The 72,089-nt window shown below is 36.0% G+C and overlaps 3 protein-coding genes and 1 pseudogene across 9 annotated transcripts in view; 1 reads left to right on the top strand and 3 right to left on the bottom strand.

Moving 5' to 3' along the window:
* Nucleotides 1-9,902, top strand: part of LOC121237691 (transportin MOS14-like) — a 22,104-nt gene extending 12,202 nt beyond the window's left edge. For all 4 annotated transcript variants that reach the window (XM_041134538.1, XM_041134539.1, XM_041134540.1 and 1 more), the window contains 13 exons: nt 4,348-4,467; nt 5,045-5,096; nt 5,374-5,529; nt 6,653-6,776; nt 6,867-6,948; nt 7,029-7,117; nt 7,213-7,287; nt 7,385-7,439; nt 8,477-8,596; nt 8,684-8,776; nt 8,864-9,009; nt 9,104-9,281; nt 9,596-9,902. In XM_041134538.1, the coding sequence (XP_040990472.1) occupies nt 4,348-4,467; nt 5,045-5,096; nt 5,374-5,529; nt 6,653-6,776; nt 6,867-6,948; nt 7,029-7,117; nt 7,213-7,287; nt 7,385-7,439; nt 8,477-8,596; nt 8,684-8,776; nt 8,864-9,009; nt 9,104-9,281; nt 9,596-9,877 (1,572 nt within the window). In that variant the 3' untranslated portion in view covers nt 9,878-9,902. The remainder of the gene's footprint in view (nt 1-4,347; nt 4,468-5,044; nt 5,097-5,373; nt 5,530-6,652; nt 6,777-6,866; nt 6,949-7,028; nt 7,118-7,212; nt 7,288-7,384; nt 7,440-8,476; nt 8,597-8,683; nt 8,777-8,863; nt 9,010-9,103; nt 9,282-9,595) is intronic.
* Nucleotides 9,903-24,894: 14,992 nt separating this feature from the next.
* Nucleotides 24,895-27,580, bottom strand: LOC121237350 (transcription factor MYB1R1-like). The gene is given in 4 exon segments (XM_041134056.1): nt 24,895-25,400; nt 25,403-25,609; nt 26,375-26,583; nt 27,048-27,580. Coding segments are annotated over 4 exon segments (927 nt in total). The 5' UTR covers nt 27,337-27,580; the 3' UTR covers nt 24,895-25,178.
* A 9,376-nt stretch (nt 27,581-36,956) lies between these two features.
* Nucleotides 36,957-37,709, bottom strand: LOC121236601 (annotated as a pseudogene).
* Nucleotides 37,710-46,383: 8,674 nt separating this feature from the next.
* On the bottom strand, nt 46,384-50,112 carry LOC121237870 (deoxyhypusine synthase). 4 transcript variants are annotated; one of them, XM_041134777.1, is made up of 7 exons: nt 49,824-50,112; nt 49,540-49,707; nt 49,197-49,415; nt 48,677-48,763; nt 47,452-47,557; nt 47,026-47,261; nt 46,384-46,777 (listed from the first exon to the last, which is right to left on the bottom strand). In XM_041134777.1, the coding sequence occupies exons 1-7, from the start codon at nt 50,028-50,030 to the stop codon at nt 46,694-46,696; spliced, it is 1,107 nt and encodes a 368-aa protein (XP_040990711.1). In that variant the 5' UTR covers nt 50,031-50,112; the 3' UTR covers nt 46,384-46,693. The 4 variants fall into 4 exon arrangements, with proteins under 4 accessions (XP_040990711.1, XP_040990713.1, XP_040990712.1 ...); XM_041134779.1 differs by having other exon boundaries at nt 49,540-49,703; nt 49,824-49,965; XM_041134778.1 differs by having other exon boundaries at nt 49,540-49,663; nt 49,824-49,963.
* Between the last annotated feature and the right edge of the window lie 21,977 nt (nt 50,113-72,089).

Raw genomic sequence — 72,089 nt, forward strand, 5'->3', positions numbered from 1 at the left:
GACCCAAATATTTCATAGGCACACCAAGCTAGTGATGCTAGGCACGGGCCCCACCAAAACCATCTCGGACTTACCAAGGTTCACCTTAAGACCCGACACAGCTTCAAAGTGTAACAAGAGTGCCCTTAAGGCTTGAATTTGGCCATGATCGACCTCACAAAAGAGAAGAGTATCATCTGCGAAAAGGAGATGTGAAATTCATCTGCGAAAAGGAGATGCGAAATTATAATAGAGTCGTTGGTACCATTTCCCATCAAGAATCCAGATAAGAAACCTCCCCAACAGTAGCCTTCACCATTCAACCAAGTGCCTCCATGACAATAACAAAGAGAAAAGGAGACAATGGATCCTCTTGCCTGAAACCACAGGAACTGTTGAAAAAACCAGCAGGGGTGCCATTAACTAGCACCGAGAAGCGAGTGGGAGTAACACAATGCCGAATCCATGAGATCCATTTATCTCCAAAGCCACACCTCCAGAATAAGTTGAAAAGTAATTCCCAGTTCACATGTTCATAAGCTTTTTTCATGTCAAGCATGCACAGAATACCTGGAACTCCCCTCAACCTAATATCCAGACACTCATTAGCTATAAGAACCAAATCAAGAATTTGCCACATACCTGGAAGTCTTCTAATTGTCAACATTTCCAAAAACTTCTAGATTCCACTTCTTTAGGGCTTGTTTGAAAATAATCTCATCCCAAAATTCTCAATCTCATCTTATCCCATCTCATTTCCAAACATAATTTAAATACAAAATTTTCAAACAAATCATTACAACTTTTTCAAACTAATCATTACATTCCCAAACTTTCAAATAAAAAATAAAAAACAATTCAACTTTTTCAAATCTCCAAACAAAAATAATATTATAAAACTAATATTCTAACAATATTTTAATTTTATAATATTTTTTTATTCAACTTTTTCTCTCTCATTTATCAAAACTCAAAAAATACTCAACTCAAACTATCTCACTACTATTCGTAAACTATCTTACTACTATTCAGAAAATTATCATCTCATCTCACTCTCCAAACGAGTTAGTCTTGCTTCAAAACTTTAAGTTTTCCCGCAAGAATGAAACTAGGAGTGCCTGTGAACTGATAAGAAGACCATCAAGATCTCACCTTCTCTGTAAAGCCATCAGCAACTAGCCACATATTTTCAAACTTGAAATATTGGCGTCCTCCTTGAATGCCTTCACAATCTAATAGAATAGGAAAGTGATCTGAACAAACTAGGGGTAGACGCTTCTGGCACAGTTCCGGAAAGTGAGCCTCCCACGAAGGAGAAACGAGAAACCTATCCAGCCTCAACCAAACCCGACTATTGGACCACGTGAACTCGCCCCCGACAAGAGAGACCCATGAATCCAAATCAAACATGAACTCCGAAAACTCCTCCATGGCCAAGGAGTTGCAATAAATCTCCGATCGCTCACTAGGAAAACGGGTAATATTGAAGTCTCCACCCATACACCACGGCACATCCCATAAATAATATAAACCCGCCAACTCCTCCCATAGCCTTCTCCTATCTTTATCCTTGTTTGGCCCATAGGTGTCTACAAAAGTCCACTTTGACCCATTTTCAACTTTTTTAAATAAACTAGCGACCGAGTAGTTCTCAATACACTCCTCAACCACCTCCACCACTCTTTTATCCCTCCCACATTAAAAGAATGCCACTTGAAGCTCCCAGAGAAGCCAAATAAGACCAACTCACAAAAGAACATCCCCACAAACTACGAATGATTCTTCTATCAGTAACACGCAATTTGGTTTCTTGAAAACATAAAACATCAATCTTCCACGTTTGTAATAAGATTTTATGTGAATGCACTTGTTGTGATCATTAAGCCACTGCACGTTCCAAGAAAGTATCTTAGGTTTCATTAACAAAAAGAGCACCCCTCCCTTTCAATCTATCCCTTCCGCCACTCCCCTCATTCACTTCATAATTAATGGTACATTTGAGCCTTTTGAGTTCCCTATCTCTCTTTGTGGCTGACTTCGATCGACCATCTTCAATGGCTACAAGAAGGGCCCTAAACTACTCTTCAAAGCCTACACTAGAAATCCCAATACAAGTTTGTATATCCTCAACCTTCTTAAGTACCCACTCTGATATAAACCTCTCTGAGTTTGATTTGGGTGGGAGCGTGCATAATGGGGTTGGTTTAGCAATTCCCCCATTAGTGCACTCTCCATCACAAAGAACCAATTGCAAGTTCTATCCATCTGACACTCCCCCAGAAAGCTCCTTCTTTCTCAGATCCTTAGCAGAAGAATTGGGACCATGACTGGATGCCATGGTCAGGCCAACACTGTCGTCCATCTCCATGTGACTGCCCTGAGAGCCCACTCCTTCATTTTCTGGTGTTAGGACACCGGTGGTAAGGGCAATGGCCTCTGAAGACACGATATGTGGCTGCCCACCCTTCGATCGCACCACTTCAACCACGGACTCGCCAATCTCGTACCCCCCTCTTCTAAAAATTTTCCCGTTGGTAGTTTGATCGGCAAGGTAACCACAATAGCAACACCAGCTGCCTCCGTGGAGCTGGTTTGTGCTGATCCCAGCACATTGGTGACGAGAGGGGCAAGGATGGTGCTAGATCCCGCACCCCTATGCTTTGAGAATACAACCTGGGTCTTCACCAGGAGCAGCGTAGCACCCGTCGGTGGTTCCATTGTTGTCGAGAAGACCACCTGGGTCTTCTCCGGCGACCGTGGTTGGTACCCACTCGCCGATGGGCCTACTTCACTCGACTTCCGTCTCCTCTAAACAAGGCCCACCTGTTGGTTGGATCCTTGCTTACCCATGGGCTAGAGCCCAATGCCTAGGCCTAGCCCTATTTTTCCTTCTCTTTAGTCAGGTTCATAGGCTGAGGCCCACTGAGTTGTACCTAGCTCATTTGTACATGACAACCTGAAGTGCCCTTGATGTTTCCTTCACTCAAACCACAGCCCAGGCCCAAGCCCAAGCCCATGTCCACCCCTTTTTTCTCCTCAATGCACCATATAAGCCAATTGATTTTGTCTTGCATTTCACCCAACTGGCTCTTCATCTCATACAAAACACGATGCTCCATTTCCTCATTCAGACCGACAGGACCCCTGCCACCTTCCTCCAGACTCTGGGCACCTACAGAAACAATGGCACTACCTGTCCTTTGCAAACCTATAGCTCCTCTTGGGCATGCCAATGTGTCAGAGCTAGCTCCCACTCTGACACGTTCTCGTTGGGGTTGTTGGAGTGCCTCCCAATACGACCGAGTATGAGGTTGAGGTTGAGCTACCGTCATCACTGGTTGTGATGGACGATCAGGTCCACCTTTTCTTCTAGCTTCTCTCAAAACCTCCTCCAGCTTCCTCTATTCCTTACCATCCCTATCCTCTGGTATAAAGATGAAGCTCCGACGACCACCCCCGCCATACTCCACCAGTGCCATATAACAACCTCGGGAGTTAGAGCATTGCTGCGCAATGAAACCCTTGTATCCTTCCCAATGAGTGGTATAGAACTCCTTACTCCCAGCCTTCAAACAATCCTTTAGAGCTTTAGTGAACCATCATGCCGTGGCTAACCAAGCTTATATCTTTCACAACTTTGCAACCTCTCTCAATTAAAAGCACATATCTACCATCCCTTAATACCTCAAACACCTTTGATTCGATTACAACAAGTTTCGAATGACCCATTTACACTTTAAACTCAAATCACAATCTCACCGTTGCAAGCACCAAAACGTCCTAGAAAGAAAAATTATCACTTTTCATCATCGTAGTTTTGGGTGTACGAAGAGAAAAAATGCTTTAATTCTTGGAACATTTTAATTCTAATTTTTCAATCTTATGATAAGTAATCAGAAGATCTTAATTGCATAAACTTCTTAACTGATTTGAAAAGTTAAATCTTAGTTTATGAACTTCATAGGATATATGAAATTGGTGTTGTCATAATTTGCACTGTATGCTGATTGTGTACTTATTAAAAAGCACTGTAGGCTGAAAGCGATATTGCTCCAATATGTTTGAGAAAATATTTTATTTGGGCAAACACATTCTCAATATAAGGTAGAGAAAAGGGATAAGAATTTCAAAATTTTGTGCCCATTTGCCAATCCTTCAGTCTCAGAGAAGGCAGAGGAAAAATATATTCGTTTGTCTTGACTTTTTCCTCAGTATTTCCCTAAAAAATGGTGGGTTGTGGATCTGTGTTTTGTAGGAACTTTGAGAATCTTCCTAACTTTTTAGGATACTGTACTTTTTTGTTGTTTGAAGATCTTTTTGTGAGATATCTGTTCATATGGTATATTCACAATCTGTGTTTGATTTAAGGCTGTATCTTCTTGTGGAAATGGTGAAAAAAATGAATGGCGCCCAGCAGAGGCTGCTTTGTTTTGCATTCGAGCTATATCAAATTATGTTTCAATCGTTGAAGCTGAAGTGATGCCTCAGGTATAATGTCATTCAAATTCCTCTTATCTTCTACTTTGTTTTCAAGCCAGCATTTGGTAGGGAAAAAGATACAGAGACTCAAAAAGAGGGAAAGAGTAAAGCTTTCCTGTGTTTTGGATGGAGAGTGAAGCCTGGGTAAGGGATATAGTAAACATAGGTTTTGACACTTTACCTAGGTAAAACTTCTAGTGGAGAAATGAGAAGAAGAAGAGTTTAAAACTCTAGCAGAGCATGGTGCTTAAGTGGGCACTTTCACCAAAACTTCTATAATGTCACCAAAACTTCTAGGTAAAACTTCTATAATGTCACCAAAACTAAAATATAGACAACTGTATTATCCTGCGCAACTAATTTTCCTACGCAGTGTATTTCGTAGACAAAAATTTAATTATTATCCTGTGTACTTGGGCTTCGCCTATACATTCGTTTCTAATAAAAATTCTTTTTACTTATCAAAAAAAAAAATATTAAGTGAGGAGGCCTTTGTTTTTTTTTTTTTTTTTTTGGTTGACAATATCTATTGGTATAAAACTCTTAAGAGCATAAATTTTTTGTTTTGTGTGTTTGGTACATACAGGTTATGAGTTTGCTTCCCAAACTTCCTCAACAACCCCAACTACTTCAGACCGGTAATATTTCTTTGATAGGCTGTTAGCCTCCTCGCCTGCCTCCCCCCCCCCACCACCTTTGCCCAACAGCAGTAATGTCTTACCATGGGTGGAGATGGTGAACCATCTCTACTAAAGGTAGAAAAGGTTTTCTTGTCCAAAAGCTTTGCTTCACCTGGCTGCTTGCCAAGGCAATTGCATGTCAAATGGAGATTTCTATTTTTTTCACAGTAAATGATATCTATATTCCATCATTTAAAATTGATGCTCATCCTATACTTATGGAAAATAAACTCAGTGTGCTTAACTATTGGAGCATACTCAAAATGGCTTGATTCTGCATCAAATGGACTATCTGTGCTGGCTTCACTGATCGATATCCTCATGAGTGGTATGGGTACATCTGAAGACTCTGCAGCAGCGGCAGCTTTGGCATTCAAACACATCTGTGATGGTGAGGAATCTTTCTTGTGAAATGTCTATTTGACCTGATTTCTGTGTTCCCTTTTACAAGCATTCTCTGAAAAGTTTGCTTGGATTTCAACAATTACGGTGTTCAGTAATTTCACATATCTAAATGAGTGGCACAATGTCTTGTTTTTAACTTAATGATTATGTAATTGTTCTATATACATTTACTCAGCGCATTCGAATCCTTATTACCAAATTTTAGATAGATTTCTGGATCTTCAAGTCTATTGAATATTAGCTCCTAGGATATGTTGGTGGGACTGTCCTCCACGCATACTCCAGAAATTAGGAATGCCTAGTGTGTGGGCTGAAATTATCATGTTATTTTTTTCTTCTGACAAGGGTATCCGAAGCTACCTGTCCAGATTGATTCATTGGGCACGTGTAGTCCCTTTGTCCCACACACACCTGGCAATTACCATGCCACGTCATATGGGTGGTCTCAAAGGATTGTTGCACGAGTAGGGTTTCAAAGTTTTGACACACTATGCAAGGTGCTTATTGAAGCTTGGCTTGCTACTTGAGCTTCCCAGGTGCTTATTGAAGCTTGGCTTGCTACTTGAGCTTCCCCCTTGAGGTTTGAAAGTCTCTTGTGAAGTAGATAAAGAAAATTTGTACAGATTCATGACTTCTGATGTTCTTGTTTTTCTTTTTTGGAAGTCATACGAGGACATGCTCTGATTGAAATGAAGAAAAAAATCTTGTGCAAAGTCCAGTACTCTAAAGTTAAATTATCTTCCATGTGGTCTTGGTTGGCTCCTCTTCTATTTATTATGTATTCTCTCCCTCCCTCTTATATGTAATTTACAGCCTATGCACCACAAGGAATTAAACTAGTAACCTTCCCTTCCACAGATTAGTAATGGTAGGAGGAAATGCCATTTGGTCCAAGGGCCATCGGCTTTTTTTTTTTTTCTCGTGTGATTGCTTGATATTAATTTTTTATTCAAATATGCTTCTTGTGGTTTTGACTTTCCCCTTTCAACATACACCTTTGATAATGCTTTTGGTAAGACACTAATCAGTTCTTTCTCACTGCACTCCTTTGGCACACTGCATTGCACATTGAATGTTGTTTCTTGTTCTCTAATAACAATTAAATGTAGATTGCCGGCGAAAGCTTTGTGGGTATTTAGATGGTCTCTTCCACATATACCATAGGGCAGTTAGTGGAGAAGGTAGTTTTAAAGTCTCTGCTGAGGACTCACTGCATCTAGTTGAAGCCCTGAGGTAAATTGTTGCTTCCTTCAGAGATATTGCTTGGTGAAATAGATCCTCCATTGAGCAGTTATTCTGAACTTTCTTGATATCTTTTTGCAGTATGGTAATCACAGAACTTCCTCCTGAAAATGCTAAGAGGGCCCTGGAGGCATTATGCTTGCCAGTCGTTACTCCTTTACAGGTTGGTTTTATTTCCATTGGATTCATATTCAAAACTTATTTTGAGGATGATCTATCCACTTTAATAATGTGAACAACCAGGAAGCAGTAAGTCAAGGTCCAGAGATATTAAACAAGAAAACTGCTCGTGAGTTAACTGTTCATATTGATCGATTTGCATACATCTTTAGGTGTGAGCGAAATCCTTTTGTTATTTGCTTTATTTCTCTTAATCTGGTTATGTTGTCAACATGCTTCTGAAAGCAAGTTTTGAAACAAATTTCAGATATGTAAAACACCCTGAAGCAGTAGCAGATGCAATTCAAAGGCTTTGGCCAATCTTTAAAGCCATCTTTGATCTGTAAGTAGTTGTTAACTGTTTCTTAGCCGAGATAAGCTCCCATGCGTGTACCTGGGTTTCTCCTTCTCTAATTGATGTTTTAATGAGTCTGGTTTAGTCGTGCTTGGGACATTCGAACAATGGAGTCTCTTTGCCGAGCTTGCAAATATGCTGTGAGTTTTCTGAACCATGCTATTTCCTATGATTGCTTGATGAAATCTATAAATCAATCCTGAAAACATTAGATTATACTGGTTAAATTCAGAATAGAAAATAAAGGCATAATGGTGTAGAGAACCCACTGGTTTGCGCCATGTTATTATAGTATCCTACCACTTCCTATCTTCATGCATATCAACACCCATGTATAGGTTTGTTCTGATGCGTGAACTATGTAGTTCACTTACAATCGGGCTGGTAGTTTTATTTGTAGTAGTGTGATCTTATTGATTGAAAGTGCAGAGCTGCACAAACTCTGGTACATAGGAAGTATACAAAAGAATACACCCAATTAATGAGAAGAAAAAGAACTAAAATTCTAGAAATCTAGAAAGCTGAGACCTATTTGTGCAGCCATCCTCTCATGATCTAAGGCTTTGAACCCTGTCACCATCCTCTCACGATCTTCAAATGTGTGGGCATTACGTTTCTGCCAAATACACCACATTAAGCACAAAGGAACCATCCTCCAAACACCTGTATTTCTACAACTTCCAAACAGGCTCTGCCAATAAGCCAACTTCACCGGCTTGGGCATGAACCACACAATCCTAAAAGTGCTGTATTCGAAACCCATAACTCCCTAGCCACCTCATAGTGATGTGGGAGATCAACACTTACCCACTCTTTTTACACATGCAAGTGTCCAAGCCTACGATTTACCTCTTCCCTAGATGAAAACATGAGTTTTGAAGTCAAGGAATCTATATTGATCTAGTTTCTTTATGATGATGAGTGAGGCTTGTTTATGCCAATTTATCCTTTTGTCCGCTTCGAGTTTTCACTCTTTTTTTCGTTTTTTTCACTTTATTCTTCCCCTATATATATATTTATTATATATATTGTGTTTTGTGATTTTTTAGGATAACATTGTTAAAGGTCATTTGATTGTTGGGCCTAATATACTGTTATTCTTAGCATGATGTACATCCTGAGATTGGCAATTTCTTGTAACTACTAGTGATTGCATAAAGAACTTAAATTTTCATAGGTAAGAACTTCTGGAAGGTTCATGGGAATGACAATTGGAGCTATGTTAGAAGAGATTCAAGGCCTATATAAACAGTATCACCAGCCTTGCTTTCTTTATCTCTCCAGTGAAGTTATAAAGGTACAGATTCTGTTCATAAAATGCTAGATAATTCTTTATTTTTTTTTTATCTTAGTATTTGAGTGGAGTGTGCATCTGTGGCTGCAGATATTTGGTTCGGACTCATCTTGTGCAACCTATTTAAAAAATTTGATCGAATCACTCTTCCTCCACACAACAAGTCTTCTCACAAATATTCAGGTACTGCTTCCTATGCATTTGATCTTCCATTCGTGAGATCTACCTTTACATTTGTTGATGCTTGTTCCTATTTCAATATTTCTACAGGAATTTACTACCAGACCAGATATAGCAGATGATTGTTTTTTGTTAGCATCGAGGTGCATTCGTTATTGTCCACAGTTATTTATGCCATCTGAAGTATTTCCATCATTAGTAGACTGCTCTATGATTGGGATCACAGTACAGCATAGGTTTAGCCTCTCTCTCTCTCTCTTTCTGCCCCCCAAAATTATCAGTGACTAACACTGATTTCATGTCGTCTTACTTTTTTGCTCCCACTTGCAGAGAGGCCTCTAATTCCATATTGACATTCTTATCGGATATCTTTGATATTACCAACTCTAGCAAGGGAGAGCAATACATACCTATCAGGAACTCTGTGGTTATTCCTCGAGGGGCCAGCATCACCAGAATTTTGATTGCCTCTTTAACAGGGGCCCTACCTAGTTCTCGATTAGAAATGGTACTGCTAGTTTTCTTTATCAAATTCTTGAGCTGTTATATCATAGAGAAATGATAGTTGCAATCGTGAGTGTTCAAGCGCCACGTAATCACTTTGCAAAAAGTGAATAACTACTGGACCTTTATGAAAAAAAAAATTTAATTTTTTAATAGTAGACCCCACTTTTTCAAAGTAACTGCACGGCGATTGCGCACTCCACGACTGACAAACTGTATGTAGCATTACTCTATATAATATGTGCATGCACATGATTAACCATATTCATTCACTTCATTAAGTTTTGAAAATTTACAGCCCCTGCTTTCTTCCCCCAGGTAACTTACACGCTACTGTCATTAACTCGTGCATATGGGGCACTGGCAGTGGTGTGGGCCAAGGAGAGTGTTTCTCTGATTCCATTGACGGCTGTCACAGAGGTAGAGCGGTCAAGATTTTTGAAAGCATTGTCTGATGCAGCTTCTGGATTTGATATTAATAGTCTTACTCTTCCGATTGAAGAAATGTCAGAAGTTTGCCGGCGTAACCGAACTGTTCAGGAGATTGTTCAAGGTGCTCTGAGACCTCTTGAGTTGAATTTGAGCCCTGTATCATCATAGTATATTATTTATTATCAAGTGATATATATATATATATATATATATATATATAAAGGCCATTTTGCTTAGGCCTCTGTTAGTCATATGTTGCTTTGGCCATGTATCAGCTGTTAATTATATTCTTTATTTATTTTGTTTAATTTTATGTTGTGTTTTAATTGTCATTCTCCAAGTTTAAAAGGAGAATCCATGTCTCTTCCTATTGGGTTGGGAGGAGCAACCTTGTGTCTCTACTGACGTTGAGATCATAGAGTGGTTTCTCTTGTCTTGTCTTCACCATTTTTTGTAGAACAGAGAGAAGAAATAGGCAAGTTTTTAGGTGTTTTATCCTTTTGGCTTTTACTATATTTGAAAAATGCAGTCTAGTGGTGATAGTTTCTTCTATTAGATTGGGCGGAACTCGACGTTTACTCGAACGATTTAATTGCATTATTAGGACTGACGTGCTTTAATTATGCTACAAACAATTAATGGCATATTTGATCTTAATTTTCTTGTTTAATATTCCTTATACGATATATGAATTTTGAACAACAAATGTAAGTATGCACAATGCCAATTTGCGTTTGGCAACCGAAATTGAATGCACATCAGCACTCTCAAGGGTGTTTACCAAGGCAAGCATCTAAAACCAATGCCATTGCCTTATAGCTTCCTACCTTAAGATTTAAATTTGAGAAGTAAAAAAGAGAAGCAATGTCTTATGAATGTATTCCGATTATCATATTACTAGCCTACTTTATATAGACCTCATGTCCCCCATTTGTAGGGTGTAAGAATTTTGGTCTGGTCTGAAAAAACCGACTTGTTTCGGTTGGTCCGGACAGGAAAGTAGGAAAATTTGATTTTCGGTCCAATTTCGGGATAGGAGTTTTTCACCCCTGACCAAACAGACCGAATGTATTATATAATTTTATATATGTTACTTACTAATAGGATCATGTCATTGTTATTTTAATTGTGTGAAAAATGTTCAATGGAGATGACGTCTTGGATGAGGGCATAAGTTATAAGACTTTAAAGTACAATAGAGATATTCCGATCATTTGAAATTACGTCAAAGGAAATGAGTGATGCAAGAAACTACAGATTTGAGGGAAAAGGGTTCTAGGAAGGAACATTTTGAAGTAATCTATTAGTACCATTATTTGAGAATTGTTTAAATAGGCCTTTCTACCTTTGAGATTTTAGATAAAACCTGAGAATTTGTCTCGTTTGTTTTCACAATTATTCTCAACTCATCTTATCTCATCTCATTTTATTTAATTATTACAATTTTCTCGAATTCTTACACAAAATAAAATAAATAATTCAACTTTTTTAAATCTCAAAATAAAATAAAAATATTAAAAAAAAATATTCTAACAATATTTTATTCAACTTTAATCTCAATTCATTTTTTCTCATCTGTGAAAACACTTCGAGGTTGAAGTCTTGTTTGAAGGATCCTCAGATAATAGTGTGAACAAAAATCCTGTGAAGGAGAAGGAAAATAAATTGTTCCAATTACTAGAATCCTTGGTCCTCCAATTTTAACGCTTTGATCCATGTTAAAGAAGTCATTTTTGGTTGTGAGAACTACAGCACCATTTTTTTTTCCATATATATGCTTAATTATTTAGTATTTTGTTGGGATATTCTCCACACAAACTCTTTATGAAAACAATCGACATATTCCAAAAAGCCTCTTAGTTTGGATCTTCAACTCCTCTCAACTCATCTCAATTCATCATTACAATTTTTTCAAATCTCAATACAAAATATAATAAACAATTCAACTTTTTCAAATCTCAAAATAATAATAATCATATTAAAAAATAATATTCTAATAATATTTTATCATCTTAACTCAACTCAACTCAACTCAACTCACTTCAACATCCAAACTAAAAGTTACATATAAAACCAAAAAAACATATGCTCTCTCTCTTCAGTCATGCTCAAGGTGGTGTTGAAGTCTGTCTCCAATACAAAATCAACTTGTGCGCATAATGAACATGTCAAATTTATATATATATATATATATATATATATATATTAGAGTCATCACCTTATGCATGCTATTAATCATGTTAAGTTTATGCTTAAGAGTCTACAACAAAATATGAAACAAACATCAAAAGTTTGTGCTGGAGTTGGTAATACACAATGAACTCCTTCCTCATGATGGAATAGGAAATAGACTCCTATGCATAATCTTTATGTTACATTTAGACCCTGTTTGGATTATTCATCTCTTCTCATTTCATCATTACAACTTTTCCAAATTCTCATACAAAATATAATAAACAATTCAACTTTTTTTAATCCTAAAATAATAATAATATTCTAACAATATGTTATTCAACTTTCAACATTTATCTAAAACTATCTCATCTCATCTCACTGTCCAAACAAGGCTATGCTAGAGTCAGTAGTGCAAAACGAACTCCTATGCATTGTGAACATCAATAGTTTGTGCTAGAGCCAGTCATACACATAAACTCTTCATGATAATGAAGTGAGTAATACGTATGATGAAGATGCTGATAGGTTTGGCTAATGAGAGTACATCAAGTACTCTTAATCACTCACTATTATTTTTTACTGTATTATTATTTTTACCAATTTTTATTACTATTCATTACTTTTTATCTACACTTTGACTATCAAAAACCAAAAGACCATTCAATGATTCTCTTCATCCTACCAAGCATCTTGCCAAATAATTATCTGAGGTAAACCACTTTTTTTTCCTAAGCAAGGTTTGTATACATATTAAACATAGATTACAAGACACAAAATCAATGGGTGGGGCTCTCCCATCAAACACCCCGTCATAGTGACGCAGCAAAAGATAACAATTAAAAAATAAGAGGGGTATGAAATCATTCAAGCAATCCCTGCACATTCTCACTTAAGGGAAGCCGCCATTTGCGAGTTTTGTAAAGTCTAACTTGTGTACTACGACGTCACAATTAGAAATCGTGATGGGAAGGGGTGTGTTGCATCTTGTTGTTTTGAGTTGGTTGATGGAGAATTCTACTTTCTTAACTTGATAACTGGGGCCGCACATGAGCTACAAGCGCTAATCGTTTGGCTGTGTTTCTCAATACTTCTAAAGGATCGGCGCTCGATGAATCCAATGGGATGGTGCACATAGAGGTTTGAATACTAGAAATCAGTAGATCAGGCCATTTCAGAGCATTGTATGAAAAAATAAAAATGACCGGCAATATGGACAAAGAGTGGAGAGGGAGGGGGAGCCGAAGCTCTTCCCTCTCTTTGGCCATTCATAATTGGTGGTTTAAGATGTGGATGTTTTCTAAGAGTGTTTCCATATTTAAGGGGCTCTTTTCTTTTAAATGTAGATTTAACATATTTTCCCATTTATAATTATATAATTGTCGATTATATCATGTAAATAACTAATGTCTTGAAGACTTGAATGATTTTAGAAGTAATTGATTAAATTATTTAAAATAAAATGATTAGTAAATGCCTATATATAAATACTTACAATGGCGTTTGTATGAAAATGACAACATAGACATACTTGATTGCAACTGTATTACATACTTAAAAAAAAAAAAACACTTAATTGCAGATATAATTCATTAGTGCGAACTATTAGGGGCGCTACCTGCACCCCTAGGGCGGGGGTGCCTGCTTCCCACACCCCGCCCCTGCATGGGCAGGGGTTGGGGTTTGTCCCTTGAAATCCGACCCCACACCGTATGGGTGGGGTGCCCTGTCCACATGTCAGAAGGTGGATTGGCCCCCTGGTTTGTCCATCCGCGATGGAAAACAAGAACAAAAATCAAAACAATTGAAAAACAACATCAAGTCTAAATGTTCATCCTGAAAATCTACAAATGTATCATCCAACAACAAAGCCAACAAATTACAAAATACATATAGTGACACATAGCAAAAAAAATTAAAATCACTGCCATGGCACGTGGCAAGACCATGATCTAAGCAAAGGAACTATGACCACGAATGGCCATGGGTTTGCGAACAAACCCATAGCCATTAAACCCATGGCCATTCATGGTTGTGGTTCCACGACTACGCTTTAAGACGTTGAGAAGAAAAGTCAAAAGCTGGAAATGCGAGGAGAAGGTGGAGGAGAAGAAGAAGAGGAGGAGGAGAGAGAGAGAAAGGAGAACTTGCGAAGGGAGAGAAACTGGGACAAAAGAGAGGAGAGAAGACGTGACGGAGGGAGGGAGAGAGAGACGAAACTGAGAATGATTTAAGGGTTAGACTGGGGGAAGAGATTTTAGTCTTATAGTAAAATGACGACATTTTAGTCTTATAATATCCCAAAACGTCGTTGTTTTACTATAAATATAAACATGTTTATATATATATATATATATATTTATATATATATATGGGGCAGGGTAAAAGTAGACGGGCCCAACCTCGTCTCGCCCTCGCCCTCGCAAGTCTACCCAGATGGGCGGACAGGCCGTCAGAGCGGCCAGTGGGGTGGCAAGAGGCAAGCCCCGCTATCCTTTCCTACGAACTATGGTAGATAAAATATTGTTGTTCACATGCAATGCAGTGACGTCGTTATTGTCAGAAGAGCGATGCTACTCCCACAGAAGGTTGGGTACAGAACAATGTAATATTTTTTTTTCAAACATTTTTTAAACCTACAAAAATCTGGTGGCCTTATCATTTCTCTTGCCAGAAACTTTCACAAGAACACCAAAGAAGAAAAAAAAGTCAGAAATTTTCCATTTTACTTTCATTTACATCTTAGTATTTTGATTGAGTTGTATTACTGCATATTTTATACATCTAGAACCCATATATTTAAATAATTTCATTATATTATTATTGATTTTAGAGAGAAAAATGGTTAAGAGGCATAAATTCGAGTTGTGATTTAAATTGATTAATAGCATGGTTTATGCTTAATTTTATAACTTGTGATTTAATTGGATAACGTTCCCTCACATGAACAACATATTTTTTATGTTCTATTCTTTCTTTTTATTTTATTTTATTTCTTTTCTAATTTCTATTTTTTTATAAGCCAAGAAATGAAAAGCATGAAAAAAGAAAAAAAAATCACGTTTGAATGCAGGCCCATTTTCTTTTTCGTTTGGGTTTTGACCTAACACACATTTGTGATTTGAGAAGACGTGAACGAGAGAGGATTTTATTCTTTCTTTTCGGTCTTTAACAGTGATTACAATTGCAATGGATTGATTTTGAGAATTTGTGATTTAAATATAAGGATGAACCCTAGAATCTTTATTTTGGGGCTTTTCAATTTTCAATTCATATTTTGTTAATCAGTTTCTAATCTAGTTTAATTCTTAGCTTGGTTTTATTAATCTCTTGTTGTATTGTATATTAGATTGATTAAATCTTAATTAGGACTTAAATAATTTTGGTTTTATTAATTAATTTTCTGATTAATTGAGATTGTTTAGTTTAGTTGGTTCCTTGATTGTTAATTTCAATTTGTTAGTCTTTTACATTTCATTCTGACACTAAAAAAAAGTTTAAAAATATGAATCTAGTCTATGACTAGTGCCTTTTTTTATTCCCGTTGCACTCTTCCATTCATTGCACATACCACCACTTTTATTTTCTCTTTGTGAATATTTTCACCATTTTAAACGAGTTTGATTTTAAGTAACTTTCCCTGAGAAGATGATCTAAGAATTTATTCCTAATTATTACACGATATCCTCATGCACTTGGGATAGCCTTTGCCCTTTGTGCTACTCATTTTTGAGTGAGTCAAGTTTTTGGCGCCGTTGCCTGGGAACAGTTGCTTGACATAAATTTAGACTCATTTTTATTTTTATTTTTTATCTGAAATGTTTCTTTCACTATCTTATTTCTGATTACATATTTTACTGGTCACCTGCTACTCAGTCACTTGAACCTTACTTATGCTATTTGAACTGATGTTTCATGCTATAGGTGAGAGACAATTCAAATAGGTTGGTTAGAGTTACATCGAGCACTAGGAGTAGTATACACAGCCAAGAGATAGATAGCTCTTCTGTTTTTTCTACAGACCAGAACATTGAAATTGAACAAACCATGGTTGCACCTGCACCATGCACTCTTAGAGATTATTTGCAGCTCACTTGCACCACTACACCATCATGCATTATTTTACCTGATGATGCACCTAATTTTTCTATTAGGCATGGCATGATGTCAGTGATACCTCAGTTCCACGAGATAGATTTTGAGAGTCCTTATCAGAACCTGACAGATTTTGAGTTGGTCTGCACTACTTTTATCAATAGAGCCACTACTGATGAATTTATTAGACTTCATTATTTCCTTTCTCTTTAAAGGATACAGCGAAGATTTAGTTTAATTCTTTGAGACCTAATTCTATCTATGATTGGTCTAATATGCAGCGTAAGTTCTTACAAAAAAAAATTCTTTTCAGAGAACTCAGTATTTACAAGAACAGATTAGCTAGTTCAATTAGAAATCTGACCAGACTTTCCAGGCCAGCTGTGAAAGGTTTAAAGATTTGGTGAACATCTGTCCACATCACGGTTTTGAGTCTTGGAGGTTGGTGAATTATTTTTACACTGGATGCAAGCAGTTTGTTCAGACTATGTGCAATAGAGAATTCTTTAGTAAGGAACATGATGAAGCATTGCCATTTTTTGACTATCTTGCTGAGAGCGCACAACAATGGAACACTCGAACTAATCGGGGTTTCATTGACAGCACAACCACTGAGGGTTATTGCTAATGGGAGCAGATATGAGTTTAAGAAGGACACTGACATTCAAGCCTGAATAACTGCATTGACTAGAAGATTAGAGGTCATGGAGATGAAAAAAGTGAAGGTTGTGAAAGCAGTAGATGCATGCTTTTTATATGTTGATTCAAACCACAAGACCCAGGACTGCCCAATTATGTCAGTATTTCAGGAGAATGGGTCTGAACAGATGCAATCAGTGAACTGGGTAAACAGAGCACAAAATCACCCTTTCTCCAATATATATAATCCGGAGTGGAGGAATCACCAAATTTTCTCATGGAGGAATGATCAGCCTGGCTGGTCTCCACCACCTTCTCAGCAGCCATTTCATCAGGCTGCTCCTTAGCACTAGTATCAACCATATCAGAGTTCTCAAAGCTATCCTTTTGTAGCACCTCCAAGATTTCAGCCTCATGTAGTTGCATAGAGTTCTCAACCTCAATCATCTGCGAAGAAGTCTCTAGATGACAGTATGGCACAGATGGTCAATACACTTCAGCAATTCATGCAAATTCAAGCCACCACAAATAATCAGAACACTCAGGCCATAAATGACTTGCAGGGCACCATCAATAAGATGAGCACGACATTGAACACTCTGGAGAGGGAAATTTCCAACATAGCCTCAGTCTAATCTTCAAGTATATCGACAACAACCACAACACGTACATAATATCTCAGGGGATGTTATTGAGACAGCGAATGTCGTTCTTACTTTAAAAAGTGGAAAGAAAGTTCTCCAATTAGAGATGACCATTAACAGACAGGTAGTTGCTCCTACACCTAAAGATGCAACAGAGACTGATGAACCTGAAAAAGAACCAGATGTAGTGAAACCAGAGTCGAAGAATCTTGTGAGTGCAGATACTGAAACTAGTAGGGGGTACCAACTTATGGTTCCCTACCCTCAGAGATTGGAAACTGACCAAAGAACAAATATTACACTAAGATTCAGGAGATCTTCAAGCAAGTAAAGATTAATATTCCACTCTTGGATGCCATACAACAAGTTCCTTCATGTTCAAAATTTCTAAAGGACTTGTGCACAGTGAAGATGAAGTTGAATGTAAAGAAGAAAGATTTACTAACAGAGCAAGTCAGTGTATTGATATTGAGTAAGACTCCTCAGAAATTTAGAGATCTCGGCTCTCCCAACATTTCCATTATGATCGGTGAGTCACGTATTGGGAGAGTTTTACTTGATTTGGGGAGTAGTGTGAACTTGCTACCGTTCTCAGTGTATGAGCAATTAGGATCGGATGAGCTGAAAAAGACCTCTGTCATGCTACAGTTGGCTGACAGATCAGTTAAGGTACCGAGGGGTATTGTAGAGGATGTGCTAGTCCAGGTGGACAAATTTTATTACCTAGTGAATTTTGTAGTTCTTGATATGGAGCAGCCAGCCTCCACTATTTACCAAACCCCTGTCATGCTTGGAAGACTATTTCTAGCTATATCAAATGCTTTGATTAATTGCAGAAGTGGAATTTTGAAGCTTACTTTTGGGAACATGGCACTTGAGTTGAACGTTTTCAATGCTTGCAAAATGCCAATACATTTTGATGACACAAGTGATTTGAATGCTGTAGAGAGTTTGACGCCAACGGAATTTATTTGCTCAACTTTTCCTTTCTCTGATGATGATTCTATTTTTCAAACATATGAATTTTTACATGATGAAAAAACAGATCATGTTGATGAAAATGTCCTTAAATTTTTAGACTGTTTTGCATATTCTTCTTTACCAATTGAAGTACAATTTGCAGGCATAAGATGGCAACCACAATTTGAAACTCTACCACCACCAGACATACTTAAATCTTCAGAGGAAAAAGTTCCCCAGTTGGAACTGAAACTACTTCCTTAAGATTTAAAGTATGTTTTTCTTGATCCTGAAGAAATCACTTTTCCTGTGGTGATTTCTTCAAAGTTAAATAAGAAGGATGAAGCCTAGTTGATTGAAATCTTAAGAAAGTATCGAGGTGCAATTGGTTGGATAATAGCCGACATTAAAGGTATTGATGCTGCTGTTTGTATCCACAGAATCCATCTTGAAGATGATGCTAGACCAGTTTGTGATGCTCAACATAAGCTTAATCCTACCATGAAGGAAGTTGTCAAAGCAGAAGTGCTCAAGCTGCTCCCAGTAGGTATCATTTATCCCATCTCAGACAGTAAGTGGGTAAGCCCAACTCAAGTGGTACCGAAAAGATCTGGTTTAACTGTTGTTCAAAATGATAAAAATGAGTTGATTCCAACTAGAATGGTTACTGGCTGGAGAATGTACATTGATTATAGAAAACTTAATTCGGTCAGTAGGAATGATCATTTTCTTTTACCATTCTTGGATCAAATTTTAGAAAGAGTGGCTGATAATACACTTTATTGCTTCTTGGATGGATACTCTGGTTATTATCAAATTGTTGTAGCGCCTGAGGACCAGGAGAAAACCATTTTCACTTGTCATTTTGGCACTTTTGTTTTTACCAGAATGCCTTTTGGTTTATGTAATGCCCCAGCCACCTTTCAGATATGCAAGATCAGTATTTTTTCTGACATGATTGATGATATTTGTGAAATATTCATGGATGACTTCTCTATTTTTAGAAAATCTTTTGATAGTTGTTTGCATAATTTGGCACGCATTCTCCAGAGATGTGAGGAAAAAATCTTTTACTTAATTGAGAGAAATGCCAATTTATAGTTACTCAGAGCATTGTCTTGGGTCATATTGTTTCTTCCGAAGGTATAAAGGTCGACTATGCAAAAATTAAATTAATATCTAAACTTCCTATCCCTAGGACGGTTAAGGATATTCGTTCTTTTCTTGGTCATGCTGGCTTTTATAGGCGATTTATTCAAGAGTTCAGTTTTATTGCAAAACCATTGTGCATTCTTTTACAAAATGATATTGAATTTGTTTAGACTGATGAGTGCCAAAAAGTTTTTGATGCCCTTAAAGAATCGCTTAGCACCGCCCATATTATGCAACCCTCGCAGTGGGACATTCCCTTTGAAATTATGACTGATGCAAGTGATTATGCGTTGGGTGTTGTTTTGGGGTAGCGTGTGGATAATAGGCCTTTTGTGATTTATTATGCCAGTAGAACCTTGAATGATGCCCAGAAAAATTACACCACTATTGAAAAAGAATTGCTTGCAGTGGTTTTTGCACTTGATAAATTTTGGGCTTACATTCTTGGTTCCCCTGTTACTATTTTCACTGACCACTCTGCTCTTAAGTATTTGTTGGCTAAGAAAGATGCAAAACTATGCTTGATTCGCTGGATTTTACTATTTCAAGAGTTTAACATCACCATTAAGGACAAGAAAAGAGTCAAAAATGTGATAGCTGACCATCTCTCCAGATTCCCACCATCCTCCCTTTCAAATGTCATCCTCCCTCTTAATGATAGTTTCCTGGATGAGCAACTCTTTGTGATTCATAGAGCTCCCTGGTATGCTGACATAGTCAACTATCTGGTGACTGAGCAAATGCCTTCTGAATGGTCCACCTAAGATAAGCGCCGATTTCTCTCAGAGGTATGACACTTTTACTTTGATGATCCATACATTTTCAAATATTGTTCGGACCAATTGATTCGAAGATGCATTCCTGATGATGAGTTTTCCTCTGTGTTGAGATTTTGTCATTTGGGTGCATGTGGTGGTCATTTTTAGCAAACAAAACAATCGCTAAAATTTTGCATAGTAGTTTTTACTGGCCTTCCATGTTTAAAGATGCTTATAATTTTTGTAAGGCTTGTGAGTTTTGTCAAAAATTGAGATCCATTAGCAAAATATACATGATGCCTCTTTCCCCTATTCTTACTTTAGAAATTTTTGACTGTTGGGAAATAGACCTCATGAGACATTTTCCAGTTTTCTTTAGAAACACATATATTTTATTGGTTGTAGATTATGTTTCAAAATGGGTGGAGGCCGTCGCTTGCAAAAGAGACATGGTTGTGGATTATGTTTCTAAAGTTTTTGCAATCTCTATTTGCTTGTTTTGGCATGCCCAAAGTTATCATTAGTGATGTGGTTCTCATTTTTGCAACAAACCATTTTCTACACTCATGAAGAAATATGGTATTACACACCGAGTTTCTACCCCTATCACCCTCAAACAAATGGGCAAGCAGAATTGGCAAATAAAAATATCAAAATCATTTTGGAGAAAATTATCAATCGTAATAGGGAAAATTGATCAGTTAAGCTTCTTGATGCTTTGTGGGCTTATATGACAACTTTTAAAACTAATCTAGGGATGTCCACTTATCGATTAGTTTTTTGTAAAGCTTGTCATTTACTTGTTGATATTCAGCATCGAGCTCTTTGGGCTATAAAACATGTTAACATGTCACTTGATGAAACTTCAGGGTTGAGAAAATTATAGATCAATGAATTGGATGAATCTCGTCGAAATGCCTATGACAACGCTCAGCTGGCAAAGGAACACATGAAAATTCTATATGATCAAAAAATTCATCCCCAATCATTTCACACTTGGCTAGGAAGTTTTTCTTTACAACTCTCACTTACATAATTTTCCTGGTAAATTAAAATCCCGATGGAGTGAGCCGTACATTGTAAAGAAGGTTCATCCTCACGGGACAGTAGGTATTGTCAATCCGAAGAAAGGCAATAGCTTCACTGTCAATGGACAACATCTAAAGTCGTTTATGACTGCCTTTGATTCAAACTAATAGATCTTGCTTGTGCAAGATTTCAGGGAAGTGTTTTGATCTTTTTCCCCTTTACAACTTTGTTTAATTGCATTTTATTTTTTATATTTATTCGTTGTTTTGCTTTGATTGTATATCACATGTTTGGTTGTCTGTATTGCTTACTTATTCTGGTGCACTTTTTTTTCTTTCGTTCGATTTATTGAGGACCATGTCTCTCACTAGTTAGGGGTAACGTGTGTGTAAAGATTTTTTTAAAAGAAATTGCATTAATGTGATGTGCATTCATACACATATGATTGACACACTCTCCATTTCTAGTATTTTGTGAAATCTAAGCATCTTTGTGAAGTAGTTGAACATAATCATTTTGTGAAGATTTATTTTTAAGCTTAAGCACAGAGCATGATTTTTTATGCATCACATTTTGTTGATGTGTAGCTTGAAACATCAGGATGCTATACTCATTGAGATGAGACTTGGTGAGATTTTTGTAGAACGAATGATAAGTTTTGAAGGACATTTTGCACATACTTACATTTGTAGTGTTCCTCAAATTATTGTTTATTGATTTAACACAGGAGAAGTAAACTGCAGGATTATTGAGCTTTTTTCCAAAAAAAAAAAAAAAAAAAAAAGAAAAAAAGAAAAGAAAGACGAAAGTGATTTATGGAACTTTCTTAAATTAAGGGCTAGAAACAGTTACCCAAGACTTTGGGGGTTGAGTGTTCTAAAAACAGAGCTGGCGTGAAACCTGCTAGTCTCTTTAGCTTTGAGGTAGTTAGAATTAGAAATGATTAATCTTAAGGTTGAAAAATTCTATGACAAATCATGGCTAGTAATAAAGAATACACAACCAGTTTAGCATTACACACACATTTGAGTTCTGAGACATTTGTGTCAGTTCTATGTGAAATATTGTTGAAATAGTCTTGGTGGGTATAGTTCCTAGGGGTTGAGTAGTAACGTGTCACTTTTGTGAAAATTCATAATTGTGTTTGATTGCTTCTGTTTGGATTTTGATCTTTATGCAATATTCATCTCAATTAATTTTCACTATTTTGCTCAAGGATTAGCAAAACGCTAGTTGGGGGGTGTGATTAAGTTGTATTATTGCATATTTTTTTACTTCTAGAACCTATATATTTAAATGCTTTCATTACATTATTATTGATTTTAGATGGAAAAATGGTTAAAATGCATAAATCCGAGTTGTGATTAAATGGGTTAATAGCATGGTTTATGCTTAATTTTATAACTTGTGATTTAATTGGATAATGTTCCTTCACATGAACAACATATTTTTGATATTGTATTCTTCCTTTTTATTTTATTTTATTTTATTTCTTTTCTAATTTCTATTTTTTTTATAGGCGAAGAAATGAAACTCATGAAAAAAGAAAAAAAAATCACGTTTGCATGTGGGCCCATTTTCTTTTCATTTGGGTTTTGACCCAACACACATTTGTGATTTGGGACAACGCGAATGAGAGAGGATTTTATTTCTTCTTTTTCATTTTTGAACGGCTGGGAAGAAACGAACGAAAACAAAAGGAGAGCGTCCCGGCTTGAAGAATCTCAAGGGGTCCAAACTACAGTTTCTCCAGCCTCCTCAACTGCTTTCCATCTTCATCTCCATCCATTTGGTTTACTCTTTTCTTTTCCTAATCTCTATTTAATTTTAGTCTGAATTTTATAGTGTATTTTTGAGATTTTTAATTTAGAATCATTTGATTTTGGATAATTTATTTTCAGTATGTTTAAGTTTGATGTAGTTATCTTTCTTGCTCTTTTAACTTTTCGTTTAACAGTGATTACAATTGCTATGGATTGATTTTGAGAATTTGTAATTTGAATACAATGATAAACCCTAGAATCTTGATTTTGGAACTTTTCAATTTTTAGTTCGTATTTTTTCAATTACTTTCTAATCTAGTTTAATTCTTAGCTTAGTTTTATTAATCTAATAGTTCTATTGCATATTAGATTAATTAAATCTTAATTAGAACTTAAATAATTTCAGTTTTATTAATTAATTTTCTAATTAACTGAGATTGTTTAGCTTAGTTGGTTCCTTGATGTTAATTTCAATTTGTTAGTCTTTTAAATTTCATTTTGACATTCAAAAAAATCTAGAAATATGAATCTAGTTCATGACTAGTGCCTTTTTTATTCTCGTTACACTCTTCCATTCATTGCACATACCATCACTTTTATTTTCTTTTTGTGAATATTTTCACCATTTTAAACAAGATTGATTTTAAGTAACTCTTTCTGAGGAGACGATTTAGGAATTTATTTTTAATTATTACGCAACACCCTCCTGCACTTGGGATAGCCTTTGTGCTACTCATGTTTCAATGAGTCATATTTTCATCTGATAAATAATTTAATTATGTACTCACAAGTACGCAAAATTATTGTACAAGCAAAACTAAAAAGATTATAAATAAACAGTTGAGGAACAGTAAAAACCTGAAACTAGGGGTGCTACCCTCCCGCTACGAGGCGGGGACACCCCTTCCCCGCACCCTGCCCCGCATGGGGCGGGGGGTGTGGTTTTCACCCCCGCCCCCGGGATGCTGGGGCGGGGTGCGGGGTGGATTCCCAATCCGCCCCACCTCTTTTCACTTAAAAAAAATACTATATTTATTTGATTTAAAAATTATTTATAAGTGCAAAAGTAATTAAAAATACATTTTTAGATCTAAATTATAAATTTAAATTTTGTAAATATGACTATAATTTAAAATTTATGTAATTTTTAAATTTGTTAGTGCATATTTTGTGTAAATTGTAATATATTAGTTTTTAAACTATGTAGTTTTTAAATTTGCCAATGCATGTTTTTTGTGAACAAGTATAACAAATTGTAATATATATTTATATATACACAATTTGTAAAATATAAATATATATTTATGTTTATATATATGAATATAATATATATATATATATATAAATGGCGGCAGGGGGCGGGGGAAATGCGGGGCGAGGTTGGGCCCTCCCCGCCACCCGCTCCCGCTAAGGGCCCTAGATGCTGGACGGGGAGCCCCACCCCCGCATGGACAGAGCGGGGTTGCCTGTCCAGCCATGCGGGGGCGGAGTGAAAGCGGGGCGGGACAGCACAGCCCACCCCTACCTGAAACAAATTTGCCCATAGCAATATTCATTTTCAAAATTGGAAAAAGTCTCACTTATCAGAGACCCTTTTCTTATCTTTTACAATTGACAAATGATCCTTTCAACAAGAATGTCAAGAAAGGAACTCCAACCGCAGAATTTTGTGTCCCCCAACCTTTTAATTTTAAGTAGTGAAAACAAAGACCCCCCCCACCCATTTTAATTTTATACTATTACTTCCAATAAAAGCCTTCAAAAATGTATGATCCACATCACAGCACTAATAATACCACAAGACCTACCATGATGCATTATTGAGTTTCAACTCAATCCACTTTCATAAAATATTAATGTATTTGTGTCCCATCACCCAAAAGGGGAAGAAAATGCCTCTCCACCAGTCATAAAAAAATAAAAATAAATAAATAAATAAATAAATAAATTAAAAAAAAAAAAAGAGACCAGAATAGCCATAAAAACCACTAGAAACTTGAGGGTAGACCCAAACACCTGCCAATGAAGCCCTTGTTATTCTCAGTTATATCAACTACAGCAGAAAACATCCAAAAGAACAAGAATCTAAGATAATCGCATAAACCAACAAGCAGAAAAGGACTGAGTTCTTTTTTGGGTCTATACAAAACAAACTAGGATCAATCTCAGTCATCTAATTACCTTGTCTTCTCTAACCATTTAGAGATAAATTTATCTAACCCATCTGCTCTAATTATGAACCATTTTCCATATTTCATCAGGCTACAGTGATTATGCTATCACCATTGTTGAAGCTTGACATTGCCTGAAAAGCTGAGTGCCTTGATGGCGACTCCCTTTGCCCAGATGGCAAAGATGACTTTAGCGTCCGCAGTGGGGGATTGGTAGCCGACTTCATATTTCTCAAGCTAAGGTCAGAGAGAGCTAGAGCATGAGGAGCCATGTGAACAGGGATCGGACGGACGAGCGTCACGCAGCTGCATTTCCCCGTCCTAGATATAGGTTTTCCAATGGACTGATAATGGGGACCGGAACTACTGCCGGATCAACAGTCACTGGAAAAGCAGGAATCACTGGAAACACAATAAAATTGCAAGTATCGACCGGTGGCGGAGGTGGCAATGGGTGTGGCTGTGAGGCAGTATCTTGGTGATGCCCCAGTAGTTCTTCCATTGGAGTTGCCGTGACCTGATACACGCAATTGGGAAAACGGTCATGAAAAGCTTGGTCTTAAATTTTTTTGGGTTGGTCGTTGAGAAAATGTAGGAAAATGCTAAGAAATTAAGACACCTTCTTTTCCCAGGGGAAAACACAAGAAAATTCAAGAATGTCCCTGTTGACGACTACTTTCCCTTGAATGAATCGGATCAACATCCACAAGTTCTAAGAAACCAAGAGGACCAAAAACATTGAGGCCTAGCTTAGATTCAAGAATCACTCCAACTCATCTCATTATTACAATTTTTTTAAATTTTTACATAAAATATAATAAACAATTCAAATTTTTTTAATCTCAAAACAATAATAAATATTTTATTCAACTTTCAACTTTCATCTAAAACCATCTCATCTTATCTTACCCTCCAAACCTCAGCCAGTTCAGTTTTTGGAAAGTTACAATTCTATTCAGTTCGGTTTTCCTCTCAACTACAAAAATGTAGCAAAACAGAAAACCGAAGAAAAAATCATAAGACAAAAACAAATAAAAAAAATTACATAGGCAATTGTCAAAGAAATAGAAAAATAAAGTTTTAGCATCCCATTTGATTTTTTTTCTGTTGTAAAAATAGAATGCTGAAAACTATTTGCCCCAAATCAGGTCAACTTCTCCACGTCTACAAGAAATCGTTACGAGAAGAAATTAAAAAGTTATTCAAAATAGAAAATTATTGTCTCAGGAACCAAACACACGGACAGAGAAAGAATATGAGAAAAGTGGAATTAAAACTTTACCGAATCGGTGGTGATATCGAAGAGGCTGGTTCGGCGGCGACGGCGGTTGAGGTTGCTGCGGCGGAGAAAGTATTTCTGAGCGTGGCTGGCGACCTGCGTCGGCGTGCGGGTCTTGACGAAGTTTCTTGATATACCTCTCCAATCTCCTTTCCCTACTTTCTGCAAACCCAGCAGGAATAGCTTGTGCTCTTCCTCCGTCCACGGAACCCCTGCATAACATATATATATATATATATATATATATATATATATATATATATATATATATATATTATAATCCATTATCCCCAAAAATCAATCAAATAACACTCCAACCCCCCCCCCCCCCCCCCCCCCCCCCCCCCCCCCCCCCCCCCCCCCCCCCCCCCCCCCCCCCCAAAAAAAAAAAAAAGGACCCAAGATACTGAAAAAAACAAAATGTTTTCTACAAACAAATCAAATACTGCATGATTTGGGGTAAAAGTAAAACAATCATACAAATGAATGAATGAAGTAGGATTTATCAATTAAAAATAGTTTGATGATCTGTTTGAACTAGAAAATTAGCATTAGCTTCCAATTCGAGCAAATTAAAATACAGAAAAACAGAGAAATCAATTATTTTGGCAATGAAAGAAAAAAGAGAGAGATTAAGAAGCGTGTGTATGTGTGTGACCGTTGATCTGAATCAGACCTCGCTTGCGCTCGCGGTCACGGCTGGCGCGAGAACTGGGAACGGCGTCGTCTGCGGAGGCATAACCGCCGGCAGCTGCAGCAGTTGCTGCTGCGGCCACATCTTCTTTGCTATTGTTATTGAGGTTGACACCGTTGTTAACCACGGAACCCAATTCCTGCGGATGCAGCTCGTACTGAGACAGATTGCTCATACTCACGCTCTTCCTCATGGCGTCCACCACCACCCTCACCCCGAACAGCATGATCTCTCCCGCACCACCCGAGTCACCACCACACGTGCCAGACATCTCCGACGACTAACCCTTTTCACTTCTTCTTCCTTCTTTATTCTTGCTTCTCTGGTTTGAGTCTTGCCCGGGCCGTACAATCGGAAAAACAAATGGCACAGAGAGACAGAGAGAGAGAGAGAGAGAGAGGCAAAGCGAATACAAACGGATGGACGAGTCTCTTCGCTGCCAGCTTAGAGAGAGAGACAGAGAGAGTACATAACAGACGTGTGGCGGATTAGTGCGGATTTTATGGCAGTGGCTCTGTTTTTGTTCCCGTTGAACAATGCTAGAATTATTAAAAAATTAGTTTTTTTATTTGAATTTTATATTAATTATTTTTCAAAATAAATAGACAGCGCTATTATAAATATCATTTATCTAAGATATAATTTTTTCTAATTTATGTGTTTAATATGAATAAAACTATTAACAGTATCCTTATTTTATAAAACATATTTTATTTATGTTCATCTGCCAATTCCAGTGCTCTCCTTTTATAAATTGAGAGATTATTGCAAGTCTTTGAATTGTTTGAGATTTTATATTTGACCTCTACTGTCTAAATTAGAAAAAAAAAAAAAAGCAAATACATAAAGTGGAGTTTTACGATGTTTATTATTTTCTTATAAACTTTTTAAGCAACAATAAATGCTAGATAAGCACTTATGTATGTATTTATCTCTAATTATATATTGATGTGTTTTATAGATGAGAAATGATTTGTAAAGTTTTAAATAGATAGATTTTATGCAAGTTTTTGTAAAAAAGTAGACCTCACTTTAAAAAGTATAATTTTATTTTATTTTATTTTAGTGGGACTAATTTCTTACAAAGAGCCTATACGAAATTTGTCTATTTGAGATTTATACCTAGCAGGACTCTAAATCTAAGCTCTTCCTTTCCGCACAATCTGTCTTGACATGAACTTTGAAACATTTAAATGTGTTTGGATAGACAGTTTCGATAAAAACATCTCATCTAAAATTGTACCGTACAGTAGTTTTGGCTATAAAACATAATATTTCATCTCTTAAGTTTTGAAAACATCCACTTAAATGAACAGAAAATCAACAGTATAAAACAGTAAAAACTTACATGAAGTGCGTAAACAGTGTCAAAATTGACGTAAACAGTATGTGAACAGTGTTTGAACAATACATAAAAATGCACAGTGGGACCCTCCCCTTTATCAAATTCCAAAAAAGTTAAAATTATCTCATCTCATCTCAATATACAAAACACACACTTTCTTACAAACTATCTCATATCATCTTAACTCAAAAAGTTTTATTACTATTCAAAACATCACATTTTATCTTATCTAAAATGTCTATCCAAACACACCCTAGTGTAAATTGTATTTTTTCTATTTACTTTTACTTTTCAATATTTTTTAAATATCTTTAAACTTTTTTTAAAAAATTAAAAAGTACTATTATAATAATAATTACTTCTTTAATTATTAAATAAAAATAATTAAAAAATAAAATAAAATACATAAACAATCAAATTAAAAAAATAAACTGCCTAATATTATTTTCATTTTAAAAAGAAGTCGTAGATTCAAAACTTGAGGCTTCGTTTATAACATAAATTCATCTTAATTTATTTTAATTTATTATTATAATATTTTTAAATTTCAGCATAAAATATAATAAATAATTCAACTTTTTTAAATTTTAAAATAATAATAATATTAAAAAATAATATTTTAATAATATTTTATCAGTTGATCTCAATTTAATTCAATCCAATTCAATATCTAAACAGAATCCGAGAGAGTATTTTGGGAATAAACGCACAGATTTCACACGTAAAAAAAACGTGTGGATATGTAAATGCTACGGAATTTACGCGACCTCGTGGGGCCACAAATTTGTACGTTAACCACATGCTTGGGAGAACCTTTTTAGTACGGAGCAATTATTTTTCTTAGAAGTGCGGCGGTAATAAAATATTTAATAAAATTAAATCTGTAAATTAATATGTCTCTATCTAATTAATTGGATTAATGGTATTTAGTTTATAAAATTTTTCTTTATCATTAAAGCATTTCTTTTTTTTAATAATTTTGGATACAATTATAAATTGTATAATGCATACTCTTTTAAAAAAATAATGAAATTTATTATTAAAAAATTAAATTTTCAAGTGAATTCCATATTCGAGAATAATGCCATCTACGTTATTAGTAAGGGTAGCAATATGTGACACGACCCGTTAATTCAACATGAACATAATTTCTTAACAGATTGATAACGAATCAACTCGTTTTGACCTATAATAATCCGTTATGATTTGTTAACAAAGTTAAAGTTACAATTATATCCTTATACTTAAAAGTAAAATTATTAAGATTTTAATTTCAATATTTTTATTATTTGGATTGTAATTTTAGTTAATAAATTTAAAGTTACAATTATACCCTTATACTTAAAAGTAAAATTGTTGGGATTTTAATTTCGATATTTTTATTATTTGGATTGTAATTTTATAATTGTAGTTAGTTTTATATTTTTTTTATATATATATTGTGATTTTAACATTAAATAAAATTATGCTAAACTTAATCAGGTCAAACAGGTTAATTTTGGATTTGTTTAACCCATTTATATAAACAGGTTGAAACGGGTTTGGTCGTGTCATGTTAATCTATTTCGTAGTATTTACTAACGGATTGACACGACACGACCCGTTATGTTAATGGATCGTGTTAGGGTTTAAGATTTTGACACGATAAACTAATGGATTGTGTTCGAGTTGACACATATAGTATAATATACATGACTTGATACGACACAAACATAACTTGTGTTACAATTTGACACCTCTAATTATTAGGTGACTAGATTTGATTTATAAAAATTTAAATCTATATTTTTTTCTTATAAATTAAATTATATCACTCAGTATAATTTAATTTGAAAGTGGTAAATCTACAACTCCTTCATAATTTTTTTAATTATTATTTTATATAAAATAACAGATAATTTCATAAACTAAAATTCATTTTTAATGAGGTGGAATGATTATAGGTAGGTAATATATCATTACATTTTTTTATAAAGCCCAATAAAAAATGAAAAATAGTTATCTTGATAATAGTTTTACCTTTAAATCAGTGTAGAAGATTAAAAATAGGATAATTATATTTGAATGTCTTTATGCCACATATCATATATGTTATATAATTCTAAAAATATAAGAAAAAATTATCTTTAATTTCAAAAAGACAGAAAAGTTTCCATACCAATACAGTAGCTGATACATACATTCATTCCGATTTTTCTTTTTCATTTCGTCGTTTCGAACTATTTCGGCTATTCCGAGCAGCCCAATATTATTGCCTAATGTCCGCGATAATAGGCCAAGTAGAGGAAGGCAAAAAATTCATAGAAGATGACGTGGCATTATTCTATTGGAGAAATCTACCCACTTGTTTACTATTGGCTAGACATTGAGGCTGACTCACGCGGAATGCTGACTAGATCTGGTGTTATATTATTGGATAATTCAGTTGTGCCTTTTTCTTATTTTATTTTGAGAGTTGTAAGATAGTAAAAAACAGGAAGAATAAAAACAAAGAGCTAGGTTGATGGAGAGGAAACTTTTCCTCTGGTATATTATGCTCAATGTATTTACGTCTGTGGCAAAAGAATGGTATATGTACAGATAGGAATCATAACCAACTAATAGAATTGTCTTAGCTATCCTATTGCTAGCTGGTAAATTGTAATAAAAGTAAAAGAAAAATATAACAAAAATACAACAAATGCAGAAGAATAATTAACGACTTGTAGGTTCCTTTGCAATGCAACTATTAGCTTGACTTGTGTCCTCTAACACCCCCCTGAGAAGATGGAGAAAAGAAATTTACTATTCCCATCTTGAGCATGTGTGAGTGTAACAGATGAGAGGGTAAAGCCTTTGTGAATATGTCAGCTAGCTGAGTTTCATAGGACACATGAGCTGTAGTGACCCATCGGCTTGAATCTGATCTCTTACCAAGTGACAGTCAAGTTCAATGTGTTTCATTCTCTCATGAAACACTGGGTTGACAGCAATGTGGAGAGCCGTTTGGTTGTCACAAAAAAGGAGGACAGCTTGAGGATGATGGATGCCAAGATTAGTGAAGAGGTAACGAAGCCAAGTTAATTCAGAACATGTGGCTGCCGTAGATCTGTATTCAAATTCAGCTGAAGAGCGAGAGATGACCGTTTGTTTCTTGGATTTCCAAGAAACTAGAGAATCGCCTAAAAAGATACGATAATCCATTGTGGAACGACGAGTGTCGGGACAATATGCCCAATCTGAATCACAATATGCGTTAAGTTGTAATTGAGAAGAAGATGAGAGTAGAATGCCTTGATCAATGGTTGTTTTGATCTATATGAGGACTTTGTAAGCTGCTGCCAAATGAGAAGATGTCGACCTATCCATGAATTGACTTAAGAGTTGGACAGCAAAACAAAGATCTGGTCTTGTAATTTTCAAATACAGCAATCTCCCAATTAACCTTCGAAACAACCTTGGATTAGTTAGAGTGCCCTCATCCTTACATAGTTTAAAATTTTGATCCATGGGAAGCTTGAGGAGCTTGCAACCAAGCATGCCCGAATCAACCAAGATATCCAAAGCATACTTCATTTGACATATGTGTATGCCTTGAGAGGATCGAGCAATTTCCAAGCCTTAAAAATACCTTAAACAACCAAGGTCTTTAATTTTGAACTTGTGATTCAAAAAAAATCTGAGTGAATCAATGGAGTTTTGACAAGTACTAGCAACTACAATGTCATCCACATAAACCAATAAAACAGTGTAAGAGGTCTCATCATGTTTAGTGAACAAACTATAGTCAGCTTTGGATTGGATGAAACCAAACTCAATGAGAGAGGAAGAGAATTTGGAGTACCACTGCCTAGAGGCTTGTTTAAGTCCATAAAGACTTTTGTGCAACTTACAAACTTGGTTAGGTTTTTCTTTGTCATACCCAGGTGGTTTTTTTATATAAATTTCCTCGGTTAAGTCATCATTAAGGAAAACATTGTTTACATCAAATTGATGTAAAAACCATCCTTTAACTGCTGAAGCAGTAAGTAAGCACCTCACGGTGACAAGTTTTGCAACTGGTGAAAATGTTTCGATATAATCAATACCTTCAAGTTGGGTGTATCCCTTAGCTACTAAACGAACTTTTAATCTCTCCACAGTACCATCAGATTTAAATTTCACTTTGTAAACATACTTACAATCTATTGTTTCTTTCACTGCAGGTAGATCAGTGATTGTCCAAGTATGGTTTTGTTCCAAAGCTCCAATTTCAGCTTCGATAGCTTGGCACCAACTAGAGTCTTTTAAAGCTTGCTTATAAGATGTGGGTTCAGAGTGAATTGAAATGGAGGAAGTGAAAGCTTGAAAAGATGGAGTGAACTTTTGATAAGAGATGCAATTAGATAAAGGAAAAGACTTACCATGAGAAGCAGCAGGAACCTTGGAACCCGATTGGTGAGGTGAGTTAAGCAACACCAATTGGCATTGAAAATCTTGTAAGTATTTTGGTGCTATCCAAAGTCTAGTGGATCTTTGAAGGGGGCTAAGTGAAAGCTGGTCATGAGTTGTGTCAATGGAAAGGCCCGGGAAAAGAGATGATGAATTGTTGTTGAGTGGTAAAATAGGGTTGGTAGAGTCATCAAGAGAAGCACCAGCAGTGGATTGAGAGGTTGGGGGAGGAAGATTAGTGGAAAAACAACAAGGAGCAGGGAAGTGAAAATTGAAAATGGGAGTAGATTGAGGAAGTTGAGAAGAGACGAATGAAGGTGTTTGGAATGGGAAAATATGCTCATAGAAGACAACATCTCGTGATATGAAAATGGAGTGAGTTTGAAGATCTAAAGTTTATATCCCTTGGTTCCAAAACGATAACCAAGGAAAATACATTGGCGACCTCTAGGGTCAAAAGAATGGTATATGTACAGATAGGAATCATAACCAACTAACAGAATTGTCTTAGCTGTCATATTGCTAGCTGGTAAATTGTAATAAAAGTAAAAGAAAAATATAACAAAAATACAACAAATGCAGAAGAATAATTAACGACTTGTAGCTTCCTTTGTAATACAACTAGTAGCTTGACTTGTGTCCTCTAACAAGAGCACTTATTTTTACTGGATAAATCAGTTCCTTTTTTTTTTTTTTTTTTGTCCAATTCATAATAACCATTTTTTTCATAATTTATTCTTAACCAAAAATAATCTCAAAATTAAATGTTTGCCATGATGTCATGCATACTCATCATCCATACCTACTGATCTATGCTTACGTTATTTTGTGAACAATGCTACACTGCCACCCAACATATATGTGTGCCTCTTAATGCATTTGTACTTCCTTTTTAAATGTTTTTTTTAATATTTTTAAACATTAAAAAAATATAAAATTACTAATAATTACTTTTTTAATCATTAAAATAATATTAAAATACATGAACGCTCAAACCCAGAAAACAAAACCATGGTTACAACCTAATATTTTTCGTATTCTATACATAACATTAATGGTCGTATCAATTTCCCTCCATCCTTGCAATGCTGCAGTTTACCTTACCTAAAGGACTAGTAAGTATTCCACACATCTTTCGTCACAAGATTTGTCAATTAGGGGTGTCAATATGTTACACGACTCGTAAATCTAATACGAACACGACATGAAATTAGCGAGTTTGAGTTTGATATTAACAAGTTCAGGTCAAAATGAGTTGACCCATTAAGACACGATTTATAAACGGATTAACCTACTTAACACAAAATCAACCCATGTTGACCCGTTTAGAATTTATTTTAAAATTAAAATTTTATTATTGTTAAGTTGTAATTTGGTATTTCTCAGTATGCTTATTTTTTTTTATTGTTGAGATTGTAATTTTAAACCTATGCTCATATTTTTTTATTATATGGTTTATAATATTGATTTTATTATATATTAAAATTTGAAAAATATTGATATATACTTTTTAAGATATTGTGGTTATTAATAAATATAGATTTTAACTTTTATGTAAAATTATATTAATTAGGTCAGATGAGTTATGCGTTTTAGTTCAACCTATTTACATAAAACAAACGGGTTTAAGTAAGTCATGTTGTGTTAACATATTTCTAATCAATTATTAAATGGGTCTAAACGGGTGATACGACACGACCCAATCCATTATCTAAATAGGTTAGGTTATGGTTTGGAAGTTTAACATGTTTAGTTTAAGGGGTTGGGTTCAGGTTGACCTATGTAGTCGAATGTTTATGACTTGACATGATACGAACACGACCCGAAAGCACGATTTGCCACCCCTACTGCCAATATAATATGCACACGAAATAAATTAGTATTTATGATTTATTATGGTAGTAGTATTACTTGTAATTCTCTTTGATTAATTACTTCAAAACTTAAAACCCTAAAACTCAATCATTTCTTCTCGCATGCAATCCAAACTCATTCACGATATAAAAGTTCTATGAACTACACTCTCATCCTATTGAGATTAGATAATATTTTCCATCAATTTTAAATTTTTTTCTTTAAGAAAAAAGATAATTCAAGAGTGATATAAATACCTCATTTTTATAGAGTGGAATCAAAGTTAAATGAGAATATGATTTATAGTATTACTCTTCACGATATCATATATAAATGAGTTTAATACGCTTGCATGCACATAACCTAGTATTGAGCAATGCTACGTACAATCTCCATTTGGGGATTATAATGCAAGCCTAAGCAATTTTATCTTTAAATTTTTTTAAAATTATAAAAATATCCTTCATAAAATGATGTTTTTTCTTATTTAATAAAGAATCTACACATACAATCTCTAAGTAGGGACTGCAAATATAATTTTTCTATTCATAATATTGGGTGTGAGTGAATATGTTGTTGGTGTGAAAAGTTGAAGTCACGGGGAATTCATGTCACTGAGTTTTTTGAGACCCTTGTTTTGATTGTCAGTTGGTAGAATACGTGGTGGGTGTCGCGGGAAATTATATCAACGCATAATGTTTGATGGGTCGATACGAAATTGATACTTTTTTAGTCACAAGAAACATATATTCCATGGGTCAATTTAATTTTTTTCTCCAACAAAATTGATAAAGTTACTACCATCACAAAACTTTTATACAACTACTTGTAAAATAATAATTTTAAAAAAAATTCTTTTACTTTTATTTTTAACTTGATGCGTTTAAATTTAAAAAAAGTATTATTTTGTTACAGAGTTGTCTATCAATTTCGAATGAGTAATTCTACATATTAGGCGTTGTAGACATCCCACACTTCGTATAAAACAACCCATCATTTCATTCTCTCTCCTCGATCTCATCTCGCTCTCTCTCTCTCTCTCTCCTCAAACTCTCTCTCATCTCATCAACCCCTTACTCTCTCTTTTAAAATTCTTTTCAATATTTTCTTTTTTCCTCATCAGACTCCCTCTCTCTTTCATCATTTCACTCTCTCTCGTCATTTTCACCCATCATTTTACTCTCTCTCGTCTTATCGGACTCCTCTGTCTTAACAAGCTCTCTCTCCTCAAACTCTTTATCATCTCATCGGACCCTTCTCTCTTATTTTTGTCAAGTTCTCTCTCATAATATGAAGAAGAAATAGAGAGAAAAAAAAATCCCCGTAAGGTGTTGGTTGTAGGAAGAGAATAATAACTAATAAGAATATTTTATTTCAGATGGGTGTAACTTTCTCACTCACTTCTTTGATCTGTCAAATTACTTTCAATTATTTTTCTCTATTTTTCCAAGAGGAAAGTCGTCTTGTGAATCTATCTCCAAAAAGAGAAATTCTACTTACAACCGCCCCTTGAGTAACCCCATGCAACTGGCGCCCCTTTTCATGAAAAAATTTATTTTTTTGACATTTATGTCTCTTCTTCTTATCATTTCGTTCCCTCTTTATTTCTCTATCAATTGTTTTGACCTTCTTCTTCCTCCCTCTACATTTTCAGCACTTGAGCTTTCTGAGAGTTGAGCCCTGCGCATAGTCTCCACTACATTTTTTTTTAGCTTTTCCATGCCTCTTAGCCTCTTGAAAAGCTTCTCGTCTAGCCTTCCCAGCCTCTACCATGGCTAATGTTGGGAGGGAATCCAGAAGTTTCTGCGCTCTAGAGTTGACAGAGTAGGAAAAAAAAATACATGGAAAAGAGAGACGGGAATAGGCAATCGAATACAGAGCATATGCATGAATTTTGTCGAGTACAATGTATTTCCACAAACATAAGAATATCCATTTTAAGAAACATAATCATATCATAACGATGCATTACAAGTGAAGTATGGGAATTTTGGCACCAACTAACACGGATTCTCCTCTCAAATTGAATTCTACAAACCACTTAATAGTAAACAACAACTGGGTTCTTCATCCAGAAGTGACTATATGGTTTATTGTGTAGATGCAAGTTGCCACATTATTGTTCTCGAGATTTCACGAACTTATTCAAGTTCCTTTTCTGTATTCCCACAAAATCAGATTCAACAAGACCAAATTGGTATCAGATTCATGGTAAAATGAGCACAACGACGAGATGGAACACTTATATAGTCTTATACCATCTACATTATCATGTTGAACCATTAAGCACCTTCATTTGCAAACTGTTCGATCCTGTCCTCGCCGAGATTCAGACCAACCATGCTACCCGCCAACCCGCAACTAGTCTCCACCAGCACATCTGGATCATTATAGTGCCTAACAGCTTGGTTTGCGCCACGAGATCATACGGCGCCGCTATCTTCTTCGAAAAGGCGAATACTTCATCTTCATCCATGTTATTCAAAATCCTTACCTCACCCATTATTGTTCTCAAGTTCTTCAGTCTTTGCTATATTTCCAGATCCTAATAAATCCCCTTGAGTCCTAATCATCGTTGCCCCTTCTCTTATTCTCCTTAACACTTCCCCAAGATCCTGACATCCACAAACAAATGGGCAACGAAATTTATATTTGTTAATGAAGTTTTCCTCGTTTGCAAGAGCAAGAGCTTCACTCTTGTCGATGTAATCAACCCCAATGGATTCGAGGATTTGGGCTTTGACGAAATGACCGACACGGGCTCTGGCCATTACAGGGACCGAGACGGTGCGTTTGATTTCCTTGATTAGGGATGGGTTGGGCATGTGGGAAATACCTCGGTGGAGAGGCTCCGATACAATAAGACAGCAAGCACCGGCTTCTTCAACGATCTTGGCTTGATCGGCGTTTGTGACTTCGAGAATAGCCTCGCCACACAGCATTTGAGTTAGTCCAGCTTTGAGCGAAAATGGGTTCTTCTTGGAGTCAGTGATGGCGTTGCTGTAGTAGACCGTGATGACTTCATCTTCAGCCATTGCACTAGTGCTTGTTAATTTGTCTGGACAAAGCAGAAACCAAAGAGGATGTTAACCGATATAATGCAAAACACTCGCTGCTGCTGAATTGGCTCGCAGGAGAATGTATATTGGAAGGGAGATGGAAGGTTGGTGTCGTCGGGTGATTTCTAGAAGTTACGTACGGTGAGGTGAGTTGGTGAATTACCAAGAGCGTAGAAACTTCTGGATTCCCTCCCAACATTAGCCATGGTAGAGGCTGGAAAGGCTAGACGTGAAGCTTTTCAAGAGGCTGAGAGGCATGGAAAAGCTAAAAAAATATGTAGTGGAGACTATGCGCAGGGCTCAACTCTTAGAAAGCTCAAGTGCTGAAAATGTAGAGAGAGGAAGAAGAAGGTCAAAAAAATTGATAGAGAAACAAAGAGGGAAAGAAGTGATAAGAAGACGAGACAAAAATGTTAAAAAAATAAATTTTTTCATAAAAATGGGCACCGGTTGCATGGGGTTACGCAAGGGGCGGTTGTAAGTAGAATTTCTCCCCCAAAAATACCGTGTCAACTTTAAAATGCCTTGATTTTGATTTGGGAATTACTAATTTACCACAAATATTGGGTCCTCACAATTACTTTAACATTTAACAATTATTATTTTAAAAAAACATTATTGGTAACATTGGAATCCATAGAATTGTTTAAAGAGTAGTGCTACTTTGTCGCCTAAGTAGCATCGCTCAGTGTTACTGCTAATTGTAAAAGTATTTTTTTTTCATTTTTCTATTCATATTTTTTTAATATTTTTAAATATTTTTAAAAAATAAAAAAATATACCAATACACTTAAAATCACTTCTATCATCATTCAATAAAAAAAAAAAAAAAATACCGAGTGGTCAAACCGAGCGGTACATTTGGGATGGGAGATTAGCATTTTTCTTGTTTAAACCATGCATCGGGATTGCTTGTAACCCATGTGAGTGAAATTCATGTACTGGTTTTGAAAAAAGAGACGATGCATCTAGTGACGGAACTAAGAATTTGTTTTAGGGGGTCAAGCAAAGCTAAAACTATAATAAAATATTTTTTGTTCTATTTCTATAGAATTTTTTCTATGATATAGAATCTGATAGTGAGATCTAAACTAAAAATAAAATATGTTTAATACAATCTATGTATTAAAAAAGTATATAATATATCAAGAACAATATATAAATGAAATAACATAAAGATACTCATATAAATATATCAAACAAAAGAAATATAAAATGTCTAAAATTGTAACTTGCGTTCTTTTAAAGAAACAAAATCATCAAGTATTGAATATAATTGGACTTATAAGTAATTAATCTATAAAATCAAAATAATTTTATAGAGGGGGCTAACACAAAATAAGATTAATATCATCCTATTAAATTATAAAAAATTAATATATATTAATTTTTTTTCTTTTTTTTTGGGGGGGGGGCATGCCCCTTCATAGGTCCGCTGCTGGATGCATCCCACATCATACACTTTATATATTTAAAAAAATTATTATTTTAAAATTTTTTTAATCCTTACTAAACTAATTAAGTTGTTCTATTCATCATTAATACACTACATACTTATTATGAAAAAAAGAATTAAAAGAAGTATGATGTATAATATGTGGGATGATTAATAAAAATTTTCTTGAAAAAATGATCTCAAAATTCATAGTCGAGGAGATATAGATATAAAAAATAAGTATTATTTTTATGTAAATCTTATATTTATTTAACATTTTTAATTATATTTAACATCTTTTTATACAAAATTTATAAGTACCCGAATAAATTTATGGAAACAATTAAATACAATGGACGGTGGAACCCCCCGCATGAGCACCGGATCTCGGCTTTTCTTTCCAAAACCAAAGCACCGTTTTTTTGGTTTTGAGGTGGAGGGATGATGAGTTGGGGTGAAAAATTTATGAATAATAATAAAAATATTTTAGTGAAGATATTTTATTAGATTTTGAGAAATTAAATAAAAAAATTAAATAAAAAAATTAAGTTAAAATATTATTAGAATATAATTTTTATTTTGAAATTTAAAAATATTTAATTATTTTTTTATATTTTGTTTGAAAAATTAGAAAAAATGTAATAATTAGAGAAAAAAATTTAAAATTTAAAAAATTTATATTTAAATAATATTTAAATATTAAGATGAGATGACGATATATATCTCAACCTCCGAACCAACCCTGATTAATCATATTGAAGTTGATCGATATGAGAAGCGGATCATGGCGATGCTTCATTTCTTTTTATTTATTTTATTCTCTCCCATAATCTCATTGTCATCTCTAATCATTTCAAGTATTTTAGACAATCAGATCAGACACTGAAAATGGCCTTTTGTTTTTTTTTTTTTTTTGTGTACACAATCATGAGCTATTTTATAGAAATTTTATATATGAAGTAATCGTCTCGGTCTTATTTTACTATGTTGATATGATATTATTTGTCGATTCTTAATTTTATTATTTTAAAAACAAATCATTGATCAAATGGTCAAAGGATAATGAGACATGATCAATATTGCATGATAAGAGTGTGAATATTAAAGCATAGTATATAACATGACACGTATATTTTATTCTATATTGGACAGTTTTATTTATTTCATTACGGAAATTATTTAATTAGTTGGGATTGACTCAAAGTAGTAAGGGTGTTAGATTTTGAGAGTATCCATGTAACATTGGCGCATTGCATAGTGATTAGAGGTGTAATCGGTCCGGTCCAGTTTTTGACAAAATTTAGGACCAAATCGGTATGTACCGGTTTTGCATTTTTCAAAACCGATTACGCCCTGGTTACCCTCCTAAACCGATACTTCCAGTTTTACCGGTTTCAGGTCCGGTTCGATCTGGTTTTTCGATTTTTTTTAAATATAAAAAATATATAATAAAGTGTTATTTCTTATGAGAAAATGTTATTAATAATTTAATATATATATTATGTTTAAAGCATATGATCAATTAAATTTTCATCTTTAAGATTAAATTTTTATTTTATAAATTATAATAACATTATCTTATATATAATTATATTAATAACATATGATCAAACAAATTACAAATATTCATATTTAAGATTAACATTTTATGTTATAATTTATAAATTATAATATAAAATTATTTCATATATGATATATAATTATATATATTATATATAAAAATTTAATATATAATTATATATTATATATAAAACTTATATATATAAATATTTATATAATATATAAAATTAATTTATATATATATTTTTTCCAACCGGTCCGGTTCGGTCCAGTCCGGTCTTGGAAACTACGGAACTGAAACCGGACCGGATCCGGCCGGTTTTCATAATATAGGAACCGGTTCCAGATCGGACTGGTTCAAAATCGGATTTACTGGTCCGATTCGGTCTGGTCTGGACCGGTTTTTCGGTTTAAATTTACACCCCTAATAGTGATAGATTTTCAGTTTAGGGTAGTGCTCCTATGCTGTCTAGGTTTGATCGCTGGACGTGCTTCTCATTGTAAATTGTATTTTTTTTTTTTTACTTTTTCTTTCATATACCTTTTAAGGAAAATTCTATAAACTATACTATCATCCCAGTAATTTCATTCCACTAAGTATGATGTGACACATTTATCACCATTAAATGATTATTTATTGCATATTTTTTTATCATCTAAGAGTGATGAATGTGACACATATCACTTAGTATGATTAAAATAGAATGAGAGTGTAGTGTATAACATTACTCACTTTTTAAACATCTTTAAATATTTAAAACAAATACTAATATACTAATAATCAATTCCTTAATAATTAAATAAAAAATTAAAAAAATAAAATATATAAACGGTCAAATTAAAGAGATAAATTCAAGCGACAAATAAAGAACTGTTATATTTACACGCCCTATTAGTGGAAAAAATAGGAAATTTTTTTAAAGGAATTTGTTGGATATTAACACGAGGGGGTGCTATTTCTTCTTTATTCTAAAGATACGCTGATCATGGAATGCTGTGCCTTAATTTTTATTTATTTAAGGGATGAAATCCAGAGTTAACTTTTATGATTAAGACACATTAAATAAATGTTATAATTATATTTTTAATATTAAGAGAGGGTAGGATGGTAAGGTCGAGTCGTATATTCTAATTCCGATTATTTAGGATTATTAATCAAAGGGCATCTATTATATTCACAAGTTTGTGCGAAGACATATATACTAACGTGCTGATATGACAATATTTAATTTAAACTATGAGAAGTGTTCTATCTATAAAGAGATTATATAAAAATAATTCTACAAATTAATATAATTTAATGCGATTTGTCAGATTGTAAAGTAGATTTGAAGAATTATATGAAATTATATTAATTTATGAAATTATTTTTATATAATCCATTTATACCTTTAGTACTCATCTTAAACTATTCCTGAAAATCAAATATGTGATCGTTAAAATTGACAGAAAAGTATGGGATTATAAGTCATCATCTAATTAACATTGCATCTTAATGCAGAAAACAAATTGCAAAAGAAATTTTACCTTTTTTTTTAAGTATAATGATTACTTTTATATAATTTAGAAGAGTAAAACATGAATTTTGTAGTAGTGTGAACCAAAAGCACTTCCAAAAAAGGAAAAAAAATGAGTTGTAAGTTACTCATTTCCATTTTTGAATATAGAAAAAAATACTAATTAAGCACAGAAAAAGAAATATTTCAGATCCCACAAAATGCTATTTTAACCATTATTATTTGAGAAATAATTTGTACAATGTCTAAATAAACAAGTCTCGCGTAAGCCTTTATAAAATAAATAAATCTCACATTGAAAAATTGTAATAAAAAACCATTATTTTTTAGTGAGGCTCACTTTTTTACAAAGGGCCTACGCTAGTTTTATCTATTTAAAACTTATACCTAGTATTACTCTTATTCTTTTATTAACTTTTGATGTGACTTAAGTGATCGGTAGATAAATAAAAATTAAGAATTAATTTTTTATATTTTTTTATGGAAAATAGACTTCATTTCATTTAATAAAATTGAAGTTTTTAATAATTTTTATTTTATTTTATATCAAATAGATTTCATTTCATTCAATGAAACTTAAGTTTTTAATAATTTTTATTTTATTTTATGGGAAATAGACTTTATTTCATTTAATGAAACTGAAGTTGCAACTATAACTGATAAATAAAGGAAAAAATCCATATTACAAGCCAAACTACTCATTTGTTTGGGACTTCTCTACACACAAATTTTTTTGTGACAGACATTGTCTTAACTTCTATAAGCTCTCTAATGATAAAACCTTATGAGATATGAGACTCTGTAAGAACAAAGATTTCTATCTCGGTTTGTCTGAGAATATAACACTCTGTAAAAACAAGATAACCAATCCTCATCCTCAAATGACTTTCCCAAGTGATCAAGTCCACATTTATCACATTTCCTGAATAAAAAATTATCTTAACCACTGTATATATTTACTGTACATGTTTTATGCTACTTGTAAAGGGGAAAAAAAAACTATATGAGATATGATGTTTGTGTCTTTTCTTTTGGCTATCCATTAGGTGTAGTATGGATAGTGAGATAAGATGAGATTAGATGATTTTAGATGAAAGTTGAATAAAATATCGTTACAATATTATTTTTTAAAATTATTATTATTTTAAGATTTGAAAAAGTTGAATTGTTTATTATATTTTGTGTGAAAATTTGATAAAACTATAATGATGAGATAAGATGAAACCGTTTCTATATCCAAACGGAACTTAAAAGCGAATCGGTCCTGTCTACACATTTTACTTCTAAAATTTAATATTCAATTTTAATATATTTCAAAACTTCTTATTCATTTTAGAATAATATCTTTCTTTTTTTTTTCCTCTTAACAAATGTGATATCGGGATGATGAGTAGAAGAACTCAATTGATTTAATAGGAATAAAAAAATAAAAAAATAATGGCAATATGAACCGATAAAAGCCTGTGAATTGTAAAGTAATAATTTTTTTGTGGGCTTAGGACGGCCATACATCCGTGTATACCATTTCTCCTTATGTACAAGAGTGTCACTTTCTTCCTTTGATTTCAGCTTTTGCTTTGAAGCACTAAAAGCAAAAGTGTTTTCTTAGTCTCAAAGAAATGATCTATATAAATATAAATATATATATATATATATATATATATATATAATGTCCCTAAACCCAAAGAGAAAATATATATCATGCAAACCTCACATGGATTTCAATTAATAAAGTGCACATGTGCTTTCATATTGTGTAACAGAGGTCTTTAGCCTAGCATTGGAGTACTTGTATTGGATAGATATGACAGTAAGAAATTGACAGCAGATTTCAGGGATATTCCTTCTTTGCATAAAGTAGGGTTTGGTGGGAAAAAGTGGAGAGTAGTAATACATGAAGATGAAATAACTTAAAAATCCAAAAGTAAATTTATGTGGGAAATATCTTGTGCATTGATGTCATGCACATATGCTTTTGCTTTTGGGTGACCAATTTAAGTAACCCTCTTTGGGTGCTGCTGACGATCGAGGTTTTTCATCTCTAGTTATCCCAGTATACTCTTAGTCTCCCCAAATGAGAAAATGAAGGTTGCGGAAGTTGAGTTTTTATAAGAAATGCACCAGACTAGTTTACTATAGTGTCTTTCTGCTGGCTGTGGTTTATAGCCACGACCTTTGATCTACTTGTTAGAAGATCAAGATGTATGGCATGGCTTCTAGGATACATATGACACATCTTTTGTTATTGTTTTTCGACAGAACATGGATGAATGGATGGATGGACCATTTTCTATGGAATGCAAACTCAGGAATAGGAATTAGTACAATACAGGGAAAGTGCGGGTGCTAATGAACTACTCTCCAACATGAAAAGGAAAAGTGGGAATGAAGGTCTGATGACAACAAAAGATTAACACGACAAAAACCTTTGATCTAATCCAATGGTCTTCTTCTTTCCAAACAGAGCTCGAGGTTTTCTTTTATCCAGGTTGAGGTTTATGTCAAGCAGACCCCCTCCCCTTTGTTATTTACATTTACTCCAGAAATGGAAGGAAGTTCACCCCAGGCTTTTCCTGCGTGGCGAGAGTATAGGTCTTTTAAAAGGTATCAAAATCTAAATCTCCAGAGAAGGAGCCGGTTGTGCAGGCTAGAAATCTGGAGCTATGGCTATCAAATTTGTTTAGAAGATCTACTCATAATGTTCAGGAAGATTCCCCTGTTCGTTTTAGTTTGAATACTTGTGCTAGAGATGTCGAGCTAAAGCAAAAACATCTTGATATCATTCATTTCAGCCTCGCTACTCCGGATCAGAGTTTCCTATCTTTTGTCCCAAACACCTACAATTCCAAGAAAGACTGACATAGCATATGGATCTCGCTGTATTAAATACAGTGAAATCAACTTTTGTGACTATCTATTTTCGAATTGTAGGTAGTAAAAAAATCTCAATCCCACTCTTCTTGCTTTCGCAATTTCAAGAAAAAGTTTCTGAAGACTTCAAATGGTTTCATAAGTCAATTATTTAAATAAAAAGTCATTTAAAATATAATATATCGGCTAGTGTGACCATATATGGCAAAATTGAAGATAAAGAACAAAATTTCTCTTAAAAACTCTTTTTCATGGCCTTTTTTCCCCATCTCATTTATGCAAAACGTTGGATACCATGCTGAAAATCTTTTTGGAGTTTTGATGGAAAATAAATGACACCACTGCACGCTGAAAAGTATGGAAATCAATCTGCATAAAGACTCAGGTAAATTCGGGTCTATTGGCTATATGAGGTTTGCATCTTCATGAGCAAGATGCGATCAAAACAAGTTGACTGCAGGTTCTTCTGGAAAGGGTGGTTAGAGAGAAGAGATCCAATAGAAATAGACACATGCTTTCCCCTAAAACACGCATCAACTTGAACATTGGTTGATACAGAAGCAACCCAATTCACAAAACTAAAAGGAACTGCTCAAGTCGAACATGAGAGAGTAAACTTTCGACAAACTCCAGGACTTGGTGGATGAGGTAAGTGTGCATGAAATTATGAAAATGCATATTCATCAAGCAGGCTCTAGTAATTCCCGGGATGATCATCTGGACCCTAGATAACAATGGTAAATACACTGTAAAATCTGCATATCTTCATTCTTAATCTATCCAATCTCCCCATCCACAAGATTACAGGACGTGTTAAGACTCCTTTCATGCAAACACTTTTAGATTGTCTTGCCTACATTAACCAATCTCAGTTGTTTCCTCCCAGAATAAAAATTACCAGACCAATCATGCCCCTTAGCTACCACCCAGCATATTTTTTTTTTTTTTTTTTAATGTTGGGAAACATCTCCAAGGCAGGGCCCTTCGGATCCACCCTTGCAGAGTAAACCCCAGTCCCGTGCACCGCACCCTCGGAAGTTTCCCTGCAAAGAACTCGTTAAATCGCTGACTTTTCACCAAGGGGTGTGGCCCCAAATGATTGTTTACACCCATGAGGTGTTGAACCTTGGATCTTAAAGGAAGTGATACCTCAAGACCAAGGCCTGCACCCATGAGCTATTGGTGGGATTGAATTCAAAATAAGCTGAGATAGCTGTAATAACAGCTGGTTTGCCCAGTTCTTCCTAATCAAACAATGCCCTATTCCGAAAAATCCAGAATCATGATATAAACTGATTTAAAAAGTCAAACAATTTTCATGGGCATGGTACAGATATGCGTCTAGTTTACCTAAGTTTGAATGCTCATTCCCGACCATATATCGGCGTCTCCAAGTTTGCCTTTTAAGTCCCAACCCCGTCACGTCAGTATTACATATTTCAGGGGTTCTAAGTGACAAGCAGAAAGAGGCTATACCTAGAGCAGCTAGCAGGACAATTTTCACTGACAAGTGCTTTGTTAAGATCAGTGCACAGCTATTAAATAAATCTGTACCTAGTCAAAATCTGTATCAAGCCTTAATCTTGAAGAAACTGTTTCTCCTTAGAGGCAAATGTTTCTGCAACCAGTAGAGGGAAAGCAATGGTCGCATCACAATGTACCTAGTCAATTCAATCAAAAGGAGAACAACCAGAATCATATTTCCATAGAACTTTTATATACAGGGCATGCATGCATACAACTAAATATATACATAATATATGAGCAAATAACTGAAATGAAGGCAAAACAGCTCATGCATACAAGGAAAGATAGCAAACAACATGTTTGCGTTTGTAAACAATTTGTAATGCAAAAGAAAGCTGAAAGTCAAAAGGCACAGTGATGATGAGACGTACAGAAGATATACCTTAACAGTCTTAGCTGAATCTCGTATTTTCCCCCATGAGACAGCCTCATCAGGATGAGCTCCAGAGTCACTCCCATCAAACTCCTGTGCAGTATTGATAAACACAGCATAATCTGCACCATTTCGCATCATATTCGCATTGCAAATGTGATGTTTAGGAAGGCCGCCTCCAAGAATTATCATGCCGGTCTTCCTAGGGCTTGCATGGACAGCTTCACCATTCATGGCTCTAATATCTGGCCAAAAACTAACCATTGTAGTTTCATTTCTGAACTTGTAAGGTAATATGCTGTTCTATTCTTTTACAGAGTTTATCTGGATTAAAGACATGTTGCGTTTGCATAGTCTCTGGAGTTCCTCATCATAAAAAATTTCTCAACTTGCAAGGTACAAGCATGCAACAGTATTGAAAATGAATATGCATACCTTGCACTATGTCTATAATCAGACCCGGGCTGCGGAAGGAATGGAAGTACAACATGTCCCCTAGTGAGCCATCTGTTAGGCCTGGACAGTAAACTGGGATGTTGTTCTGCAAGTACAATCAACAAAGAAGATCAAATCTCCGTGACTATCAAGATTACCACTTGCGTAGCAGTTTGTTGGGCAACCACTTTATAGTAGCAAGTGCACTATATTCCATGACTAAGTGGAGTTCTATCGCCCAAACATCTAATACACATCAACAGCCAAAAAAGCCATCCATATAAATTAAAGTTTTTCTTTTCTCCAGTCCCATTCCTATTATTCCAGGACATGTTATTGTTTATAATTACTTGTCCAAAAATATTTTTCAAGGCCAAATTTGATAGGTCACTTGTACAGATCATACAAACAATCACAGTGAATTAGCAGCACGTTACACAAAGTCCCAAGGTCTGAAGCATGTACAAAATTCTAATACGCATTCACATGTTAACCAAAGCTCTGTAAGGAGGTTGTAGCTAGAATCTCAGTATCCATAGAGAGGAATCTGAAAAATCTAGATAAAATATCTAAATTAAGCTCTTTTTAGTGAATTCAAACAGTCAAAAGCATTAAAATGACGGTATATTTGTTCTAGAACTCTCTTCTGGATTTTCATATTGCAACTCTCTCTCTCTCTCTCCCCCTCCTCCTAGGCTCTGTTTGGATGTTAAAGAGTATCTTAGATCATCTATGAATAGTAGTGAAATAGTTTGTGAATAGTAGTTAATTGTTTGTGAATAGTAGTGAAGTAGTTTGAAAACAATTGTGTTCCCAAACAGACCTTTAAGTGTGTCGCTAAAGAGTTTTAAGTTGCTTGAGAACTCAAATTTGAGCCAGCAAAAGAGAGATAGGTTATAAGAGAACCAGAAACAAAAATTCTATAACTCAGCCCCTCGTTTTTCCTGGTATATAGGGTAGCTAGAAAATCTAAGAAACAAAATTTCTTAATTACGAGGTTGGAATCATTGGCATCATTGCTAATCTTACCAAATAATACAAGATCCCTTAACTAACACTGAAGCTACTATTTAAATGACATCATTTTACCTATCAACAAAAGGCAAGAACGTTGAACAATGTTGAGCATAAACAAAGGAGAAAAAATGAAATATAAGCATCCATGACATTCAGAAACACGGTTAGATGGGAAAAAAAAAGGCCCACTCCCAAAATGAGCACTCGCCTTGTATGCCCAGTAGAGGTATGAACTCTTGTTATTAATTTCTTTTCCCAAGCGAGAAATCAATCTAGATGGCGTCCATAATACATTCTGTGAAACCAAAAAGAAAAAAGATGAGGAAATCCAGACAACTTTCACAAAGAGCAGTGCATAACCAAGAAGAAAGTGGGAGAGAAATGAATTTTCCATCAACGGGACAAAAAGAAAAGAAAATGCAAAAATACATGTTAAAAGTAATATTTTCTCTTCACAGTTCCCCAATGCATTGTATAAAGCAAATGTGGGTTGGAAGACCAAAACTTATGTAACAGCACAAATAAGTTTCGCAAGAGTTGAAGCCCACCAGATATATGACTCCACCGAACTTGAGCAAACCCAAGAGTCCAGATTCAAATATGATGAATTTGCACACATCAAACAAGCTGAGTAGACCGTAAAAGAAATCACAAAAGAAAGTCATGAGTAGCAAATGACTTTGAGTATGCAATCCTCAATTCGTAGTAGAACAGCGTCAAAGATATACCTCTTCAATTTGCTCCTTCAACATCTGGTCAAGAATTGGAATTATCCAGTCCTCGAATTTGCAGTAGTTGTCATTAGGTATCAACAAGTTACCAATGCGGTTCAGACCTTTTGAACGCAAATAGGCTCCAGGTAGAGAAAAGTCACCTTTATAGGTGGGTGCAAGGCATTTTATAAGATCTTCTTCTATACCGCCAGTTGTCGTAACCACTACATCAACCTACATTCAGAAGAGAACACTTCTAATGATAAAAGATATACTTGTGTATTTCCTTTTCCTACCTTACAACCAAGAAAAATGAAACTTTGATTAAAAACATAAAGAGCATTACAGCCCTACCCACCATATGATGCTCAACAACATAGCGAACCACATCCCTAACACCAGAAGATATAAGATTTGAAGTAAAACCCAGGAAAACTTTGCATCTCACAGACTTCCTGTAGATCGGATCCCTCTCCTCCTCACTGCAATCTTCCGTAACAATCCCATCAGAAAGCCTCCAATCTAACTTCAAACCATTTCCAAAGCTCTTTTAAAAACAATCTATATGCACTCATACACATACATGAGTAGGTTTCGCATCAATCAAGCAATATCAGGGTTCTTTCGGAAAAAAAAACTCACCATTTGATTAACGACATCGATGGCATCTCCGAAATTGGAAGCTTGAAACCCGGTGGAGACCATGGACCTGAGAAGCTGAGAGTAGTTTACTCCTTGATTGAAATCGTAACCCTCAATCTTAACACAAGCCCCTTCCAGATTTTCCGATTCTTTGAAAACCGTGGAATGCACAGCCGCTAGAAAACCATCCTTAATTGTTTCCCCCATTAGAGAGTTGCTTGTTCTTCTGCAACACCGCAACAAAAACAAGAGAGAATATAAAAAACTTGGAATCGGAGCACGTGTTTTTCGTGTTACCCAGACGGTACTTTATTCCAAGCTCGGGTCTTCCTATCCAGATGGAATCGGAGACAGACAATCTTCGACGGATTTGTTTTGGACCTTTGGTCGTGTTTTATAAGCAGATACACGTACCAGTACAGAAAAACTCTTATTTTTAAAATTTCACACTGTGCTAAAGTTTTGTTAAAAACAAAAAAAAAAAAGGTATTCTTCTTTTCATAAATTAAGGAATAAGTAAATTAAAAGAAAAAAAGAAAGAGAGAAGGGATAATTTATTTATTTTTAATTTTTTAAAATAATAATATTTTAAAAACTTTTTAAAGAGAGTTTTTCCATGTGGCAGTCTCACGTGTTTCTACATCTTCCCTGTTAAGTTAGGTACACAAAAAAAATAAATAAATAATATTTACAGTTTTAAATTATACAATCTATTTATATTTTTTTTTAAAAAGTAGGTAAATATAAAATGTACATAAAAAAATAATTTTTTAACGATAAATTTCACTTTTTTCAAATGAAATAAGTAGAAAAATTTATACATTCTAAAATTATATTTAACACTACTCAATTAGTAATTGAGGAATTATTCATGGAAAAAGAAAATTGCACCAAAACGAACCCCAATTGGGATAAAATATAGAGTTATTTGGCCAAATTTCTTTATTATTTTCTCAAAACTTTTTCAAATCTTCATACTAAATTCAAATAATTTCTTGTAAAATATTCTCAGTCGTACTCGATTGTTGTAATAAAAAATATAAAAATTCTACAAATAAAATATCCTCAATAAAAAAAAAATGTAAAATTCACTTCAATAGACTCCACCAGTTTTTCAAATTTCAATAAGAATATCCCTAAAACATTTTTATCTGAGTATCAATCCAAACGTATTTGTGTCTCGTAACTTTGTAAAAATCCCGTATAACTCGGTTTTTTAATGTATAAAAAATGGGAACTGGTTGAATCAGACGGTACTGTATCAGGTCTAATTCGATTTGCACGCGATTTGAACCACGCCGATATATATTTATAATTTTTTATATTATATATAATTTTTTTGTTATATTATATATTATATGTTAAATTAATAATTAATATAACATGAAATTTTAATTTTATTATTCAAATCTATTAATCTTATAACATAAAATTTTAATTTTAAACATAAATATTAATATTAAGTTATTAATTTAAACTTACTTTTGATAGATATATTATATATATATATATATATATCAAAGATAAATATATTTTTGACATAATAAATTATAATATATATTTTTTGTAAATACATTTGTACACATTTGATCATATATAGTCATATAAAAAGTCTAGAACTTATATAGACTATAGTTAAATTTAATATTATACTAGTTTGTATTAATTGTTATAAAATAATGTACTTATACTATAATATATATATATATATATATATACTAATAGTTTAGTATATGTAAACATCAAATTATTACTAATATAAATAATCCGTAAAATAAAAAAATCAAATCGGACTGAAATCGAAAAAACCAAAAATTTCGATTTCGGTAGTGAATTGGTCCGGTATCGGATCTTAAATTTTCGAAACTGGTGTATACCGGTCTGATTGTAAAAATATACAAAACCAGATCGAATCAAACTGGTTACACACTTACTCCTAGCCATTCAGTTTAAATTCTACTTCTTTCTTGCTGAAACAACATAATAATAACAAATAATTACTAAGAAATTTGTATGCAGGGCACTAAGAACTTCTGTGTGCGCTCTCTCTCTCTCTCGGTAAGATTTAAGTTTTCGAGCTTTGTTTGGTGCTCTGTGTATGCGTTCGTGTGTTTGTTTAGCTTTTCTGTGTCAGTTTGATATATGATGGGTAAGCAAGAAAAATGAATTTACACTCTAGCTCTGCCAATCAAACACTCCCTTGGGCTGGCAATCTACATGTTTGATCCCAGCCGAGGAGAATTGTGCTTTGGCTTATTATCTTGATTTGGGTATATTCGAGAAAAAAAAAAATTGGTAGTGTTGTTTGATAAAGATTCGCATGTCCTTTTTTGCACGAGAAGAATTTTGTTGGGTATTAGATGTTCATAATTTTTGGGTGATATTTTTAATTTGCACACCACAGTTTGATGGATTTTTGCATGAAATCCCTACTTTGTGATGGGCACTTTCTCTAGGTTGCAGAGTCTGTTGAAATGTTGAACTGGTTTGTGAATTTGTTGTTGGGTAGAGCAACGTAAATTGCACCGAAATAGATGACCCCTTTTATCAATTAGTTTCTATTTCTCATATGTTTGAGAACTGTAAATAGAGGATAATGGAATGCCCATTTAAGCATGGGTACCTTAATGCGAAGAAAAAAGCTGCAAACCCAGAAAAGCTTTTAGGTTTTGTTCACTGATTGGCATGGTTAATGTGGATTCACGTGCAAAATTTCTAGGATAAACTCTGTTTGGGGATGCCCTTCTGCTAAAGATGTTTGGGCTCTTTGTTGTAAAAAAAAATTAAAAGTGTAGTCTTCTTGATCTCAATTTCATGCCCTTCTGCAATTGCTGTTGGGTATTTTCCAATATGCCTCTTTATTTTAGATGGCTAATGTTTCTTAGGAAGAGTTCAAGTCAACTATCCAATCTCCATTTCCTGATACTCTTGCAAAAGCAAGCTCATGCTCAAGTTTGGCAACCTTCATTGTCAAATTGTATCAAAGCAAATTGAGATATTGCTTTGGATTTTCAGAGCAAGAAGATGGGTATTAGTATTATTCTAAGGGATGAAAATGAGTGTGTCATTGCTTAAGGAGTTTTCTTAACTGTTACTTTTTGTTTGGAGCTGGGCTTTGACAAAGTGATCTATGAGGGAGATGCTAAAAATGTTGTGAATCTTATTAAGGCTCCTGCAGGTTTTATATTGCTCTTGTGTTCATCTAATAAAGGATATAGCTTTGCTGTCTATCTTTTCGGTTTGGGATTTTTGTTATGTGAAAAGAGATGTTAACCATGTGGCTCATCTCCTATCATTCAACTGGTCAGTGTAGGATTAATTTATACGAGTTTTCGGTATTATTGATCATGCCGATTGATAAACTCTGTTTTCCATCTGAACAAAGAGAAGAGAACTACACTGTTTTCCAAAAATAATTGCTCTCTCTCTTTCTTGCATTACATACGCAACAGCTTGTAGATAAGACAAAATGCTCACTAACTAGTTTTGCATATTATATTCAAATGGAATATTAAAAGAGAGTGCATCCCCTTGGCCGCCTGTGGTGGATAATATATGAAGATTGGAATGTGGGACCATCTTACTCATCATAAATGAGTGAATGTGTTATTATCTTCTATTATTTTCTTATAATAAAACCATTAGTTGGCAATCACAGACTCAAATGGTATGATCAATATATTTGTGATTATATTGATTGTTATTTAATCAAATTAAATATACGTGAGTGATTGTGATTTCTCTTTCTTTTGAGTTTCTTTAAATCATAAAAATAGCGTAATTTTCAATTCATATCCTAATATCTTGATTTTTATATGTTATATTATATGTCAGCTTATATATGGATTGCTTCGAAAGTAACACTCATATAAATTTAAGAGATAATAAGATTGATACTCCTTTGAAAAACCGATCACAAATGGCTTCAAATATTAACTTGTCTAATGACACAAGTCTCATAGTCCCTCCTCGTAAAAGGAAGGCAAATAAGGACCCCTCAGCAGTGTGGGACTATTTCACTAAAATAGATGGATGTCCTTTAAATGACCCAAAAGCGAAGTATAATTATTGTCACAAGATTTTCTCTTGTCATCTCAAAAGACATGGTACATCAAGTATGCCACAGCATCTTGGTACTTGTAAGCAACATCCTCATAGAATTAGACTTAAGGATCAACAGACTATGAGTCATGAGGGGGCTCTTGAGGGAATTGGAGATAGGGATGTCAATAACTCGAAAAATGCACATAAGTTTGATTCAGAAAATGTACAAATGGCAATTATTGAAATGATAATTTGTGATGAGCTTCCATTTAGAATAGTAGAAGCCCAGGGATTTAGGAAAGTATGTAGATCACTTGAACCAAGGTTCCAAGTGCCATCTCGAATTATTGCAGCAAGAGACTGTATTAAACTATTTAAAATGGAGAAGGAGAAGTTAAGGAAAATATTTAAGACGGTTGGGTGGGTTGGTTTAACTACTGACACATGGACGTCAATTCAAAACTTAAATTATGTGTCTTACTATAAACTTTATCGACTGTGAATGGAAACTACACAAAAGAATTCTAAACTTTTGTATGATCCCTAATCACAAAGAAGAAACTATTGGAAAGTATGTAGATTCATGTCTACAAGATTGGGGTATTGACAAGATCTTTATTGTTACAGTTGACAATGCTTCCTCAAACGATTTTGCCATTGAGTATTTGAGGAAGTTCGTAGGAGGTCATTTGTTGAAAGGGAAGTATATTCACATTAGGTGTTGTGCCCATATTATGAACCTCATTGTGAATGATGGGCTAAAAGATTGTGATGATTCAATCACAAGGGTGCGCAATGCGATTAGGTATGTTAGATTATCTCCCGCAAGAATGGATAAATTCAAAAAGTGTATAGAGAAGGAGAAAATTGGTTGTACAAAATTGGTATGCCTTGATGTTTCCATAAGATGGAATTCGACTTATCTAATACTAGAAGTTGCAGAAACATTTAAAAAACCAATTTTGCGATTGAAGAAGGATGATGATTCTTTTTTTCGTTATTGTCGTAGTGTGAACTTGAGCCTTCCAAACTCTAGTAATTGGGAGAGAGTTAGAGTATTGATAAAGTTTTTGAAGATTTTTTATGATGCTACTGTGAGACTTTCTTGCTCTTTGTATGTCACATTTAATGCATATTTCCAAGAGTTTTGTGGCATCCAATCACATTTGTAAAACATGTGTCAAAATAATGATGCAGTGTTGAAATGTATCGCGGCAAATATGAAGATTAAGTATGATAAATATTGTGGATCAATCGAGAAGACTAACTTGATGATATTTATTGTTGTTGTTCTTGATCCAAGATGCAAATTTAATCTTTTGTATTTTTGGTTCAAAAAAAAAAAATATAGTGGTAATTTAGTCAAAGAAACGATTGCAAAAATGAAATAATTGATGATTGATATTTATGGAGAATATAGTGTTGTGTATGGGAGTTCAAGTGAAGTTTCCTATTTTGAGCCTCCTTCCTCAGTTGATCCTAGTATGATTGATTCTGATTCTCAATAGAGTTTTTGGGTTGAGTATGAGCAAGAAATAATTGAATCTAATTTGATGAACAAATCGGAGATCGATCAGTACTTGGAACATGGTTTGTGAGACACAAGCTCCAAATTTTGATATTTTAGATTGGTGGAAGATCAATGAAGTAAAGTATCATATTTTGGCAAGAGTTGCACGGGATATGATGGCCATTTCCATTTCTATTGTTTCTTCTGAGTCAGCCTTCAGTACAGGGGGTCGGGTGCTTGACCCATTTCGTAGTTCACTATCTCCAAGAACAATCGAGGCACTCGTTTGTACACAAAACTAGTTGAGGGATCCAATACTCATTGATCTTCGTGCCTCCTTGGATAATATTGAAAGCTTTGAGGCGGAATTGAGTAATAAACTTATTTCTTATTTATATATTTATTAAAAATTTTCATAATGTTTATTTTTATATCATTTAATAATTATCATGTGTTTTTTTAGAGTTTGATCCAAAATCAAGTTTTACTTGCGTTGATGAGGAGTAACTCAAGGCTTATGGTCTGCATGATGGTATGCTTTTCATTTTCACTCATTTGTTAGAGAAACTAAACCACTTTGTGTTGATTTGAATTATTTGATGTGCTACTATTGATTTGGTGTTAGACTTTTTCGTAATGGCAGATATAGAGGAAGAGATGGGAAGCTGTTGTTATTTGATCGTTGGATGCTCCTCAATCCTTTATCAGTTGATGTTCATATTTTTATAATTTAGATAATTTTTGTAATAGATGGCTTATGTACATTTTTTTTATTAGTTCTAAGGAAGGGACCTGAGGTGATTACTAATTAGTGGAATCATGGGCAGTATGGATAAAGTCCATCCAAGGGCTCCTTGTTCTTGATGTCTTTGCATATGCTTCTTTTTAATTCACATAATGCCTTTGCACCTTTACTTCTTTCTTGGAAGAATTAATATTCTAGTTCTTTTGGTTTTTTTTTTTTTTTTATTCATCTCGTTTATGTCAATATTTTTTTGATATCTTGGAGATCTTATTGACCTGTTTTGCATGCTATATTTCGTCCATTCAGCTGGTAACTTAATACATGTCACCAACATTGATATAGTTAAAAAAAAAAAAACTTGAAGACCCGACCCGACCCGACCCGTACAGTATGGGTCAGGTCGGACTGGTTTGGCGTGCAAATAATGTTGGGTCGGGTCGGACCGAGTCCAAACCCGGTTGGATGGCATCAGGTTGCAGCCCTACTAAGACGAGCTTATACGATGAAATCCATTTTTTTTAGAAGTTGGTTTCTGTAGATAGATATTTGTCCAAGATTTCCACTATAGTCAATTGAACCTGCCATAAATGAGGTTGCATCTGTTATGAATCAGTTATTGCAATTAAAGAACTATGTCTCCTACTTCATAGACTTGGATAGTAAAGTAAATACATTTTTTGTTTTAAGGAAAGTAATGAAATATACGGAAGTAAAGGATTGACTCGATTGGATGGTCAAGTCTTGAAGACCTGAGGCACAAGAATATGATGGAAAGGAGTGTGGGCATTTGGATCTCCAGTGGCATGTGGGAGAAGCGTGGATGGTCAAGTCTTGAAGACCTGAGGCACAAGAATATGATAGAAAGGCGTGTGGGCATTTGGATCTTCAGTGGCATGTGGGAGGAGCGTGGATGGTCAAATCTTGAAGACCTAAGGCCCAAGAATATGATGGAAAGGAGTGTGGACATTTGGATCTCCAGAGATTGGTGGTGTGTGGGGCTATGTGCCACTTTGGCATGCGTTTGATGATAAAATCAATTTCAATATGGGAAGAATGTTGATCTTTCTTTCTAGATTAGAATATCATTTACGCGGATCACGATTTCTTTCCGAAATTACTTGCTTCCAATCTTCAAGATCACCAAGCAAAGCCACCAATAACCACAACACCACTAGACTCCCCTAGCTTATATGTACCAGATCTCCTGATGTAAATGTTATGTAATGATAAAAATCTCACTTTGAGGGTGAGAACCTTTAGGAAGAATATGAGAGGAAAAAATGAGAACTTTCTTTAATATTCCAGATAATTCCAAAAGAAGTTTTGCAGGCATCTTATATGTCAGGGATTCCCAATGGAATACGGATGCACTGAAAAGGGCAAAAGTTCATTACATAACCAACAACAGAAAGAAACATGCGTAAATAAAAGACAACATTGAATAAAAGATAATTAGACCTAAGCCCAATGGTCTATTACTAAGTTAACTTAAGTTCAGCACGCCTTAGCTCACAAATGCTTTAGCAAGCCCACGAACCTTCTAACCTTCTCACTTCCCATCTATAGTCTTCTACATTCTGAACTAAGTCCCAAAGTACTGCTTCTGACCCCTTTCACTGTGTTACTCCCCCGTTTGTCTTAAGATTCCTAAATTCGATCGTGACATTTCCTCCCTCCTAAAACACCTTGCCCACAAGGTGAGGGTAATAATCGTTCATCTGAGAGTTAGCTTTCCAAGTTGCTTTGTCATCCCCCTGACCTTGCCTGCAAACGAGCACCTCTACGAGAGCCTGATTCTTCACTTTCTTCATGCGCCGGCCGAGGATTTTTCTGGTACTGGCTTTAGTAGTCCATCTTCATCCATTGTGGGTAACATTAGTAAGGTCGTGACCTTATTTTCTAATTTTCTTTTGAGCTGTGAAACATGAGATGTTGGTGAATTTTTTATGTCAATGGCAGGTCCAAACGGTATGCTATTGTGCCCACACGCTGTAAAACCTGAAAAGGGCCAAAGAAACTTGGTGAAAGTTCAGATTCTTGCATTTGGTGACTGAGATTTGTCGATACAACTACAGATTCATGTATACCGAACCTCCAACCCTAAACTCTTGTTCTTTTCTCCTTTGGTCAGCATACTTTTTATGCATTCCTGAGCCCTGCTTAAGTTGTGTTTAAGTAATTGGAGCATCTGATCTCTAGATCTTAGGTCCTTTTCAACTACCTCTGTATTAGCTATCCTTGGTACATAATTAAGCAGTTGTGGGGTTGGGTATCCATATAAGGCTTCGAAGGGAGTCAATTTGGTGGAGGCATGGGGTGTTGAGTTATATCACCACTTTGTTAAGAGCACCCAAGTTGACCAGCCCTTAGGCCTATCCCGTGAGAAACGCCTGAGATAGTTTTCTAGTGCCTTATTCACAGCTTCAGAGTAACCATCAGTTTGGGGATGGTAAGTTGTAGACAAGTGAATCTGGACCCCCTGTAGATTAAAGAACTCCTTCCAAAAGTTGCGGGTGAAGATTGAATCTCAATTAGACACCACTGACTTAGGCAACCCATGTAGCTTGAACACCTGTTTGAGAAAACTTTCTGCCACTATTCTAGTTGTGTAGGGGTGTATAGGGGGGTGAAGTGACTATACTTAGTCAATCTATCGACCACTACCCATAGGGTGTCAAAGCTTTTAGAGCTGGACAAGCCATCAGTGAAACCATTGTAATGTGGGTCCAAGGTTGTTTTGGTATGGGTAGATGCTGCAATAGTCCACTAGGTCAAGTATTATCCACTTTGACCTTCTGACATAGATCATAGTTCCTTATAAACTGTTTAACTTCCCTCTTCTATCTAGACCAGAAAAAAAATCCTTCCTAGCCTAGTGTATGGTCTTGTCATAACCAAAATGACTTCCACAAGGGTTGCTATGTGACAATGCAAGCAATTTGTCCTTGAAAGTATGCTGGTTGGGTATGTACAACCTACCCTTATATAACAGTAATGTGGGTCCAAGGTTGTTTTGGTATGGGTAGATGCTGCAGTAGTCCACTAGGTCAAGTATTATCCACTTTGACCTTCTGACATAGATCATAGTTCCTTATAAACTGTTTAACTTCCCTCTTCTATCTAGACCAGAAAAAATCCTTCCTAGCCTAGTGTATGGTCTTGTCATAACCAAAATGACCTCCACAAGGGTTGCTATGTGACAATGCAAGCAATTTGTCCTTGAAAGTATGCTGGTTGGGTATGTACAACCTATCCTTATATAACAGTAAGTCTCCTCCCCCCCCCCCCCGCCCCCGCCCCAAAGTGTATACTTAGCTGTTAATTCCTCCTTTTTACATTAATCCATGAGGCCCTTAAGCACTTCATCTTCTCCATAGGCTTCCTTCAACTCATCCATCCAATCAACAGTAGGGAATATAATTAGGGCTAGTGTACATTCCTTCTCAGCCCATTTTCTAGAGAGTGCATCGGCCACCCCATTAGTAGTCCCTCTTTTGTACTCCAATATGAAATCATAACCAAGGAGCTTGGTTATCCACCTCTGCTGGGCAGGGGTACCCACCTTCTGATCTAATAGATATTTTAAACTCTATTGATCAATTTTGATCACAAATTTCTATCCTAGCAAGTAGGGCCTTCACTTGAGTACAACTAAGACAAGAACATATAACTCTTTCTCATATGTTGATATTAAAAGAGCTCTCCCTTTCAATGCTTGACTAAAACATGCAATTGGCCTCCCTTTCTGTATGAGCACTACCCTAACAGCACCACTAGAGGCATCACACTCAACAGTGAAGGGTAGTGTGAAGTTTGGTTTAGGACTGGTGGCTGCATAACTGTTCCCTTCATCCCCTCAATAGCCTTCTTCACCTCCTAACTCCACTGAAAATCGTATTTCTTCAACATTTCTGTTAAGGGGGCAACAATGCCTCCATACCTTTGGATAAATCTTCTATAGTACCCTGTGAGGCCCATAAACTCACTGAGCTCCTTTATGTTGTGGGGATGAGACCATTCTCTCATGGCCAACAACTTTTCTAGGTCGGCTCTAACTCCCTGGTCAGATATCAGATGGCCCAAGTAGGAAATCTCAACACACGCAAATTTAGATTTGATGAGCTTGGCATATAGTTGGTGCTGCTGTAGAGTCGTTAGAGTAGTCCTCAAGTGCTCCGGATAGTTCTATTTAGAGTTTCTATATACCAATATATCATAAAAATAAACCAAGTACAAACTTTCGTAAGTTAGTTTTAAACACCTCATTCATGAGGCTTTGGAAGGTAAATGGGGGCATTGATCAGCCTAAAGGGCATGACAAGAAATTCATAGTATCCTTCATGTGTCCTAAAGGTTGTTTTAGGTACATCCTGAGGTTTCACTCGAATTTGGTGAACGTAACATCCAGCTTAGAATATAATGATAATAAATAAATAAATTTAGGACAACAAAAGAAAATTTTAATTTTAGTTTGGTATTATTTATTTATCAAACATTTTTAATTCCAAATATTATTTTTATTAATGGATAGGATTTTCTTCATTTAAATTAACATTTTAGATTCTATTGAGTTCAAATCCAAATCAATTGATCGAGTTCTTCTTGAAATTTACTATCAACTTTTATCTAAAACTCTTCCGTTTCTTAAAATCTTAGTCGTTTACTCGATAAACACTACACGTTTAACTCGCTCCCAAATTCCACAACTATCGCACTATCCAATTACATAGATTTATTAGAGTTCTCCTCATACACTTTTAGAACAAACCCCCTATGTCCGTCACCCTTCCTCTTCTCAGTGATCATGATCGGCTCTTCATCCTACATAAGCAAGTGGTTGACTTCAAATTGAACACGTTCAACAAATTTCTTCCATCTATATATATCCTCCCTTGCAATTTGGAAACACAACAACAAAACACCCATAGCCAAATGAACCATCACAAACCAAGACACCATATATTTTTTCTAGCCAAGCCACCTCATCGGAAACAACCAGGAAACAACGATGAGTGTTGGAGCTCTTGGGTAGCCACAAAAACTGTCCTTCCATCAAGCTCGCGCCTTTCCGAACCGTTGGGTTCACCTCGTCTCCAAAGTTTTCGCTACAGCCCCAAATCAGTTTCATCGCTGGAAGGTAACATATAATTTATGATTACTTGCACTCTTATATTGAGATTATATCTCTCTGACTTAGGCATCGAAGCTCCTCTGGGTGCCCAGTGCCATCCTCTCATTTGTTGCAGGTTATCCGAGTAGTTGGCGGTGTGAAACACATATTTTAAGTGACACCGTCTGTGGGATCTTTATAAACTTCAACGTGATTTTCACATGCCAACTACTACGTGATCTCAAGCAACTCAAGATCAAGAGATGAATGCGGCGGAGATAGAAGCAAGGTTGGTAGAAGCTGAGGAGAAGTTGAAAAAGGCCATAACAGTAGTTGAGCAGTTACAGAAGGAGAATGAAGAGTTAAAGCGGCAGAACGCCACTAGACAACCTGTCCAGAAAGGGGAAGTGGAAGGAGATGCACACAGTGCAGGAGGCATGAACAGTGAAGAGCTGGAAAAGAAGAGGTTGCACTACGAACTGCATAGCCTCATTGACAAATATGAGGAGATGGCGAGAAGAATGAGAGGGTCCTCTTTGTGGAACAGTTGCTTAATCAACTGACCTTCCTTACAAAGAGGAAGTAATGGCAGTGCCTCTTCTGTCCAAGTTTATGGTTCCTTAGATCGACATGTATGACTGGTCATGGGACCCTGTAGATCACCTAGAGAAATTCAAAGCTCACATTACTCTCACGGCTTTCTCAAAGGGGTGGCTTGCTAGGCTTTTCCGTTAAGATTGGTCTTTAAGACTAGTGATGCACTTTGGGCCTATCGTATAGCTTTCAAAACTCCCTTAGGCATGTCACCTTATAGGCTTGTTTTTGGAAAGCCTTCTCACCTACCTGTAAAGCTTGAGCATCAAGCTTATTGAGCCATCAAACATTTTAATTTTGACCTAGGAAAGGCAGGTGAGTTTCAAAAATTTTCAGTTGACCGAGTTAGAGGAATTCATAAATGATATTTATGAGAACTCTAAAAATCTATAAAACTAAAATGAAAGCGTTTCATGATAAAAATATTCTTAAGAAGACGTTTAAGCCTAATGATCGAGTATACTTATATGACTCTAGACTTCATGAGCACCCATAAAAACTTCGGTCTAGGTGGACTGGCCCATTGTAGTGAAACATGTTTTTGAAGATGAGGTATTTGAAATAGAGGACCCTAGGGATGGCTGGGTATTTAAAGTAAATGGTAAATGCCTAAAAATACTTATTGATAGATAAGTTTTTGAAGTAGAAAACATTCCACTTGTAGACCCAGTCTATAAACCTTGATCTCACCATGTAGGTATGCTTTTTTTTTTATTCTTTTTTTTTCTTTTCGTTCCTTTTCTTTCTTTATGTTTGTTGTTGTTTTCTTTGTTTTCTGTTGGCAGGATAGTGTCATTTCGTCATTTCAGTTTCATCTCTTATGCTTACTGGGCTACCCACGTCACACATCAGGTGTATTTTACCATCTTTAGTTACTATAATTCAGTTTTAATTCTATTGAGGACAATGTTTCGTTTAAGTTGTGGGTGATGCAAATTATGCAATTAAAAATGCTTGTTGGAACTCTATGACACTTTTACATGTGACATAATTTTTTTAACAAACTCATGTTGATCATTATGCTGAGGCATTCACAGGATATCTGATGCAGTCATCGGAATTTTATAGTAAGATGGTGGTTTGACACATGTATCTCAAGTACTCTCACTACTATTCTTTACTTTATTATTACTTTTCACCTACTTTTTTACTATTAATTAATTTTCACCTATTTTTCACTACTATTCAATATTTTATTATTACTTTTTTACTACTATTCACAAACATTCTCAACACTTCTCAGGTATTCTTACTATCCAAATCTATCGTCTTTCTGTGTGAGTTTTAGAGAGGATTGAGATCCAACAAATGCTGAAAACTGTGATTAGCGTTCATTAATTTTTTTTAATTGGCCACTTCTTTTGAGAATATCATTGCATGATTTGTGGTGTGATGGCGAATATACTTGGGATATGACGAAGGTCAACTTAGGATTAATGTTTGAGCCTTTCAAGCTAACCCTTTCAATTATAGACCCTTAATAGCCAACTTTGAGCCAAGAAACACATATATATTCTTTTATATATATATATACACTTACATTATCCATACCTCTCCACATTGGAGTATAACTTATACACTGATTTTTCCTACCCTTGCTACTTTCAAGTCTGCACTAGATATGAAATTATTTTTTGCGAACAATAAAAAAAGAGAAAAAATGGAAGAGCACGAGTTACTAGGTGTTCAAGTGAGTCAGCTTCAAAGGCAGAAATACCAAGGCTGGGTAGAAATAGTAAAATACCAGGGTGACATATACTTGTTCACCAAATTGTTGAAAAAAAAAGTAAAAAATGGAGACATTATTCGGTGATTTGAAATGCTGAAGAGTACATCAAGTGAGGAATGTGGTGTGTTGAGATGTTTAATGAGATTCTTATGGTATGTACTTGAAAGTTTTTAAATCCTTTTCTTTGTTCCTCCTTTTTCATATAGCCTAACCTAAGCCACATTGAAACGTTTTGTTTTAACCGATCTGATCTCAAGTAAGTTTGTGGAAAGAATGTTTGAGTTCTCATTTGTTAGTGTTAATATCATAATATCAATACTAGCTTGTTGCTTGTTGCTTGTTGCTTGTTCATAATTACTTAAATCTCCATGTGATTATGTGTACACCACTTGTCAACTTCATAGAGAGTGTAACACCCCGCATTTTAGTGTATTTTTACTAAAGGATTATTTTTATTTATTTAAATTTTATTCTCGTATTTTAAAATTGGTTGGATTTTGAATGAGTTTATTTCCATGATTTTTATTTGGTGAAAATTATTTTTTATGTGCTTTCTTAACATTTATTTATTGTTATGCATTTAAATTGCTTTTAATATTTATTTAATTACTGTGGGATTTAATTATTTCAATTTGACTTTACCATTACGTTTAAATTATTTTATTTAACTTGAGGTTTTGAAATCGTTTCCGTTGGATCATTTTTGTGACCCAAGTTATGAGGATTGGACCTCATTTCTTTTCCCTCTATTTTTCTTTTCCTTTTCTTTTTCTTTTCTTCTTTTCTTTTCTTTTTTTTTTCTTCTTCCCGGTTTCCTCCCCGGGTGCGCGAGTTCTTCTCTCTCTCTCTCTCTCTCTCTCTCTCTCTCTCTCTCGCCGTGCGTTGGCTTCTTCCCCAGCCCGCCGCCGTGCGCCGGCGGTGGTCGACACCGCCCAGCTCCACCGCTCCCCCTGCCGCCGGCGATCACCCCCCTCCATTTCCAGCTCCTCCATCGCCGCCGTTAACCACCACGAACCCATTGAAGCCGCGGCGTTCCATGCACCACTGGGCCGCCGTCGCGCCACCTCCGGCCACCATCTTTCTACCACATCATCCTCGACCTCTTGGCAACCCATTGGACCCAACCCCAGCTCCGATCCGTCACCGGTGAAGCCCCACCAAGTCCATCTCCGATTTGTACATTTTTGGCCTAAAACCACCCCTTGCGCCGCCACCCACGGCAAACCACCACCACCACTAGCTTCACCGACCTCTCTAGGCCCTACCCTACCATTTTTGGGTCTTCGTTTGTCCTCGTTGAAAAGTGGGTATCTGTGACCCACGGCCACAGTGTATTTTACACTGTGGTGTTGCTCAGACATCACCACTTGCAGCTTCGTGATCCTTCGGAAATTATTATATTGCACTGTAAGTATTTCTCCAAAGAACTTTCGTAATTTAAATGTATTTTTGCACTAACCCATTTCACTGTATTTTTGGCATGCCGGACTGAGTCCGAGGAGTTCGGGGGTCGGATGGATTTGTGATTGGAGTTGTTTGGTTGATTTGGATATTGGTTGTTGATGGGTTGGTTGGATTTGTTGGTATTGTTCATTGATGGATGTTAGATATTGTGTTGGTACATGTGCATTTCATTATTTTATGCATGATCATGTTTGTAAAAGAAAACTGGGTTTTCGTGTATTGCATTCATGTTCATGTGATTTGAAAAGCTATGATTTTATGTGATAATATTTTTGGTGCGTGTGTATCACGACCCCAAGCCGAGATGGGGCATTAACTCGGTGGAGCTCCTCTGGTTACTCGGGAGCGGAATATACTGAGTAACGTCCCCTGGATTGTCGCCGGGCGACAATGGGATCGGACGAGATGGTCTCGTGCCGACTCCGTGGTCCTTCTGTTGGCGGGGACTAGAGGATGTCTGGCCACGTACGCGCTGGGCGCGGAACTGGGCATCGCTCGTTGCGTAGTGTGAGTGCTTGGCCATGTACGGGCTGGGCGCGGAACTGAGCACCGCTGCGAAGCCAGGACGTGCGGATGGTCCATAGGGGAGACCATGGTGCATATGGAAATAATGCATGGTGCATTTGGAAGTAATGCACTATTTTCTGGGAAAATAGTGCGAGTTGATTTTTGGGTAAATCATTTTCTGGGAAAATGTTTTACGGATAATTTGGACCAAAATGGGATTTTGGTGTGTGTTGGAAATTTATCATTTTCGGGAAAAATGATGTTTTGTGGAAAAATGCATGTTTTCATGTGCATGCATGTTAGTTGCATTTAATGCATTTTATATTACGTTGTTGTTTGGGTTATACTTACCTGCGAGACCATTTTGTGGTAACGCAGATTTTAATGCCGATGAGGAGGAGGAGGGCGAGCCTGTGGAGACGGCTCCGCCTGAGGAGCGATCTGGGATCACTCGTTTGTATATCTAAAACTATTGTAAATTATTTTATGGATGACTGTATAACTGCTATTTAAATCTTTACTGATGTTTGATTGTAAATAAATTCTGGTACTTAGTTGACTATCCGCTGCGTTATTTTATTTGAACACTGTTGCATGTACACACACTGGCACTTCGTTGGGATGTGTGACCGTGTTGTCACCATCCTGGCGTCTCGATCCCTGTGTATTTATATAAGGGGGATTGGGGGCGCCACAGAGAGAGCCTTTAAAAGAAACACTATTATACCCGTGAGTTATGGAGTTGAACCTTTTATTTGAGATGTTCTTGATGTTGCATGTGTCAAGGTTAGTGGTAAGATGGTTATGGAGAACACACACACACTGTGAATTGCTATAGGTGGATTGATCTTGATGTGGTTATTGGATTCCTTAGATTGTTTTGATATGTGAATCTGGAAAGTGTGAATTGGTGGCCTGTTTTAGTGATTTTCTTTAGTCTCTTTCATTTGCATAGAAATTGCTAGGGATTAGCAATAAGCAAGTTGGGGGAGTGTGATGAGTGTACAAACGTGAACTCTAAATACCCTATATTGAATTAGAATGTTAAAATGTGAATAGAAATCATAAGAATTAATTTGTATTCTTGAACTTATGTTCTATTTATTTTGAGATATTCCAAGCATATTTTTTTATGTTTAATTTCAGAGTCCATAAAAGAAAGATGCAAAGCCATTGACAACCTCTGGATTTTAAAGGCCGAAATCCAAGTTCAGGATGATGACTCTTCAACGTTGGGGGACTTTTCAAATATAACGATTTTTGAGGTTGGCAGGTGGATTGATGTACAGTTTTTGAAAATAGGATATTGGAGAGATGGTTGACAAGTGGACTTCAAAGATATAGGATTTTTAGGAAAGTTGGTTGATGGGATGTACGGCTTCAAAGATATAGGATTTTAAGGAAAGTTGGTAGGTGGAGTGTGATACACAAGATTTAAGGGGATTAACAAACAGATAACTTTTAAGTTTTCAAAGGAGGGAATAGTGATTTTGAGGGAAAAGTTGGTTGGTGAATTGATAGGAGATTTTGGAAGACTTCAAAAATATGGGATATTGACGTGGGTTGGTTGGTGGATGGAAGGGCTCAAGAGTTTTCAAAGGAGTAGGACTCCATCGCATGCAAGACTTTCAATTGGAAGATGGCTCTTCAACGAGATGGAACTTTTCAAATATCAAAGATGGATGAAGAGTTTTGGGAGACGTACAGGGCTGGAGGAAAAAAAAATATTTTTTTGGTACTCCCATGGAGAACTAAAGCTTAGATAAAGCCTAGGACAGAAATTGATTGGTGAAAATGCTTTGACTATATTTCAATTCACAGATTAAGGTTTATTGTTTAAGATTCTAGGATTGAATTCTCTATTTATTTTGGATATTATAAGTTTGAGACAATTATATTAAATTTTACTATGGTTTGATTTTATTGAGCTATAAGATTATGAATATATGATTGTGACTTAAACATGTTTTTCATGCCATTGATGTGATCTTTTGCTACACTATTGTTTGTGAACATAATGTCGCTTTTAGATCTGATATACCTTTTTTATACATAAAAACTGTGGTTTGTGAAGGGGGAATAGATTCTAGACTTAAATTTGTGAAATTAGATGAGCATATTGTCATATCTTCCAATTAGGAATTTTGTGTTATAATTATTTTGGATTGGAAAAGTCAAAGTGTTGGATCCGGTTGATGAAAACCTGAAACTTTACTTGCCCTTTTATCCGTGCTCTAATCTCATTTTAATTACATGTTTTGGGTATAATTTAAAATACTTTTCAGATTCTTGTCATCTTGCCATTTGATATTTTCCTTTAAGCTTACGTCTTGTAGTCTTTATTTCATCTCCCTGTGGACCCTAAACTATACTATACCACCGCGTGGTAGTTTGGGCGTAATCAAATTTCTAGATATCGGCAGGCTCCCAGAAGGGAAGGAGGCGGCAAAAAAAATTAGAAGGAATGCGGCGCAGTTTATTAAAGTTGATGAGAACCGATACAAGAAGGGCTTTGCCACCACCAGTAAGGTGCATCTTGCTCGAGGAAGCGTAGTATGTCTTGGCAGAAATATATGAAGGCGTCTGTCGCAACCATTCATGCGAAAAGGCTCTAGCAAGGAAAGCCCTTAGGGCGGGCTACTATTGGCCCAATGCCTTGAGGGACGCCAAACAATTTGCAAAAAAGTGCACTCTGTGCCAAGTCTACTCTCCTATTCAACATTGTTCGCCTGAGAAACTGCTCTCCATCACTACCCCATGACCATTTGCCCAATGGGGGATTGATCTAGTCGACCCCCTTCCGCCGGGGAATGGCAGGGTAAAGTACATAGTCGTCGCAGTAGACTACTTCACCAAATGGGGGGAAGCGAAGCCCCTCGTACCCATAACAACAAAGACCATCACCAGCTTTCTATGGAAGAGCATCGTGTGTAGGTTTGGCATCCCCAGCAGTATAGTCTCTGACAACGGGAAGCAGTTCGACTCGGAGCATTACAAGGAATGGTGTTGGAAGTTGGGCATCCAGGTAAAATACTCGTCACTAGGGCATCCACAAGCCAACGGACATATAGAGTCAACAAATAAGTCCCTGCTCGGGATCCTAAAAAGGAAGCTTGGCGACACGAAGGGAGAATAGGCAGAAGAGCTCCCAGGAGCTCTGTGGGCCTATAGGACAACCGTGAATACCCCAACAAGCAAGACGCCATTCACCCTGGCATTTGGGAGCGAAGCAGTTGCTCTTATAAAAATCGGTTTGCCCACATACCGGACTAGCCACTTCAACTAAGCTGAAAATAATGAGGCACTCGAGGAACACCTCGACTTACTAGAAGAAAAGAAGGAAGAATCAGAAATCTAAAACATCCTTAACAAAAGAAAAGCCGAGTGCTACTTCAACAAGTGGGTCAAGCCTAGGTCCTTTAGACTGGGCAACTTGGTGCTTAAGGAGACGGGAGTGACAACCCAAGACGAGGGGAAGCTTGGCCTGTGATGGGAAGGACCTTACGTGGTTGTCGCTAGCAATAGACCGGGTTCCTACTATTTAAAGGATAGCCAGGGATAGGAGTTGCAACACCCTTGGAACACTGAGCATCTAAAGAGGTTTTGCCCTTAGATATTTTTGCAAAATTTTTGTTTGGTTGATAAGAGACAAGTCAATAAAGGTGAATGGTTAGCCACCACTTATGAGTCCAAAGACTTGTGGTGTAACAAATGGGCATGGAGGTAAAAAAAACCCCACAACTCTCACAGTTAGCCACTAGTGTCAAGTCTAAAGATTCACAGTGCAACGAACGGGCGTGGAGGTCAATAGACCCTAAGACCCCCACACTTAGCCACTAGTGTGAAGTCCAAAGACTTGCAGTGCAACAAATGGGGTTAACAGTTAGAAGACCCCACGACCCCTACACTAAACCACCAGAGTCGAGTTAAAAGACTCGCAGATGAGTATAAAGGCCAGAAGGCCCCACGACCCCTATTGAGTCCAAAAGACTCGCATCAGAAAGGGGTGCATCAACATTGAATCTGCAAAGAGGCCCAAATTGAGTGCCAACATTGTCAAGCAAACAAAACATAAGTAAATTAAGGAGTAAAGTAAACAACATTAACAATGAGGAGATCGTTTAGCAAGGAGATGCTATTTCTGCTATAACGAAGTCCCACTAGGCTTGGTGGAAGAAGGCGAGGCAGGAAAGGCGTCAGGCATGGTGTTGTGCCCCAGGGCATCCACAAATTGGCACGATGCCGTGTTAGGTTTGAAGGCGCTCAGGTCCAGCCTCCTCAAGTTGGCCTGAGGGTTTGCCAGCAAATGGGCTCGTAAGTGAGTCATACCAGCCCCATAGCAATACTCGAAGGCCTGGTCTCTAACAGCTCTGGCGGCGACCACCTGAGGATGCAAACGAATCAACTCACCATTGGTAGAAGCCAATTGGGACTCCAACTCATGTAGCTTTGTCTTTTGTTCTTTGACTATGGAGTCCAAGTGCATCATGGTTCTATTCGTCTTATCCATTGCGGCGTCGGTGTCCTCCCTGTTCTTCTTATAGGTGGCGAACCTTAACTCCAACCTTTCATAATTCTCCTGTACCTCGAACACTTGAAGTTTGAACTGCCTATGCTTCTCTACAAGTGACGCTTTCACCTCTAACAGCTCAAGGGCAAGTCTCTTACGCTCCTCCTTGGAGGAGGACAATGCTTAGGCAGAATCCTGACAGTGCTGCTCAGCCTCTACCTACGACCGCGGAGAGGAGGCCAGCGCCTCACTCAGGCGAGATACTTGGCCCTAGTGGATGTCGTTCCGATTTCACTAGCTGCAGAGCAAAACTGTCACGAGCTTGGAAGGTCTGGGCGCAAAGCAATTCACCGCAAAGCTCACATGACTCATCGCGGAGAGATTCAAGGTCCGCTTCTAAGGCACGAATGTGCCCATCAACCTGTTCTAAGTAGCACTCCACCTCAGTCTTCTCAGCCAGAAGTCGAGTTATCTCTTTCTTGGCGAAGAACCCGCAAATTAACCTCTCTCGCACCTCATCTTCCAACTGGCTGCGATTATTCAAAATCCAAGCCACCAATTCATCCACGCCCTGCACAACATAAATGGCCAAATGAGATGGTCATCAGATAAAAGATCAAGTAGAAAGCAAGTCAATACTGGGGAGATGAGATTCTTCAGGCATTGTGACATCAACGCTATTGGCCCAGAGGAGGGAGGGGGACACTTGGGCACAGCCCCTTCAACCCTACTTGCTCTGGCTGCTATATAAGTTCCCCCTAATGAAGAATGCATCAAAGGCAGGAAAGGGGCGGTTGGAACTTCTAACTCAGATACAAACTCAGTTTAGCCTTCACCTTGGCCCCTTCTCCATGGTTGCCAGGACTCTCGTCACCGACTACATCCTGATCATTTTTGTCTTTCTCTTCCCTTTCCTCTTCTAAGGAGGAGCCACCCCCCTCCCAGGGAGTCATGGAGTCCCCATCACCGCCAAAGGAAGAGGGAGAAGGGGAAGGAATAAAATCTCTTGATCTGTCGGTGGGGTTTCACCCCCCAAGATGGTCACAGGAAGGGAACTTGGCGTGGAATCTTGCCCCTACGGGTTTCAACGCCTTTACCTTCGACATTGATCTGAGCGCCACCAACTAGGGGGTCAACAACTTCAAGTGTGGCCATCCCAAACACACCTATAGAAAAGGCGTCATAAATGTCTTCAGATATCTCACTGCCACTGGGAGTCAAAGGCAGGGAGAGAAGGGAAGGAAACTTCAATGGTGGAGTACTCACTGAAGCGGACCCCTTAGAGGGCAAGTCGAGATCAAAGGTTGTCGCTAAGTCAACAAGGGCTTGCCCCATAAGCCCATTGAGGTCGTCAAGACCTGGTAATGTTGGCGGCGACACCCTCACAGGAAAGGTTTTGGGCGTCTCATGCCTAACAGCAATGTTAGAATCAAAAGCCACATCCCTTGTTGATTCCACCTCGACCTCCATGACGGAGTCAGTAGTCTCACTCTCATCGTTTTCACTATGACGGGGGCACTTTTGGGGAGGCTCAGCAGATTGAGAAGCACGCCTGCCACTACCTTAAGTTTACGCCCCTGACATGGGCACGATTAAGCACCACAAGGAACCTGTCGATGTTGGTGGCGGTTAGGAGTTGCTAGGTCCCCAGGCCACCTTCGTTCTCTTTAGCCCAGTTGAGGACTATATCAATGTAGGAGCGTTCTCTGTCAGTTAGCTCTAGCAAGAAACTTTTGTCGTCAGGGACTTTGCTCCAATTCGCACAAACGAGGAAATCTCAAAGGTGCATTTCAGAGGCGGGAAATTCCCAACCTCCACCAAAAATAAAGAAAAATTTTCTTTGCCATTGTTTAAGTCATGCATAACATAAGCATCAGTTTGATCAGTCATGATTTTAAGTTCTCAACATGAAAACTTTTATAAAAAAAACCTTATGTTAAGTATGTTTACATTATGATGAGTTTCTTACTAAGTTATTGACTCATTTCTGTGTATTTGTATATTTTTAAACCACCTCAGATTAGAATATTTATGAAGTTAGAGCTATAGGACA

This window comes from Juglans microcarpa x Juglans regia, chromosome 6S, assembly GCF_004785595.1.
Source record: "Juglans microcarpa x Juglans regia isolate MS1-56 chromosome 6S, Jm3101_v1.0, whole genome shotgun sequence".
Taxonomy (NCBI): Eukaryota; Viridiplantae; Streptophyta; class Magnoliopsida; order Fagales; family Juglandaceae; genus Juglans; species Juglans microcarpa x Juglans regia.

Bases quoted from the DNA above. Each gene is read 5' to 3' on its own strand.
- LOC121237870 (XM_041134777.1), bottom strand. From the start codon at position 50,030: ATGGGGGAAACAATTAAGGATGGTTTTCTAGCGGCTGTGCATTCCACG. The intron at 49,708-49,823 runs GTGAGTTTTTTT...AATGGTTTGAAG, and splicing joins TCGATGTCGTTAATCAAATG to TTAGATTGGAGGCTTTCTGA. The intron at 49,416-49,539 runs GTGGGTAGGGCT...TTCTGAATGTAG, and splicing joins ATGTTGTTGAGCATCATATG to GTTGATGTAGTGGTTACGAC.